A 72,089-nucleotide genomic window follows, 5' to 3' on the forward strand; every position below is an offset into this window, starting at 1 on the left:
ATCCACAGTGTACAGTTTATTCTAATCCACAGTGTGCAGTTTATTATAATCCACAGTGTGCAGTTTATTATAATCCACAATGTGCAGTTTATTATAATCCACAGTGTGCAGTTTATTATAATCCACAGTGTGCAGTTTATTATAATCCACAGTGTGCAGTTTATTATAATCCACAGTGTGCAGTTTATTATAATCCACAATGTGCAGTTTATTATAATCCACAGTGTACAGTTTATTATAATCCACAGTGTGCAGTTTATTATAATCCACAGTGTGCAGTTTATTATAATCCACAGTGTACAGTTTATTATAATCCACAGTGTGCAGTTTATTATAATCCACAGTGTACAGTTTATTATAATCCACAGTGTACAGTTTATTATAATCCACAGTGTGCAGTTTATTATAATCCACAGTGTACAGTTTATTATAATCCACAGTGTGCAGTTTATTATAATCCACAGTGTGCAGTTTATTATAATCCACAGTTTACAGTTTATTATAATCCACAATGTACAGTTTATTATAATCCACAATGTACAGTTTATTATAATCCGCAGTGTGCAGTTTATTATAATCCACAATGTACAGTTTATTATAATCCACAGTGTGCAGTTTATTATAATCCACAGTGTGCAGTTTATTATAATCCACAGTGTACAGTTTATTATAATCCACAGTGTACAGTTTATTATAATCCACAGTGTACAGTTTATTATAATCCACAGTGTACAGTTTATTATAATCCACAGTGTACAGTTTATTATAATCCACAGTGTACAGTTTATTATAATCCACAGTGTACAGTTTATTATAATCCACAATGTGCAGTTTATTATAATCCACAGTGTACAGATTATTATAATCCACAGTGTACAGTTTATTATAATCCACAGTGTGCAGTTTATTATAATCCACAATGTGCAGTTTATTATAATCCACAGTGTACAGTTTATTATAATCCACAGTGTACAGTTTATTATAATCCACAGTGTACAGTTTATTATAATCCACAGTGTACAGTTTATTATAATCCACAATGTGCAGTTTATTATAATCCACAGTGTACAGATTATTATAATCCACAGTGTACAGTTTATTATAATCCACAGTGTGCAGTTTATTATAATCCACAATGTGCAGTTTATTATAATCCACAGTGTACAGTTTATTATAATCCACAGTGTACAGTTTATTATAATCCACAGTGTGCAGTTTATTATAATCCACAGTGTGCAGTTTATTATAATCCACAGTGTACAGTTTATTATAATCCACAGTGTACAGTTTATTATAATCCACAGTGTACAGTTTATTATAATCCACAGTGTGCAGTTTATTATAATCCACAATGTGCAGTTTATTATAATCCACAGTGTGCAGTTTATTATAATCCACAGTGTACAGTTTATTATAATCCACAGTGTGCAGTTTATTATAATCCACAGTGTGCAGTTTATTATAATCCACAGTGTGCAGTTTATTATAATCCACAGTGTGCAGTTTATTATAATCCACAATGTGCAGTTTATTATAATCCACAGTGTACAGTTTATTATAATCCACAGTGTACAGTTTATTATAATCCACAGTGTGCAGTTTATTATAATCCACAGTGTGCAGTTTATTATAATCCACAGTGTGCAGTTTATTATAATCCACAGTGTACAGTTTATTATAATCCACAGTGTGCAGTTTATTATAATCCACAGTGTACAGTTTATTATAATCCACAGTGTGCAGTTTATTATAATCCACAGTGTGCAGTTTATTATATTCCACAGTGTGCAGTTTATTATAATCCACAGTGTGCAGTTTATTATAATCCACAGTGTGCAGTTTATTATATTCCACAGTGTGCAGTTTATTATAATCCACAGTGTGCAGTTTATTATAATCCACAGTGTGCAGTTTATTATAATCCACAGTGTGCAGTTTATTATAATCCACAGTGTACAGTTTATTATAATCCACAGTGTGCAGTTTATTATAATCCACAGTGTACAGTTTATTATAATCCACAGTGTGCAGTTTATTATAATCCACAGTGTGCAGTTTATTATAATCCACAGTGTGCAGTTTATTATAATCCACAGTGTGCAGTTTATTATAATCCACAGTGTGCAGTTTATTATAATCCACAGTGTGCAGTTTATTATAATCCACAGTGTGCAGTTTATTATAATCCACAGTGTGCAGTTTATTATAATCCACAGTGTGCAGTTTATTATAATCCACAGTGTACAGTTTATTATAATCCACAGTGTGCAGTTTATTATAATCCACAGTGTACATTTTATTATAATCCACAGTGTGCAGTTTATTATAATCCACAGTGTGCAGTTTATTATATTCCACAGAGTGCAGTTTATTATATTCCACAGTGTGCAGTTTATTATAATCCACAGTGTACAGTTTATTATATTCCACAGTGTGCAGTTTATTATAATCAACAGTGTACAGTTTATTATATTCCACAGTGTGCAGTTTATTATAATCCACAGTGTACAGTTTATTATATTCCACAGTGTGCAGTTTATTATATTCCACAGTGTGCAGTTTATTATAATCCACAGTGTACAGTTTATTATATTCCACAGTGTGCAGTTTATTATAATCCACAGTGTACAGTTTATTATATTCCACAGTGTGCAGTTTATTATAATCCACAGTGTACAGTTTATTATATTCCACAGTGTGCAGTTTATTATAATCCACAGTGTGCAGTTTATTATAATCCACAGTGTGCAGTTTATTATAATCCACAGTGTGCAGTTTATTATAATCCACAGTGTACAGTTTATTATAATCCACAGTGTGCAGTTTATTATAATCCACAGTGTGCAGTTTATTATAATCCACAGTGTGCAGTTTATTATAATCCACAGTGTACAGTTTATTATAATCCACAATGTACAGTTTATTATAATCCACAGTGTACAGTTTATTATAATCCACAGTGTACAGTTTATTATAATCCACAGTGTGCAGTTTATTATAATCCACAGTGTACAGTTTATTATAAGCCACAGTGTACAGTTTATTATAATCCACAGTGTGCAGTTTATTATAATCCACAGTGTGCAGTTTATTATAATCCACAGTGTACAGTTTATTATAATCCACAGTGTACAGTTTATTATAATCCACAGTGTGCAGTTTATTATAATCCACAGTGTGCAGTTTATTATAATCCACAGTGTACAGTTTATTCTAATCCACAGTGTGCAGTTTATTATAATCCACAGTGTGCAGTTTATTATAATCCACAGTGTGCAGTTTATTATAATCCACAGTGTGCAGTTTATTATAATCCACAGTGTGCAGTTTATTATAATCCACAGTGTGCAGTTTATTATAATCCACAGTGTACAGTTTATTATAATCCACAGTGTGCAGTTTATTATAATCCACAGTGTACAGTTTATTATAATCCACAGTGTGCAGTTTATTATAATCCACAGTGTGCAGTTTATTATAATCCACAGTGTACAGTTTATTATAATCCACAGTGTGCAGTTTATTATAATCCACAATGTACAGTTTATTATAATCCACAGTGTGCAGTTTATTATAATCCACAGTGTGCAGTTTATTATAATCCACAGTGTTCAGTTTATTATAATCCACTGTGTGCAGTTTATTATAATCCACAGTGTGCAGTTTATTATAATCCACAGTGTGCAGTTTATTATAATCCACAATGTACAGTTTATTATAATCCACAGTGTGCAGTTTATTATATTCCACAGTTTGCAGTTTATTATAATCCACAGTGTACAGTTTATTATAATCCACAGTGTGCAGTTTATTATAATCCACAGTGTGCAGTTTATTATAATCCACAGTGTGCAGTTTATTATAATCCACAGTGTGCAGTTTATTATAATCCACAGTGTACAGTTTATTATAATCCACAGTGTACAGTTTATTATAATCCACAGTGTACAGTTTATTATAATCCACAGTGTACAGTTTATTATAATCCACAGTGTGCAGTTTATTATAATCCACAGTGTACAGTTTATTATAATCCACAGTGTACAGTTTATTATAATCCACAGTGTACAGTTTATTATAATCCACAGGATGCAGTTTATTATAATCCACAGTGTACAGTTTATTATAATCCACAGTGTACAGTTTATTATAATCCACAGTGTACAGTTTATTATAATCCACAGTGTACAGTTTATTATAATCCACAGTGTGCAGTTTATTATAATCCACAGTGTGCAGTTTATTATAATCCACAGTGTGCAGTTTATTATAATCCACAGTGTGCAGTTTATTATAATCCACAGTGTACAGTTTATTATAATCCACAGTGTGCAGTTTATTATAATCCACAGTGTGCAGTTTATTATAATCCACAGTGTACAGTTTATTATAATCCACAGTGTGCAGTTTATTATAATCCACAGTGTGCAGTTTATTATAATCCACAGTGTACAGTTTATTATAATCCACAGTGTGCAGTTTATTATAATCCACAGTGTGCAGTTTATTATAATCCACAGTGTACAGTTTATTATAATCCACAGTGTACAGTTTATTATAATCCACAGTGTGCAGTTTATTATAATCCACAATGTACAGTTTATTATAATCCACAGTGTGCAGTTTATTATAATCCACAGTGTGCAGTTTATTATAATCCACAGTGTGCAGTTTATTATAATCCACAGTGTGCAGTTTATTATAATCCACAGTGTGCAGTTTATTATAATCCACAGTGTGCAGTTTATTATAATCCACAGTGTGCAGTTTATTATAATCCACAGTGTGCAGTTTATTATAATCCACGGTGTGCAGTTTATTATAATCCGCAGTGTGCAGTTTATTATAATCCACAGTGTGCAGTTTATTATAATCCACAGTGTGCAGTTTATTATAATCCACAATGTGCAGTTTATTATAATCCACAGTGTGCAGTTTATTATAATCCACAGTGTGCAGTTTATTATAATCCACAGTGTGCAGTTTATTATAATCCACAGTGTGCAGTTTATTATAATCCACAGTGTACAGTTTATTATAATCCACAGTGTGCAGTTTATTATAATCCACAGTGTGCAGTTTATTATAATCCACAGTGTGCAGTTTATTATAATCCACAGTGTGCAGTTTATTATAATCCACAGTGTGCAGTTTATTATAATCCACAATGTACAGTTTATTATAATCCACAGTGTGCAGTTTATTATAATCCACAGTGTGCAGTTTATTATAATCCACAGTGTGCAGTTTATTATAATCCACAGTGTGCAGTTTATTATAATCCACAGTGTACAGTTTATTATAATCCACAGTGTACAGTTTATTATAATCCACAGTGTACAGTTTATTATAATCCACAGGATGCAGTTTATTATAATCCACAGTGTACAGTTTATTATAATCCACAGTGTACAGTTTATTATAATCCACAGTGTACAGTTTATTATAATCCACAGTGTACAGTTTATTATAATCCACAGTGTGTAGTTTATTATAATCCACAGTGTACAGTTTATTATAATCCACAGTGTGCAGTTTATTATAATCCACAGTGTGCAGTTTATTATAATCCACAGTGTGCAGTTTATTATAATCCACAGTGTACAGTTTATTATAATCCACAGTGTGCAGTTTATTATAATCCACAGTGTGCAGTTTATTATAATCCACAGTGTGCAGTTTATTATAATCCACAGTGTACAGTTTATTATAATCCACAGTGTACAGTTTATTATAATCCACAGTGTGCAGTTTATTATAATCCACAGTGTGCAGTTTATTATAATCCACAGTGTACAGTTTATTCTAATCCACAGTGTGCAGTTTATTATAATCCACAGTGTGCAGTTTATTATAATCCACAGTGTGCAGTTTATTATAATCCACAGTGTGCAGTTTATTATAATCCACAGTGTGCAGTTTATTATAATCCACAGTGTGCAGTTTATTATAATCCACAGTGTACAGTTTATTCTAATCCACAGTGTGCAGTTTATTATAATCCACAGTGTGCAGTTTATTATAATCCACAGTGTGCAGTTTATTATAATCCACAGTGTGCAGTTTATTATAATCCACAGTGTGCAGTTTATTATAATCCACAGTGTGCAGTTTATTATAATCCACAGTGTACAGTTTATTATAATCCACAGTGTGCAGTTTATTATAATCCACAGTGTACAGTTTATTATAATCCACAGTGTGCAGTTTATTATAATCCACAGTGTGCAGTTTATTATAATCCACAGTGTACAGTTTATTATAATCCACAGTGTGCAGTTTATTATAATCCACAATGTACAGTTTATTATAATCCACAGTGTGCAGTTTATTATAATCCACAGTGTGCAGTTTATTATAATCCACAGTGTTCAGTTTATTATAATCCACTGTGTGCAGTTTATTATAATCCACAGTGTGCAGTTTATTATAATCCACAGTGTGCAGTTTATTATAATCCACAATGTACAGTTTATTATAATCCACAGTGTGCAGTTTATTATATTCCACAGTTTGCAGTTTATTATAATCCACAGTGTACAGTTTATTATAATCCACAGTGTGCAGTTTATTATAATCCACAGTGTGCAGTTTATTATAATCCACAGTGTGCAGTTTATTATAATCCACAGTGTGCAGTTTATTATAATCCACAGTGTACAGTTTATTATAATCCACAGTGTACAGTTTATTATAATCCACAGTGTACAGTTTATTATAATCCACAGTGTACAGTTTATTATAATCCACAGTGTGCAGTTTATTATAATCCACAGTGTACAGTTTATTATAATCCACAGTGTACAGTTTATTATAATCCACAGTGTACAGTTTATTATAATCCACAGGATGCAGTTTATTATAATCCACAGTGTACAGTTTATTATAATCCACAGTGTACAGTTTATTATAATCCACAGTGTACAGTTTATTATAATCCACAGTGTACAGTTTATTATAATCCACAGTGTGCAGTTTATTATAATCCACAGTGTGCAGTTTATTATAATCCACAGTGTGCAGTTTATTATAATCCACAGTGTGCAGTTTATTATAATCCACAGTGTACAGTTTATTATAATCCACAGTGTGCAGTTTATTATAATCCACAGTGTGCAGTTTATTATAATCCACAGTGTACAGTTTATTATAATCCACAGTGTGCAGTTTATTATAATCCACAGTGTGCAGTTTATTATAATCCACAGTGTACAGTTTATTATAATCCACAGTGTGCAGTTTATTATAATCCACAGTGTGCAGTTTATTATAATCCACAGTGTACAGTTTATTATAATCCACAGTGTACAGTTTATTATAATCCACAGTGTGCAGTTTATTATAATCCACAATGTACAGTTTATTATAATCCACAGTGTGCAGTTTATTATAATCCACAGTGTGCAGTTTATTATAATCCACAGTGTGCAGTTTATTATAATCCACAGTGTGCAGTTTATTATAATCCACAGTGTGCAGTTTATTATAATCCACAGTGTGCAGTTTATTATAATCCACAGTGTGCAGTTTATTATAATCCACAGTGTGCAGTTTATTATAATCCACGGTGTGCAGTTTATTATAATCCGCAGTGTGCAGTTTATTATAATCCACAGTGTGCAGTTTATTATAATCCACAGTGTGCAGTTTATTATAATCCACAATGTGCAGTTTATTATAATCCACAGTGTGCAGTTTATTATAATCCACAGTGTGCAGTTTATTATAATCCACAGTGTGCAGTTTATTATAATCCACAGTGTGCAGTTTATTATAATCCACAGTGTACAGTTTATTATAATCCACAGTGTGCAGTTTATTATAATCCACAGTGTGCAGTTTATTATAATCCACAGTGTGCAGTTTATTATAATCCACAGTGTGCAGTTTATTATAATCCACAGTGTGCAGTTTATTATAATCCACAATGTACAGTTTATTATAATCCACAGTGTGCAGTTTATTATAATCCACAGTGTGCAGTTTATTATAATCCACAGTGTGCAGTTTATTATAATCCACAGTGTGCAGTTTATTATAATCCACAGTGTACAGTTTATTATAATCCACAGTGTACAGTTTATTATAATCCACAGTGTACAGTTTATTATAATCCACAGGATGCAGTTTATTATAATCCACAGTGTACAGTTTATTATAATCCACAGTGTACAGTTTATTATAATCCACAGTGTACAGTTTATTATAATCCACAGTGTACAGTTTATTATAATCCACAGTGTGTAGTTTATTATAATCCACAGTGTACAGTTTATTATAATCCACAGTGTGCAGTTTATTATAATCCACAGTGTGCAGTTTATTATAATCCACAGTGTGCAGTTTATTATAATCCACAGTGTACAGTTTATTATAATCCACAGTGTGCAGTTTATTATAATCCACAGTGTGCAGTTTATTATAATCCACAGTGTACAGTTTATTACAATCCACAGTGTGCAGTTTATTATAATCCACAGTGTGCAGTTTATTATAATCCACAGTGTACAGTTTATTATAATCCACAGTGTGCAGTTTATTATCATCCACAGTGTGCAGTTTATTATAATCCACAGTGTACAGTTTATTATAATCCACAGTGTACAGTTTATTATCATCCACAGTGTACAGTTTATTATAATCCACAGTGTGCAGTTTATTATAATCCACAGTGTGCAGTTTATTATAATCCACAATGTACAGTTTATTATAATCCACAGTGTGCAGTTTATTATAATCCACAGTGTGCAGTTTATTATAATCCACAGTGTGCAGTTTATTATAATCCACAGTGTGCAGTTTATTATATTCCACAGTGTACAGTTTATTATAATCCACAGTGTACAGTTTATTATAATCCACATTGTGCAGTTTATTATAATCCACAGTGTGCAGTTTATTATAATCCACAGTGTACAGTTTATTATAATCCACAGTGTACAGTTTATTATAATCCACAGTGTGCAGTTTATTATAATCCACAGTGTGCAGTTTATTATATTCCACAGTGTGCAGTTTATTATAATCCACAGTGTGCAGTTTATTATAATCCACAGTGTGCAGTTTATTATAATCCACAGTGTGCAGTTTATTATAATCCACAGTGTGCAGTTTATTATAATCCACAGTTGCAGTTTATTATAATCCACAGTGTGCAGTTTATTATATTCCACAGAGTGCAGTTTATTATATTCCACAGTGTGCAGTTTATTATAATCCACAGTGTACAGTTTATTATATTCCACAGTGTGCAGTTTATTATAATCCACAGTGTACAGTTTATTATATTCCACAGTGTGCAGTTTATTATAATCCACAGTGTACAGTTTATTATATTCCACAGTGTGCAGTTTATTATATTCCACAGTGTGCAGTTTATTATAATCCACAGTGTACAGTTTATTATATTCCACAGTGTGCAGTTTATTATAATCCACAGTGTACAGTTTATTATATTCCACAGTGTGCAGTTTATTATAATCCACAGTGTACAGTTTATTATATTCCACAGTGTGCAGTTTATTATAATCCACAGTGTGCAGTTTATTATAATCCACAGTGTGCAGTTTATTATAATCCACAGTGTGCAGTTTATTATAATCCACAGTGTACAGTTTATTATAATCCACAGTGTGCAGTTTATTATAATCCACAGTGTGCAGTTTATTATAATCCACAGTGTGCAGTTTATTATAATCCACAGTGTACAGTTTATTATAATCCACAATGTACAGTTTATTATAATCCACAGTGTACAGTTTATTATAATCCACAGTGTACAGTTTATTATAATCCACAGTGTGCAGTTTATTATAATCCACAGTGTACAGTTTATTATAAGCCACAGTGTACAGTTTATTATAATCCACAGTGTGCAGTTTATTATAATCCACAGTGTGCAGTTTATTATAATCCACAGTGTACAGTTTATTATAATCCACAGTGTACAGTTTATTATAATCCACAGTGTGCAGTTTATTATAATCCACAGTGTGCAGTTTATTATAATCCACAGTGTACAGTTTATTCTAATCCACAGTGTGCAGTTTATTATAATCCACAGTGTGCAGTTTATTATAATCCACAGTGTGCAGTTTATTATAATCCACAGTGTGCAGTTTATTATAATCCACAGTGTGCAGTTTATTATAATCCACAGTGTGCAGTTTATTATAATCCACAGTGTACAGTTTATTATAATCCACAGTGTGCAGTTTATTATAATCCACAGTGTACAGTTTATTATAATCCACAGTGTGCAGTTTATTATAATCCACAGTGTGCAGTTTATTATAATCCACAGTGTACAGTTTATTATAATCCACAGTGTGCAGTTTATTATAATCCACAATGTACAGTTTATTATAATCCACAGTGTGCAGTTTATTATAATCCACAGTGTGCAGTTTATTATAATCCACAGTGTTCAGTTTATTATAATCCACTGTGTGCAGTTTATTATAATCCACAGTGTGCAGTTTATTATAATCCACAGTGTGCAGTTTATTATAATCCACAATGTACAGTTTATTATAATCCACAGTGTGCAGTTTATTATATTCCACAGTTTGCAGTTTATTATAATCCACAGTGTACAGTTTATTATAATCCACAGTGTGCAGTTTATTATAATCCACAGTGTGCAGTTTATTATAATCCACAGTGTGCAGTTTATTATAATCCACAGTGTGCAGTTTATTATAATCCACAGTGTACAGTTTATTATAATCCACAGTGTACAGTTTATTATAATCCACAGTGTACAGTTTATTATAATCCACAGTGTACAGTTTATTATAATCCACAGTGTGCAGTTTATTATAATCCACAGTGTACAGTTTATTATAATCCACAGTGTACAGTTTATTATAATCCACAGTGTACAGTTTATTATAATCCACAGGATGCAGTTTATTATAATCCACAGTGTACAGTTTATTATAATCCACAGTGTACAGTTTATTATAATCCACAGTGTACAGTTTATTATAATCCACAGTGTACAGTTTATTATAATCCACAGTGTGCAGTTTATTATAATCCACAGTGTGCAGTTTATTATAATCCACAGTGTGCAGTTTATTATAATCCACAGTGTGCAGTTTATTATAATCCACAGTGTACAGTTTATTATAATCCACAGTGTGCAGTTTATTATAATCCACAGTGTGCAGTTTATTATAATCCACAGTGTACAGTTTATTATAATCCACAGTGTGCAGTTTATTATAATCCACAGTGTGCAGTTTATTATAATCCACAGTGTACAGTTTATTATAATCCACAGTGTGCAGTTTATTATAATCCACAGTGTGCAGTTTATTATAATCCACAGTGTACAGTTTATTATAATCCACAGTGTACAGTTTATTATAATCCACAGTGTGCAGTTTATTATAATCCACAATGTACAGTTTATTATAATCCACAGTGTGCAGTTTATTATAATCCACAGTGTGCAGTTTATTATAATCCACAGTGTGCAGTTTATTATAATCCACAGTGTGCAGTTTATTATAATCCACAGTGTGCAGTTTATTATAATCCACAGTGTGCAGTTTATTATAATCCACAGTGTGCAGTTTATTATAATCCACAGTGTGCAGTTTATTATAATCCACGGTGTGCAGTTTATTATAATCCGCAGTGTGCAGTTTATTATAATCCACAGTGTGCAGTTTATTATAATCCACAGTGTGCAGTTTATTATAATCCACAATGTGCAGTTTATTATAATCCACAGTGTGCAGTTTATTATAATCCACAGTGTGCAGTTTATTATAATCCACAGTGTGCAGTTTATTATAATCCACAGTGTGCAGTTTATTATAATCCACAGTGTACAGTTTATTATAATCCACAGTGTGCAGTTTATTATAATCCACAGTGTGCAGTTTATTATAATCCACAGTGTGCAGTTTATTATAATCCACAGTGTGCAGTTTATTATAATCCACAATGTACAGTTTATTATAATCCACAGTGTGCAGTTTATTATAATCCACAGTGTGCAGTTTATTATAATCCACAGTGTGCAGTTTATTATAATCCACAGTGTGCAGTTTATTATAATCCACAGTGTACAGTTTATTATAATCCACAGTGTACAGTTTATTATAATCCACAGTGTACAGTTTATTATAATCCACAGGATGCAGTTTATTATAATCCACAGTGTACAGTTTATTATAATCCACAGTGTACAGTTTATTATAATCCACAGTGTACAGTTTATTATAATCCACAGTGTACAGTTTATTATAATCCACAGTGTGTAGTTTATTATAATCCACAGTGTACAGTTTATTATAATCCACAGTGTGCAGTTTATTATAATCCACAGTGTGCAGTTTATTATAATCCACAGTGTGCAGTTTATTATAATCCACAGTGTACAGTTTATTATAATCCACAGTGTGCAGTTTATTATAATCCACAGTGTGCAGTTTATTATAATCCACAGTGTACAGTTTATTACAATCCACAGTGTGCAGTTTATTATAATCCACAGTGTGCAGTTTATTATAATCCACAGTGTACAGTTTATTATAATCCACAGTGTGCAGTTTATTATCATCCACAGTGTGCAGTTTATTATAATCCACAGTGTACAGTTTATTATAATCCACAGTGTACAGTTTATTATCATCCACAGTGTACAGTTTATTATAATCCACAGTGTGCAGTTTATTATAATCCACAGTGTGCAGTTTATTATAATCCACAGTGTGCAGTTTATTATAATCCACAGTGTGCAGTTTATTATAATCCACAATGTACAGTTTATTATAATCCACAGTGTGCAGTTTATTATATTCCACAGTTTGCAGTTTATTATAATCCACAGTGTACAGTTTATTATAATCCACAGTGTGCAGTTTATTATAATCCACAGTGTGCAGTTTATTATAATCCACAGTGTGCAGTTTATTATAATCCACAGTGTGCAGTTTATTATAATCCACAGTGTACAGTTTATTATAATCCACAGTGTACAGTTTATTATAATCCACAGTGTACAGTTTATTATAATCCACAGTGTACAGTTTATTATAATCCACAGTGTGCAGTTTATTATAATCCACAGTGTACAGTTTATTATAATCCACAGTGTACAGTTTATTATAATCCACAGTGTACAGTTTATTATAATCCACAGGATGCAGTTTATTATAATCCACAGTGTACAGTTTATTATAATCCACAGTGTACAGTTTATTATAATCCACAGTGTACAGTTTATTATAATCCACAGTGTACAGTTTATTATAATCCACAGTGTGCAGTTTATTATAATCCACAGTGTGCAGTTTATTATAATCCACAGTGTGCAGTTTATTATAATCCACAGTGTGCAGTTTATTATAATCCACAGTGTACAGTTTATTATAATCCACAGTGTGCAGTTTATTATAATCCACAGTGTGCAGTTTATTATAATCCACAGTGTACAGTTTATTATAATCCACAGTGTGCAGTTTATTATAATCCACAGTGTGCAGTTTATTATAATCCACAGTGTACAGTTTATTATAATCCACAGTGTGCAGTTTATTATAATCCACAGTGTGCAGTTTATTATAATCCACAGTGTACAGTTTATTATAATCCACAGTGTACAGTTTATTATAATCCACAGTGTGCAGTTTATTATAATCCACAATGTACAGTTTATTATAATCCACAGTGTGCAGTTTATTATAATCCACAGTGTGCAGTTTATTATAATCCACAGTGTGCAGTTTATTATAATCCACAGTGTGCAGTTTATTATAATCCACAGTGTGCAGTTTATTATAATCCACAGTGTGCAGTTTATTATAATCCACAGTGTGCAGTTTATTATAATCCACAGTGTGCAGTTTATTATAATCCACGGTGTGCAGTTTATTATAATCCGCAGTGTGCAGTTTATTATAATCCACAGTGTGCAGTTTATTATAATCCACAGTGTGCAGTTTATTATAATCCACAATGTGCAGTTTATTATAATCCACAGTGTGCAGTTTATTATAATCCACAGTGTGCAGTTTATTATAATCCACAGTGTGCAGTTTATTATAATCCACAGTGTGCAGTTTATTATAATCCACAGTGTACAGTTTATTATAATCCACAGTGTGCAGTTTATTATAATCCACAGTGTGCAGTTTATTATAATCCACAGTGTGCAGTTTATTATAATCCACAGTGTGCAGTTTATTATAATCCACAGTGTGCAGTTTATTATAATCCACAATGTACAGTTTATTATAATCCACAGTGTGCAGTTTATTATAATCCACAGTGTGCAGTTTATTATAATCCACAGTGTGCAGTTTATTATAATCCACAGTGTGCAGTTTATTATAATCCACAGTGTACAGTTTATTATAATCCACAGTGTACAGTTTATTATAATCCACAGTGTACAGTTTATTATAATCCACAGGATGCAGTTTATTATAATCCACAGTGTACAGTTTATTATAATCCACAGTGTACAGTTTATTATAATCCACAGTGTACAGTTTATTATAATCCACAGTGTACAGTTTATTATAATCCACAGTGTGTAGTTTATTATAATCCACAGTGTACAGTTTATTATAATCCACAGTGTGCAGTTTATTATAATCCACAGTGTGCAGTTTATTATAATCCACAGTGTGCAGTTTATTATAATCCACAGTGTACAGTTTATTATAATCCACAGTGTGCAGTTTATTATAATCCACAGTGTGCAGTTTATTATAATCCACAGTGTACAGTTTATTACAATCCACAGTGTGCAGTTTATTATAATCCACAGTGTGCAGTTTATTATAATCCACAGTGTACAGTTTATTATAATCCACAGTGTGCAGTTTATTATCATCCACAGTGTGCAGTTTATTATAATCCACAGTGTACAGTTTATTATAATCCACAGTGTACAGTTTATTATCATCCACAGTGTACAGTTTATTATAATCCACAGTGTGCAGTTTATTATAATCCACAGTGTGCAGTTTATTATAATCCACAATGTACAGTTTATTATAATCCACAGTGTGCAGTTTATTATAATCCACAGTGTGCAGTTTATTATAATCCACAGTGTGCAGTTTATTATAATCCACAGTGTGCAGTTTATTATATTCCACAGTGTACAGTTTATTATAATCCACAGTGTACAGTTTATTATAATCCACATTGTGCAGTTTATTATAATCCACAGTGTGCAGTTTATTATAATCCACAGTGTACAGTTTATTATAATCCACAGTGTACAGTTTATTATAATCCACAGTGTGCAGTTTATTATAATCCACAGTGTGCAGTTTATTATATTCCACAGTGTGCAGTTTATTATAATCCACAGTGTGCAGTTTATTATAATCCACAGTGTGCAGTTTATTATAATCCACAGTGTGCAGTTTATTATAATCCACAGTGTGCAGTTTATTATAATCCACAGTTGCAGTTTATTATAATCCACAGTGTGCAGTTTATTATATTCCACAGTGTGCAGTTTATTATAATCCACAGTGTGCAGTTTATTATAATCCACAGTGTGCAGTTTATTATAATCCACAGTGTGCAGTTTATTATAATCCGCAGTGTGCAGTTTATTATAATCCGCAGTGTGCAGTTTATTATAATCCACAGTGTGCAGTTTATTATAATCCACAGTGTGCAGTTTATTATAATCCACAGTGTGTAGTTTATTATAATCCACAGTGTGCAGTTTATTATAATCCACAGTGTGCAGTTTATTATAATCCACAGTGTACAGTTTACTATAATCCACAGTGTGCAGTTTATTATAATCCAAAGTGTGCAGTTTATTATAATCCACAGTGTGCAGTTTATTATATTCCACAGTGTACAGTTTATTATAATCCACAGTGTACAGTTTATTATAATCCACAGTGTGCAGTTTATTATAATCCACAGTGTGCAGTTTATTATAATCCACAGTGTGCAGTTTATTATATTCCACAGTGTGCAGTTTATTATAATCCACAGTGTGCAGTTTATTATAATCCACAGTGTGCAGTTTATTATAATTCACAGTGTACAGTTTATTATAATCCACAGTGTGCAGTTTATTATAATCCACAATGTGCAGTTTATTATAATCCACAGTGTACAGTTTATTATAATCCACAGTGTACAGTTTATTATAATCCACAGTGTGCAGTTTATTATAATCCACAGTGTGCAGTTTATTATAATCCACAGTGTACAGTTTATTATAATCCACAGTGTGCAGTTTATTATAATCCACAGTGTACAGTTTATTATAATCCACAGTGTGCAGTTTATTATAATCCACAGTGTACAGTTTATTATAATCCACAGTGTGCAGTTTATTATAATCCACAGTGTACAGTTTATTATAATCCACAGTGTGCAGTTTATTATAATCCACAGTGTGCAGTTTATTATAATCCACAGTGTACAGTTTATTATAATCCACAGTGTGCAGTTTATTATAATCCACAGTGTACAGTTTATTATAATCCACAGTGTGCAGTTTATTATAATCCACAGTGTACAGTTTATTATAATCCACAGTGTGCAGTTTATTATAATCCATCGTGTGCAGTTTATTATAATCCATAGTGTGCAGTTTATTATAATCCACAGTGTACAGTTTATTATAATCCACAGTGTACAGTTTATTATAATCCACAGTGTACAGTTTATTATAATCCACAGTGTGCAGTTTATTATAATCCACAGTGTACAGTTTATTATAATCCACAGTGTGCAGTTTATTATAATCCACAGTGTACAGTTTATTATAATCCACAGTGTGCAGTTTATTATAATCCACAGTGTACAGTTTATTATAATCCACAGTGTGCAGTTTATTATAATCCACAGTGTGCACTTTATTATAATCCACAGTGTGCAGTTTATTATAATCCACAGTGTGCAGTTTATTATAATCCACAGTGTACAGTTTATTATAATCCACAGTGTGCAGTTTATTATAATCCACAGTGTACAGTTTATTATAATCCACAGTGTACAGTTTATTATAATCCACAGTGTGCAGTTTATTATAATCCACAGTGTACAGTTTATTATAATCCACAGTGTACAGTTTATTATAATCCACAGTGTACAGTTTATTATAATCCACAGTGTACAGTTTATTATAATCCACAGTGTACAGTTTATTATAATCCACAGTGTACAGTTTATTATAATCCACAGTGTGCAGTTTATTATAATCCACAGTGTACAGTTTATTATAATCCACAGTGTGCAGTTTATTATAATCCATAGTGTGCAGTTTATTATAATCCACAGTGTACAGTTTATTATAATCCACAGTGTGCAGTTTATTACAATCCACAGTGTGCAGTTTATTATAATCCACAGTGTGCAGTTTATTATAATCCACAGTGTGCAGTTTATTATAATCCACAGTGTACAGTTTATTATAATCCACAATGTGCTGTTTATTATAATCCACAGTGTGCAGTTTATTATAATCCACAGTGTACAGTTTATTATAATCCACAGTGTGCAGTTTATTATAATCCACAGTGTGCAGTTTATTATAATCCACAGTGTGCAGTTTATTAGAATCCACAGTGTGCAGTTTATTATAATCCACAGTGTGCAGTTTATTATAATCCACAGTGTACAGTTTATTATAATCCACAGTGTGCAGTTTATTATAATCCACAGTGTGCAGTTTATTATAATCCACAGTGTGCAGTTTATTATAATCCACAGTGTGCAGTTTATTATAATCCACAGTGTGCAGTTTATTATATTCCACAGTGTGCAGTTTATTATAATCCACAGTGTGCAGTTTATTATAATCCACAGTGTACAGTTTATTATAATCCACAGTGTGCAGTTTATTATAATCTACAGTGTGCAGTTTATTATAATCCACAGTGTGCAGTTTATTATAATCCACAGTGTGCAGTTTATTATATTCCACAGTGTGCAGTTTATTATAATCCACAGTGTGCAGTTTATTATAATCCACAGTGTACAGTTTATTATAATCCACAGTGTACAGTTTATTATAATCCACAGTGTGCAGTTTATTATAATCCACAGTGTACAGTTTATGATAATCCACAGTGTGCAGTTTCTTATAATCCACAGTGTGCAGTTTATTATAATCCACAGCGTGCAGTTTATTATAATCCACAGTGTGCAGTTTATTATAATCCACAGTGTGCAGTTTATTATAATCCACAGTGTACAGTTTATTATAATCCACAGTGTGCAGTTTATTATAATTCACAGTGCGCAGTTTATTATAATCCACAGTGTACAGTTTATTATAATTCACAGTGCGCAGTTTATTATAATCCACAGTGTGCAGTTTATTATAATCCACAGTGTACAGTTTATTATAATCCACAGTGTGCAGTTTATTATAATCCACAGTGTACAGTTTATTATAATCCACAGTGTACAGTTTATTATAATCCACAGTGTGCAGTTTATTATAATCCACAGTGTGCAGTTTATTATAATCCACAGTGTGCAGTTTATTATAATCCACAGTGTGCAGTTTATTATAATCCACAGTGTACAGTTTATTATAATCCACAGTGTACAGTTTATTATAATCCACAGTGTGCAGTTTATTATAATCCACAGTGTACAGTTTATTATAATCCACAGTGTGCAGTTTATTATAATCCACAGTGTACAGTTTATTATAATCCACAGTGTGCAGTTTATTATAATCCACAGTGTACAGTTTATTATAATCCACAGTGTGCAGTTTATTATAATCCACAGTGTACAGTTTATTATAATCCACAGTGTGCAGTTTATTATAATCCACAGTGTACAGTTTATTATAATCCACAGTGTACAGTATTACAATCCACAGTGTACAGTTTATTATAATCCACAGTGTGCGGTTTATTATAATCCACAGTGTGCAGTTTATTATAATCCACAGTGTGCAGTTTATTATAATCCACAGTGTGCAGTTTATGAAAAATCCACAGTGTACAGTTTATTATAATCCACAGTGTGCAGTTTATTATAATCCACAGTGTGCAGTTTATTATAATCCACAGTGTGCAGTTTATTATAATCCACAGTGTGCAGTTTATTATAATCCACAGTGTGCAGTTTATTATAATCCACAGTGTGCAGTTTATTATAATTCACAGTGCGCAGTTTATTATAATCCACAGTGTACAGTTTATTATAATCCACAGTGTGCAGTTTATTATAATCCACAGTGAGCAGTTTATTATAATCCACAGTGTGCAGTTTATTATAATCCACAGTGTGCAGTTTATTATAATCCACAGTGTGCAATTTATTATAATCCTCAGTGTGCAGTTTATTATAATCCACAGTGTGCAGTTTATTATAATCCACAGTGTGCAGTTTATTATAATCCACAGTGTGCAGTTTATTATAATCCACAGTGTGCAATTTATTATAATCCACAGAGTGCAGTTTATTATAATCCACAGTGTGCAGTTTATTATAATCCACAGTGTGCAATTTATTATAATCCACAGTGTACAGTTTATTATAATCCACAGTGTACAGTTTATTATAATCCACAGTGTGCAGTTTATTATAATCCACAGTGTACAGTTTATTATAATCCACAGTGTGCAGTTCATTATAATCCGCAGTGTGCAGTTTATTATAATCCACAGTGTGCAGTTTATTATAATCCACAGTGTGCGGTTTATTATAATCCACAGTGTACCGTTTATTATAATCCACAGTGTGCAGTTTATTATAATCCACAGTGTACAGTTTATTATAATCCACAGTGTGCAGTTTATTATAATCCACAGTGTGCAGTTTATTATAATCCACAGTGTGCAGTTTATTATAATCCACAGTGTGCAGTTTATTATAATCCGCAGTGTACAGTTTATTATAATCCACCGTGTGCAGTTTATTATAATCCACAGTGTGCGGTTTATTATAATCCACAGTGTACCGTTTATTATAATCCACAGTGTGCAGTTTATTATAATCCACAGTGTACAGTTTATTATAATCCACAGTGTACAGTTTATTATAATCCACAGTGTGCAGTTTATTATAATCCACAGTGTGCAGTTTATTATAATCTACAGTGTGCAGTTTATTATAATCCACAGTGAACAGTTTATTATAATACACAGTGTGCAGTTTATTATAATCCACAGTGTGCAGTTTATTATAATCCACAGTGTACAGTTTATTATAATCCACAGTGTGCGGTTTATTATAATCCACAGTGTGCAGTTTATTATAATCCACAGTGTACAGTTTATTATAATCCACAATGTACAGTTTATTATAATCCACAGTGTGCGGTTTATTATAATCCAGTGTGCGGTTTATTATAATCCACAGTGTGCAGTTTATTATAATCCACAGTGTACAGTTTATTATAATCCACAATGTACAGTTTATTATAATCCACAGTGTGCAGTTTATTATAATCCACAATGTACAGTTTATTATAATCCACAGTGTGCAGTTTATTATAATCCACAGTGTACAGTTTATTATAATCCACAATGTACAGTTTATTATAATCCACAGTGTGCAGTTTATTATAATCCACAGTGTGCAGTTTATTATAATCCACAATGTACAGTTTATTATAATCCACAGTGTACAGTTTATTATAATCCACAGTGTACAGTTTATTATAATCCACAGTGTGCAGTTTATTATAATCCACAGTGTGCAGTTTATTATAATCCACAGTGTGCAGTTTATTATAATCCACAGTGTGCAGTTTATTATAATCCACAGTGTACAGTTTATTATAATCCACAGTGTGCAGTTTATTATAATCCACAGTGTGCAGTTTATTATAATCCACAGTGTACAGTTTATTATAATCCACAGTGTACAGTTTATTATAATCCACAGTTTGCAGTTTATTATAATCCACAATGTGCAGTTTATTATAATCCACAGTGTGCAGTTTATTATAATCCACAGTGTACAATTTATTATAATCCACAGTGTACAGTTTATTATAATCCACAGTGTGCAGTTTATTATAATCCACAGTGTACAGTTTATTATAATCCACAGTGTGCAATTTATTATAATCCACAGTGTGCATTTTATTATAATCCACAGTGTCCAGTTTATTATAATCCACAGTGTGCAGTTTTGTTATAATCCACAGTGTACAGTTTATTATAATCCACAGTGTGCAGTTTATTATAATCCACAGTGTACACTTTATTATAATCCACAGTGTGCAGTTTATTATAATCCACAGTGTACAGTTTATTATAATCCACAGTTTACAGTTTATTATATTCTACAATGTGCAGTTTATTATAATCCACAGTGTGCAGTTTATTATATTCCACAGTGTACAGTTTATTATAATCCACAGTGTACAGTTTATTATAATCCACAGTGTACATTTTATTATAATCCACAGTGTGCAGTTTATTATAATCCACAGTGTACAGTTTATTATAATCAACAGTGTGCAGTTTATTATTATCCACAATGTGCAGTTTATTATAATCCACAGTGTGCAGTTTATTATAATCCACAATGTGCAGTTTATTATAATCCACAGTGTACAGTTTATTATAATCCACAGTGTGCAGTTTATTATAATCCACAGTGTGCAGTTTATTATAATCCACAATGTGCAGTTTATTATAATCCACAGTGTGCAGTTCATTATAATCCACAATGTGCAGTTTATTATAATCCGCAGTGTGCAGTTTATTATAATCCACAGTGTGCAGTTTATTATAATCCACAGTGTGCAGTTTATTATAATCCACAGTGTACAGTTTATTATAATCCACAGTGTACAGTTTATTATAATCCACAGTGTGCATTTTATTATAATCCACAGTGTACAGTTTATTATAATCCACAGTGTGCAGTTTATTATAATCCGCAGTGTACAGTTTATTATAATCCACAGTGTGCAGTTTATTATAATCCGCAGTGTACAGTTTATTATAATCCACAGTGTGCAGTTTATTATAATCCACAGTGTGCAGTTTATTATAATCCAAAGTGTGCAGTTTATTATAATCCACAGTGTGCAGTTTATTATAATCCGCAGTGTACAGTTTATTATAATCCACCGTGTGCAGTTTATTATAATCCACAGTGTGCGGTTTATTATAATCCACAGTGTACCTTTTATTATAATCCACAGTGTGCAGTTTATTATAATCTACAGTGTGCAGTTTATTATAATCCACAGTGAACAGTTTATTATAATACACAGTGTGCAGTTTATTATAATCCACAGTGTGCAGTTTATTATAATCCACAGTGTACAGTTTATTATAATCCACAGTGTGCGGTTTATTATAATCCACAGTGTGCAGTTTATTATAATCCACAGTGTACAGTTTATTATAATCCACAGTGTGCAGTTTATTATAATCCACAATGTACAGTTTATTATCATCCACAGTGTGCAGTTTATTATAATCCACAGTGTGCAGTTTATTATAATCCACAGTGTGCAGTTTATTATAATCCACAGTGTACAGTTTATTATAATCCACAATGTACAGTTTATTATCATCCACAGTGTGCAGTTTATTATAATCCACAGTGTGCAGTTTATTATAATCCACAGTGTACAGTTTATTATAATCCACAGTGTGCAGTTTATTATAATCCACAGTGTGCAGTTTATTATAATCCACAATGTACAGTTTATTATAATCCACAGTGTGCAGTTTATTATAATCCACAGTGTACAGTTTATTATAATCCAGTGTGCGGTTTATTATAATCCACAGTGTGCAGTTTATTATAATCCACAGTGTACAGTTTATTATAATCCACAATGTACAGTTTATTATAATCCACAGTGTGCAGTTTATTATAATCCACAACGTACAGTTTATTATAATCCACAGTGTGCAGTTTATTATAATCCACAGTGTACAGTTTATTATAATCCACAATGTACAGTTTATTATCATCCACAGTGTGCAGTTTATTATAATCCACAGTGTGCAGTTTATTATAATCCACAGTGTACAGTTTATTATAATCCACAGTGTGCAGATTATTATAATCCACAGTGTGCAGTTTATTATAATCCACAGTGTGCAGTTTATTATAATCCACAGTGTGCAGTTTATTATAATCCACAGTGTGCAGTTTATTATAATCCACAGTGTGCAGTTTATTATAATCCACAGTGTACAGTTTATTATAATCCACAGTGTACAGTTTATTATAATCCACAGTTTGCAGTTTATTATAATCCACAATGTGCAGTTTATTATAATCCACAGTGTGCAGTTTATTATAATCCACAGTGTACAATTTATTATAATCCACAGTGTACAGTTTATTATAATCCACAGTGTGCAGTTTATTATAATCCACAGTGTACAGTTTATTATAATCCACAGTGTGCAATTTATTATAATCCACAGTGTGCAGTTTATTATAATCCACAGTGTCCAGTTTATTATAATCCACAGTGTGCAGTTTTGTTATAATCCACAGTGTACAGTTTATTATAATCCACAGTGTGCAGTTTATTATAATCCACAGTGTGCAGTTTATTATAATCCACAGTGTGCAGTTTATTATAATCCACAGTGTACAGTTTATTATAATCCACAGTGTGCAGTTTATTATAATCCACAGTGTACAGTTTATTATAATCCACAGTTTACAGTTTATTATATTCTACAATGTGCAGTTTATTATAATCCACAGTGTGCAGTTTATTATAATCCACAATGTGCAGTTTATTATAATCCACAGTGTGCAGTTCATTATAATCCACAATGTGCAGTTTATTATAATCCGCAGTGTGCAGTTTATTATAATCCACAGTGTGCAGTTTATTATAATCCACAGTGTACAGTTTATTATAATCCACAGTGTACAGTTTATTATAATCCACAGTGTACAGTTTATTATAATCCACAGTGTGCATTTTATTATAATCCACAGTGTGCAGTTTATTATAATCCACAGTGTACAGTTTATTATAATCCACAGTGTACAGTTTATTATAATCCACAATGTGCAGTTTATTATAATCCACAATTTGCAGTTTATTATAATCCACAGTGTGCAGTTTATTATAATCCACAATGTGCAGTTTATTATAATCCACAGTGTACAGTTTATTATAATTCACAGTGTGCAGTTTATTATAATCCACAGTGTGCAGTTTATTATAATCCACAGTGTGCAGTTTATTATAATCCACAGTGTGCAGTTTATTATAATCCACAGTGTGCAGTTTATTATAATCCACAGTGTGCAGTTTATTATAATCCACAGTGTACAGTTTATTATAATCCACAGTGTACAGTTTATTATAATCCACAGTGTACAGTTTATTATAATCCACAGTGTGCATTTTATTATAATCCACAGTGTGCAGTTTATTATAATCCACAGTGTACAGTTTATTATAATCCACAGTGTACAGTTTATTATAATCCACAGTGTGCAGTTTATTATAATCCACAGTGTGCAGTTTATTATAATCCACAGTGTGCAGTTTATTATAATCCACAGTGTACAGTTTATTATAATCCACAATGTACAGTTTATTATAATCCACAGTGTGCAGTTTATTATAATCCACAGTGTACAGTTTATTATAATCCACAGTGTGCAGTTTATTATAATCCACAGTGTGCAGTTTATTATATTCCACAGTGTGCAGTTTATTATAATCCACAGTGTGCAGTTTATTATAATCCACAGTGTGCAGTTTATTATAATCCACAGTGTGCAGTTTATTATAATCCACAGTGTGCAGTTTATTATAATCCGCAGTGTGCAGTTTATTATAATCCACAGTGTGCAGTTTATTATAATCCACAGTGTGCAGTTTATTATAATCCACAGTGTGCAGTTTATTATAATCCACAGTGTGCAGTTTATTATAATCTACAGTGTACAGTTTATTATAATCCACAGTGTGCAGTTTATTATAATCCACAGTGTGCAGTTTATTATAATCCACAGTGTGCAGTTTATTATATTCCACAGTGTACAGTTTATTATAATCCACAGTGTACAGTTTATTATAATCCACAGTATGCAGTTTATTATAATCCACAGTGTGCAGTTTATTATAATCCACAGTGTGCAGTTTATTATATTCCACAGTGTGCAGTTTATTATAATCCACAGTGTGCAGTTTATTATAATCCACAGTGTGCAGTTTATTATAATTCACAGTGTACAGTTTATTATAATCCACAGTGTGCAGTTTATTATAATCCACAATGTGCAGTTTATTATAATCCACAGTGTACAGTTTATTATAATCCACAGTGTACAGTTTATTATAATCCACAGTGTGCAGTTTATTACAATCCACAGTGTGCAGTTTATTATAATCCACAGTGTACAGTTTATTATAATCCACAGTGTGCAGTTTATTATAATCCACAGTGTACAGTTTATTATAATCCACAGTGTGCAGTTTATTATAATCCACAGTGTGCAGTTTATTATAATCCACAGTGTACAGTTTATTATAATCCATAGTGTACAGTTTATTATAATCCATAGTGTACAGTTTATTATAATCCATAGTGTACAGTTTATTATAATCCACAGTGTACAGTTTATTATAATCCACAGTGTACAGTTTATTATAATCCACAGTGTACAGTTTATTATAATCCACAGTGTGCAGTTTATTATAATCCACAGTGTACAGTTTATTATAATCCACAGTGTGCAGTTTATTATAATCCACAGTGTACAGTTTATTATAATCCACAGTGTGCAGTTTATTATAATCCACAGTGTGCAGTTTATTATAATCCACAGTGTACAGTTTATTATAATCCACAGTGTACAGTTTATTATAATCCACAGTGTACAGTTTATTATAATCCACAGTGTGCAGTTTATTATAATCCACAGTGTACAGTTTATTATAATCCACAGTGTGCAGTTTATTATAATCCATAGTGTGCAGTTTATTATAATCCACAGTGTGCAGTTTATTATAATCCACAGTGTACAGTTTATTATAATCCACAGTGTGCAGTTTATTACAATCCACAGTGTGCAGTTTATTATAATCCACAGTGTGCAGTTTATTATAAACCACAGTGTACAATTTATTATAATCCACAGTGTGCAGTTTATTATAATCCACAGTGTGCAGTTTATTATAATCCACAGTGTACAGTTTATTATAATCCACAGTGTGCAGTTTATTATAATCCACAGTGTGCAGTTTATTATAATCCACAGTGTACAGTTTATTATTATCCACAGTGTACAGTTTATTATAATCCACAGTGTGCAGTTTATTATAATCCACAGTGTGCAGTTTATTATAATCCACAGTGTGCAGTTTATTATAATCCACAGTGTGCAGTTTATTATAATCCACAGTGTGCAGTTTATTATAATCCACAGTGTACAGTTTATTATTATCCACAGTGTACAGTTTATTATAATCCACAGTGTGCAGTTTATTATAATCCACAGTGTGCAGTTTATTATAATCCACAGTGTGCAGTTTATTATAATCCACAGTGTGCAGTATATTATAATCCACAGTGTGCAGTTTATTATAATCCACAGTGTGCAGTTTATTATAATCCACAGTGTGCAGTTTATTATAATCCACAGTGTGCAGTTTATTATAATCCACAGTGTGCAGTTTATTATAATCCACAGTGTACAGTTTATTATAATCCACAGTGTACAGTTTATTATAATCCACAATGTGCAGTTTATTATAATCCACAGTGTGCAGTTTATTATAATCCACAGTGTACATTTTATTATAATCCACAGTGTGCAGTTTATTATAATCCACAGTGTGCAGTTTATCATATTCCACAGTGTGCAGTTTATTATAATCCACAGTGTGCAGTTTATTATATTCCACAGTGTACAGTTTATTATAATCCACAGTGTGCAGTTTATTATAATCCACAGTGTACAGTTTATTATAATCCACAGTGTACAGTTTATTATAATCCACAGTTTGCAGTTTATTATAATCCACAGTGTGCAGTTTATTATAATCCACAGTGTGCAGTTTATTATAATCCACAGTGTGCAGTTTATTATAATCCACAGTGTACAGTTTATTATAATCCACAGTGTACAGTTTATTATAATCCACAGTGTGCAGTTTATTATAATCCACAGTGTACAGTTTATTATAATCCACAGTGTGCAGTTTATTATAATCCACAGTGTACAGTTTATTATAATCCACAGTGTACAGTTTATTATAATCCACAGTGTACAGTTTATTACAATCCACATTGTACAGTTTATTATAATCCACAGTGTGCAGTTTATTATAATCCACAGTGTACAGTTTATTATAATCCACAGTGTACAGTTTATTATAATCCACAGTGTACAGTTTATTATAATCCACAGTGTGCAGTTTATTATAATCCACAGTGTGCAGTTTATTATAATCCACAGTGTGCGGTTTATTATAATCCACAGTGTGCAGTTTATTATAATCCACAGTGTGCAGTTTATTATAATCCACAGTGTGCAGTTTATGAAAAATCCACAGTGTACAGTTTATTATAATCCACAGTGTGCAGTTTATTATAATCCACAGTGTGCAGTTTATTATAATCCACAGTGTGCAGTTTATTATAATCCACAGTGTGCAGTTTATTATAATCCACAGTGTGCAGTTTATTATAATCCACAGTGTACAGTTTATTATAATTCACAGTGCGCAGTTTATTATAATCCACAGTGTACAGTTTATTATAATCCACAGTGTGCAGTTTATTATAATCCACAGTGAGCAGTTTATTATAATCCACAGTGTACAGTCTATTATAATCCACAGTGTGCAGTTTATTATAATCCACAGTGTGCAATTTATTATAATCCACAGTGTGCAGTTTATTATAATCCACAGTGTGCAGTTTATTATAATCCACAGTGTGCAGTTTATTATAATCCACAGTGTGCAATTTATTATAATCCACGGAGTGCAGTTTATTATAATCCACAGTGTGCAGTTTATTATAATCCACAGTGTGCAATTTATTATAATCCACAGTGTACAGTTTATTATAATCCACAGTGTGCAGTTTATTATAATCCACAGTGTGCAGTTTATTATAATCCACAGTGTGCAGTTTATTATAATCCACAGTGTGCAGTTTATTATAATCCGCAGTGTACAGTTTATTATAATCCACCGTGTGCAGTTTATTATAATCCACAGTGTGCGGTTTATTATAATCCACAGTGTGCGGTTTATTATAATCCACAGTGTACAGTTTATTATAATCCACAGTGTACAGTTTGTTATAATCCACAGTGTGCAGTTTATTATAATCCACAGTGTGCAGTTTATTATAATCCACAGTGTGCAGTTTATTATAATCCACAGTTTACAGTTTATTATAATACACAGTGTGCAGTTTATTATAATCCACAGTGTGCAGTTTATTATAATCCACAGTGTACAGTTTATTATAATCCACAGTGTGCGGTTTATTATAATCCACAGTGTGCAGTTTATTATAATCCACAGTGTACAGTTTATTATAATCCACAGTGTGCGGTTTATTATAATCCACAGTGTGCAGTTTATTATAATCCACAGTGTACAGTTTATTATAATCCACAATGTACAGTTTATTATAACCCACAGTGTACAGTTTATTATAATCCACAGTGTACAGTTTATTATAATCCACAGTGTGCAGTTTATTATAATCCACAGTGTGCAGTTTATTATAATCCACAGTGTGCAGTTTATTATAATCCACAGTGTACAGTTTATTATAATCCACAGTGTGCAGTTTATTATAATCCACAGTGTGCAGTTTATTATAATCCACAGTGTGCAGTTTATTATCATCCACAGTGTGCAGTTTATTGTAATCCACAGTGTGCAGTTTATTATAATCCACAGTGTACAGTTTATTATAACCCACAGTGTGCAGTTTATTATAATCCACAGTGTACAGTTTATTATAATCCACAGTGTGCAGTTTATTATAATCCACAGTGTGCAGTTTATTGTAATCCACAGTGTGCAGTTTATTATAATCCACAGTGTACAGTTTATTATAATCCACAGTGTGCAGTTTATTATAATCCACAGTGTGCAGTTTATTATAATCCACAGTGTGCAGTTTATTATAACCCACAGTGTACAGTTTATTATAATCCACAGTGTGCAGTTTATTATAATCCACAGTGTGCAGTTTATTATAACCCACAGTGTACAGTTTATTATAATCCACAGTGTGCAGTTTATTATAACCCACAGTGTGCAGTTTATTGTAATCCACAGTGTGCAGTTTATTATAATCCACAGTGTACAGTTTATTATAATCCACAGTGTGCAGTTTATTATAATCCACAGTGTGCAGTTTATTATAATCCACAGTGTGCAGTTTATTATAACCCACAGTGTACAGTTTATTATAATCCACAGTGTGCAGTTTATTATATTCTACAATGTGCAGTTTATTATCATCCACAGTGTGCAGTTTATTATAATCCACAGTGTGCAGTTTATTATAATCCACAGTGTGCAGTTTATTATATTCTACAATGTACAGTTTATTATAATCCACAGTGTGCAGTTTATTATATTCTACAATGTACAGTTTATTATAATCCACAGTGTGCAGTTTATTATATTCTACAATGTACAGTTTATTATAATCCACAGTGTGCAGTTTATTATAATCCACAGTGTGCAGTTTATTATAATCCACAGTGTGCAGTTTATTATAATCCACAGTGTGCAGTTTATTATAATCCACAGTGTGCAGTTTATTATCATCCACAGTGTGCAGTTTATTATCATCCACAGTGTGCAGTTTATTATAATCCACAGTGTACAGTTTATTATAATCCACAGTGTGCAGTTTATTATATTCTACAATGTGCAGTTTATTATAATCCACAGTGTGCAGTTTATTATAATCCACAGTGTGCAGTTTATTATAATCCACAGTGTGCAGTTTATTATCATCCACAGTGTGCAGTTTATTGTAATCCACAGTGTGCAGTTTATTATAATCCACAGTGTACAGTTTATTATATTCTACAATGTGCAGTCAGGATGGCCGAGCGGTCTAAGGCGCTGCGTTCAGGTCGCAGTCTCTTCTGGAGGCGTGCGTTCGAATCCCACTTCTGACATTGCTTACTTTTGGTTTAAACTAAAGTGGCAGGGGGTTGGGAACCTGAGCAGGGAGACAGAGGAAAGCGTAACAGGAAGGGACAGAAGGTATGGAGTAATAGGTAAAGTGTTAAAAAAGGAAAAAGCAGGAACTAAGCGTCACAAAACAGATTTGAAAGTTCTTTATCTGAATGCACGTAGCATTCGTAATAAAATGGACGAGTTAACGGCACAAATAACTACGTATGGGTATGATCTTGTGGCCATTCCAGAAACATGGCTGCAGGGTGACAACGACTGGGAATTAAATATGCCAGGGTATTTAACAATCAGGAAGGACAGGCAGGAAGGAAGGGGAGGTGGGGTGGCTATGTTAATAAAGGAAGGAATCACTGTAATACAGAGAAATGATATTGGGACAAAGCATCAAGATAATGAAACAGTTTGGGTGGAGATAAGGAATAATAAGGGAAAAAAAACATTAGTGAGCGTAGTATATAGGCCTCCTAATAGTTGCAACTCTGCTGGAAGAAGTATTAATCAGGAGATAGTCGGGGCATGTAATAAGGGAACAGCCATAATTATGGGGGATTTTAATTATCATATTAACTGGACAAATCAAATTGGGCAGAGCAGCCTTGAGGACGAGTTCATTGAGTGCATCAGGGATGGATTTCTTGAGCAGTATGTAACTGATCCTACAAGGGGGCAGGCAACCTTGGACCTGGTCCTGTGTAATGAGTCAGGATTAATTAATAATGTCCTAGTTAAGGATCCCCTTGGAACGAGCGACCACAACATGGTTGAATTCCATATCCAATTAGAGGGTGAGAAGGTTGATTCTCAAACAAGCGTACTGAGCTTGAATAAAGGAGACTATGATGGTATGAGAGCGGAATTGATTAAAGTGGACTGGGAAAATAGATTAAAGGGTAAGACGGTACATGAGCAGTGGTGTTCATTTAGGGAGTTATTTTACAACTTTCAAAATAAATATATTCCACTGAGGAAAAAAGGGTGTAAAAGAAATGACAGCCATCCGTGGCTAAGTAAAGAAATCAAGGATAGTATCCGACTAAAAACAAGGACATATAAGGTAGCCAAACTTAGTGGGAGGATAGAAGATTGGGAATTCTTCAAAAGACAGCAAAAAGTAACTAAAGGATTGATTAAGAAAGGGAAGTTAGATTATGAAAAGAAATTAGCAAAAAATATAAAAACAGATAGCAAGAGTTTCTATAGTTATATAAAAAGAAAAAGGGTGGCTAAGGCAAACATAGGTCCCTTAGAGGATGAGACCGGGAAATTAATGGTGGGAAACATGGAGATGGCAAAAATGCTGAACAAATATTTTGTTTCAGTCTTTACAGTAGAGGACACTAAGAATATCCCAACACTGGACAAACAGGGGACTCTCGGGGGGGAGGAGCTAAATACGATTAAAATCACTCAGGAGATGGTACTCAGTAAAATAATGGGACTCAAGGCGGATAAATCCCCTGGACCTGATGGCTTCCATCCTAGGGTCTTGAGGGAAGTGGCAGTAGGGATTGTGGATGCTTTGGTGATAGTTTTCCAAAATTCCCTGGACTCAGGAGAGGTCCCGGCAGATTGGAAAACTGCTAATGTAACACCGTTATTTAAAAAGGGTAGTAGGCTGGAAATTATAGGCCAGTTAGCTTAACATCTGTGGTGGGTAAAATTTTGGAGTCTATTATTAAGGAGACAGTAACGGAACATTTAGATAAGCATAATTTAATAGGACAAAGTCAGCATGGCTTTATGAAGGGGAAGTCATGTCTGACAAATTTGCTTGAGTTCTTCGAGGATATAACGTATAGGGTGGATAAAGGGGAACCAGTGGACATAGTGTATTTGGACTTCCAGAAGGCATTCGACAAGGTGCCACATAAAAGATTATTACTTAAGATAAAAAATCACGGGATTGTGGGTAATATTCTGGCATGGGTGGAGGATTGGTTATCGAACAGGAAGCAGAGAGTTGGGATAAATGGTTCATTTTCGGACTGGCAACCAGTAGCCGGTGGTGTTCCACAGGGGTCGGTGCTGGGTCCCCAACTCTTTACAATCTATATTAACGATTTGGAGGAGGGGACCGAGTGCAACATATCAAAATTTGCAGATGATACAAAGATGGGAGGGAAAGTAGAGAGTGAGGAGGACATAAAAACCTGCAAGGGGATATAGACAGGCTGGGTGAGTGGGCGGAGATTTGGCAGATGCAATATAATATTGGAAAATGTGAGGTTATGCACTTTGGCAGGAAAAATCAGAGAGCAAGTTATTTTCTTAATGGCGAGAGACTGGAAAGTACTGCAGTACAAAGGGATCTGGGGGTCCTAGTGCAAGAAAATCAAAAAGTTGGTATGCAGGTGCAGCAGGTGATCAAGAAAGCCAACGGAATGTTGGCTTTTATTGCTAGGGGGATAGAATATAAAAACAAGGAGGTATTGCTGCAGTTATATAAGGTATTGGTGAGACCGCACCTGGAATACTGCATACAGTTTTGGTCTCCATACTTAAGAAAATACATACTTGCTCTCGAGGCAGTACAAAGAAGGTTCACTCGGTTAATCCCGGGGATGAGGGGGCGGACATATGAGGAGAGGTTGAGTAGATTGGGACTCTACTCATTGGAGTTCAGAAGAATGAGAGGCGATCTTATTGAAACATATAAGATTGTGAAGGGTCTTGATCGGGTGGATGCAGTAAGGATGTTCCCAAAGATGGGTGAAACTAGAACTAGGGGGCATAATCTTAGAATAAGGGGCTGCTCTTTCAAAACTGAGATGAGGAGAAACTTCTTCACTCAGAGGGTGGTAGGTCTGTGGAATTTGCTGCCCCAGGAAGCTGTGGAAGCTACATCATTAAATAAATTTAAAACAGAAATAGACAGTTTCCTAGAAGTAAAGGGAATTAGGGGTTATGGGGAGCGGGCAGGAAATTGGACATGAAGCTGAGTTCGGATCGGTCAATGCCCTGTGGGTGGCGGAGAGGGCCCAGGGGCTATGTGGCCGGGTCCAGCTCCGACTTCTTGTGTTCTTTAGATTTGTGGTTGGGATCAGATCAGCCATGATCTTATTGAATGGCGGAGCAGGCTCGAGGGGCCGATTGGCCTACTCCTGCTCCAATTTCTTATGTTCTTATGTTCTTATTATAATCCACAGTGTGCAGTTTATTATATTCTACAATGTGCAGTTTATTATAATCCAGAGTGTTCAGTTTATTATAATCCACAGTGTACAGTTTATTATAATCCACAGTGTGCAGTTTATTATAATCCACAGTGTGCAGTTTATTATAATCCACAGTGTTCAGTTTATTATAATCCACAGTGTGCAGTTTATTATAATCCACAGTGTACAGTTTATTATAATCCACAGTGTGCAGTTTATTATAATCCACAGTGTGCAGTTTATTATAATCCACAGTGTGCAGTTTATTATAATCCACAGTGTGCAGTTTATTATAATCCACAGTGTGCAGTTTATTATAATCCACAGTGTGCAGTTTATTATAATCCACAGTGTGCAGTTTATTATAATCCACAGTGTGCAGTTTATTATAATCCACAGTGTGCAGTTTATTATAATCCACAGTGTGCAGTTTATTATAATCCACAGTGTACAGTTTATTATAATCCACAGTGTACAGTTTATTATAATCCACAATGTGCAGTTTATTATAATCCACAGTGTGCAGTTTATTATAATCCACAGTGTGCAGTTTATTATAATCCACAGTGTGCAGTTTATTATAATCCACAGTGTGCAGTTTATTATAATCCACAGTGTACAGTTTATTATAATCCACAGTGTGCAGTTTATTATAATCCACAGTGTACAGTTTATTATAATCCACAGTGTGCAGTTTATTATAATCCGCAGTGTGCAGTTTATTACAATCCACAGTGTACAGTTTTATTATAATCCACAGTGTGCAGTTTATTATAATCCGCAGTGTGCAGTTTATTATAACCCACAATGTACAGTTTTATTATAATCCACAGTGTGCAGTTTATTATAATCCACAATGTACAGTTTTATTATAATCCACAGTGTGCAGTTTATTATAATCCACAGTGTGCAGTTTATTATAATCCACAATGTGCAGTTTATTATAATCCACAATGTACAGTTTTATTATAATCCACAGTGTGCAGTTTATTATAATCCACAATGTACAGTTTTATTATAATCCACAGTGTGCAGTTTTATTATAATCCACAGTGTGCAGTTTATTATAATCCACAGTGTGCAGTTTATTATAATCCGCAGTGTGCAGTTTATTATAACCCACAATGTACAGTTTTATTATAATCCACAGTGTGCAGTTTATTATAATCCACAATGTACAGGTTTATTATAATCCACAGTGTGCAGTTTATTATAATCCACAATGTACAGTTTTATTATCAGCCACAATGTACAGTTTTATTATAATCCACAGTGTGCAGTTTATTATAATCCACAGTGTGCAGTTTATTATAATCCACAATGTACAGTTTTATTATAATCCACAGTGTGCAGTTTATTATAATCCACAGTGTGCAGTTTATTATAATCCACAATGTGCAGTTTATTATAATCCACAGTGTACAGTTTTATTATAATCCACAGTGTGCAGTTTATTATAATCCACAGTGTGCAGTTTATTACAATCCATAGTGTACAGTTTTATTGTAATCCACAGTGTGCAGTTTATTATAATCCACAATGTGCAGTTTATTATAATCCACAGTGTGCAGTTTATTATAATCCACAGTGTGTAGTTTATTATCATCCACAATCTGCAGTTTATTATAATCCACAGTGTACAGTTTATTATAATCCACAGTGTACAGTTTATTACAATCCACAGTGTACATTTTTATTATAATCCACAATGTACAGTTTATTATAATCCACAGTGTACAGTTTATTACAATCCACAGTGTACAGTTTATTATAATCCACAGTGTACAGTTTATTATAATCCACAGTGTGCAGTTTATTACAATCCACAGTGTACAGTTTATTACAATCCACAGTGTACAGTTTATTACAATCCACAGTGTACAGTTTATTATAATCCACAGTGTGCAGTTTATTATAATCCACAGTGTACAGTTTATTACAATCCACAGTGTACAGTTTATTACAATCCACAGTGTACAGTTTATTATAATCCACAGTGTACAGTTTATTATAATCCACAGTGTACAGTTTATTACAATCCACAGTGTACAGTTTTACTACAATCCACAATGTACAGTTTATTATAATCCACAGTGTACAGTTTATTATAATCCACAATGTACAGTTTATTATAATCCACAGTGTGCAGTTTATTATAATCCACAGTTTGCAGTTTATTATAATCCACAGTGTGCAGTTTATTATAATCCACAGTGTGCAGTTTATTATAATCCACAGTGTGCAGTTTATTATAATCCACAGTGTACAGTTTATTATAATTCACAGTGTACAGTTTATTATAATCCACAGTGTGCAGTTTATTATAATCCACAGTGTACAGTTTATTATAATCCACAGTGTGCAGTTTATTATAATCCACAGTGTACAGTTTATTATAATCCACAGTGTACAGTTTATTATAATCCACAGTGTACAGTTTATTACAATCCACATTGTACAGTTTATTATAATCCACAGTGTGCAGTTTATTATAATCCACAGTGTACAGTTTATTATAATCCACAGTGTACAGTTTATTATAATCCACAGTGTACAGTTTATTATAATCCACAGTGTACAGTTTATTATAATCCACAGTGTGCAGTTTATTATAATCCACAGTGTGCAGTTTATTATAATCCACAGTGTGCGGTTTATTATAATCCACAGTGTGCAGTTTATTATAATCCACAGTGTGCAGTTTATTATAATCCACAGTGTGCAGTTTATGAAAAATCCACAGTGTACAGTTTATTATAATCCACAGTGTGCAGTTTATTATAATCCACAGTGTGCAGTTTATTATAATCCACAGTGTGCAGTTTATTATAATCCACAGTGTGCAGTTTATTATAATCCACAGTGTGCAGTTTATTATAATCCACAGTGTACAGTTTATTATAATTCACAGTGCGCAGTTTATTATAATCCACAGTGTGCAGTTTATTATAATCCACAGTGAGCAGTTTATTATAATCCACAGTGTACAGTCTATTATAATCCATAGTGTGCAGTTTATTATAATCCACAGTGTGCAATTTATTATAATCCACAGTGTGCAGTTTATTATAATCCACAGTGTGCAGTTTATTATAATCCACAGTGTGCAGTTTATTATAATCCACAGTGTGCAGTTTATTATAATCCACAGTGTGCAATTTATTATAATCCACGGAGTGCAGTTTATTATAATCCACAGTGTGCAGTTTATTATAATCCACAGTGTGCAATTTATTATAATCCACAGTGTACAGTTTATTATAATCCACAGTGTGCAGTTTATTATAATCCACAGTGTACAGTTTATTATAATCCACAGTGTACAGTTTATTATAATCCACAGTGTGCAGTTTATTATAATCCACAGTGTGCAGTTTATTATAATCCGCAGTGTACAGTTTATTATAATCCACCGTGTGCAGTTTATTATAATCCACAGTGTGCGGTTTATTATAATCCACAGTGTGCGGTTTATTATAATCCACAGTGTACAGTTTATTATAATCCACAGTGTACAGTTTGTTATAATCCACAGTGTGCAGTTTATTATAATCCACAGTGTGCAGTTTATTATAATCCACAGTGTGCAGTTTATTATAATCCACAGTGTACAGTTTATTATAATACACAGTGTGCAGTTTATTATAATCCACAGTGTGCAGTTTATTATAATCCACAGTGTACAGTTTATTATAATCCACAGTGTGCGGTTTATTATAATCCACAGTGTACAGTTTATTATAATCCACAGTGTGCGGTTTATTATAATCCACAGTGTGCAGTTTATTATAATCCACAGTGTACAGTTTATTATAATCCACAATGTACAGTTTATTATAACCCACAGTGTACAGTTTATTATAATCCACAGTGTACAGTTTATTATAATCCACAGTGTGCAGTTTATTATAATCCACAGTGTGCAGTTTATTATAATCCACAGTGTACAGTTTATTATAATCCACAGTGTGCAGTTTATTATAATCCACAGTGTGCAGTTTATTATAATCCACAGTGTGCAGTTTATTATCATCCACAGTGTGCAGTTTATTGTAATCCACATTGTGCAGTTTATTATAATCCACAGTGTACAGTTTATTATAATCCACATTGTACAGTTTATTATAATCCACAGTGTGCAGTTTATTATATTCTACAATGTGCAGTTTATTATCATCCACAGTGTGCAGTTTATTATAATCCACAGTGTGCAGTTTATTATAATCCACAGTGTGCAGTTTATTATATTCTACAATGTACAGTTTATTATAATCCACAGTGTGCAGTTTATTATATTCTACAATGTACAGTTTATTATAATCCACAGTGTGCAGTTTATTATATTCTACAATGTACAGTTTATTATAATCCACAGTGTGCAGTTTATTATAATCCACAGTGTGCAGTTTATTATAATCCACAGTGTGCAGTTTATTATAATCCACAGTGTGCATTTTATTATAATCTACAGTGTGCAGTTTATTATCATCCACAGTGTGCAGTTTATTATCATCCACAGTGTGCAGTTTATTATAATCCACAGTGTACAGTTTATTATAATCCACAGTGTGCAGTTTATTATATTCTACAATGTGCAGTTTATTATAATCCACAGTGTGCAGTTTATTATAATCCACAGTGTGCAGTTTATTATAATCCACAGTGTGCAGTTTATTATCATCCACAGTGTGCAGTTTATTGTAATCCACAGTGTGCAGTTTATTATAATCCACAGTGTACAGTTTATTATATTCTACAATGTGCAGTCAGGATGGCCGAGCGGTCTAAGGCGCTGCGTTCAGGTCGCAGTCTCTTCTGGAGGCGTGCGTTCGAATCCCACTTCTGACATTGCTTACTTTTGGTTTAAACTAAAGTGGCAGGGGGTTGGGAACCTGAGCAGGGAGAGAGAGGAAAGCGTAACAGGAAGGGACAGAAGGTATGGAGTAATAGGTAAAGTGTTAAAAAAGGAAAAAGCAGGAACTAAGCGTCACAAAACAGATTTGAAAGTTCTTTATCTGAATGCACGTAGCATTCGTAATAAAATGGACGAGTTAACGGCACAAATAACTACGTATGGGTATGATCTTGTGGCCATTACAGAAACATGGCTGCAGGGTGACAACGACTGGGAATTAAATATGCCAGGGTATTTAACAATCAGGAAGGACAGGCAGGAAGGAAGGGGAGGTGGGGTGGCTATGTTAATAAAGGAAGGAATCACTGTAATACAGAGAAATGATATTGGGACAAAGCATCAAGATAATGAAACAGTTTGGGTGGAGATAAGGAATAATAAGGGAAAAAAAACATTAGTGAGCGTAGTATATAGGCCTCCTAATAGTTGCAACTCTGCTGGAAGAAGTATTAATCAGGAGATAGTCGGGGCATGTAATAAGGGAACAGCCATAATTATGGGGGATTTTAATTATCATATTAACTGGACAAATCAAATTGGGCAGAGCAGCCTTGAGGACGAGTTCATTGAGTGCATCAGGGATGGATTTCTTGAGCAGTATGTAACTGATCCTACAAGGGGGCAGGCAACCTTGGACCTGGTCCTGTGTAATGAGTCAGGATTAATTAATAATGTCCTAGTTAAGGATCCCCTTGGAACGAGCGACCACAACATGGTTGAATTCCATATCCAATTAGAGGGTGAGAAGGTTGATTCTCAAACAAGCGTACTGAGCTTGAATAAAGGAGACTATGATGGTATGAGAGCGGAATTGATTAAAGTGGACTGGGAAAATAGATTAAAGGGTAAGACGGTACATGAGCAGTGGTGTTCATTTAGGGAGTTATTTTACAACTTTCAAAATAAATATATTCCACTGAGGAAAAAAGGGTGTAAAAGAAATGACAGCCATCCGTGGCTAAGTAAAGAAATCAAGGATAGTATCCGACTAAAAACAAGGACATATAAGGTAGCCAAACTTAGTGGGAGGATAGAAGATTGGGAATTCTTCAAAAGACAGCAAAAAGTAACTAAAGGATTGATTAAGAAAGGGAAGTTAGATTATGAAAAGAAATTAGCAAAAAATATAAAAACAGATAGCAAGAGTTTCTATAGTTATATAAAAAGAAAAAGGGTGGCTAAGGCAAACATAGGTCCCTTAGAGGATGAGACCGGGAAATTAATGGTGGGAAACATGGAGATGGCAAAAATGCTGAACAAATATTTTGTTTCAGTCTTTACAGTAGAGGACACTAAGAATATCCCAACACTGGACAAACAGGGGACTCTCGGGGGGGAGGAGCTAAATACGATTAAAATCACTCAGGAGATGGTACTCAGTAAAATAATGGGACTCAAGGCGGATAAATCCCCTGGACCTGATGGCTTCCATCCTAGGGTCTTGAGGGAAGTGGCAGTAGGGATTGTGGATGCTTTGGTGATAGTTTTCCAAAATTCCCTGGACTCAGGAGAGGTCCCGGCAGATTGGAAAACTGCTAATGTAACACCGTTATTTAAAAAGGGTAGTAGGCTGGAAATTATAGGCCAGTTAGCTTAACATCTGTGGTGGGTAAAATTTTGGAGTCTATTATTAAGGAGACAGTAACGGAACATTTAGATAAGCATAATTTAATAGGACAAAGTCAGCATGGCTTTATGAAGGGGAAGTCATGTCTGACAAATTTGCTTGAGTTCTTCGAGGATATAACGTATAGGGTGGATAAAGGGGAACCAGTGGACATAGTGTATTTAGACTTCCAGAAGGCATTCGACAAGGTGCCACATAAAAGATTATTACTTAAGATAAAAAATCACGGGATTGTGGGTAATATTCTGGCATGGGTGGAGGATTGGTTATCGAACAGGAAGCAGAGAGTTGGGATAAATGGTTCATTTTCGGACTGGCAACCAGTAGCCGGTGGTGTTCCACAGGGGTCGGTGCTGGGTCCCCAACTCTTTACAATCTATATTAACGATTTGGAGGAGGGGACCGAGTGCAACATATCAAAATTTGCAGATGATACAAAGATGGGAGGGAAAGTAGAGAGTGAGGAGGACATAAAAACCTGCAAGGGGATATAGACAGGCTGGGTGAGTGGGCGGAGATTTGGCAGATGCAATATAATATTGGAAAATGTGAGGTTATGCACTTTGGCAGGAAAAATCAGAGAGCAAGTTATTTTCTTAATGGCGAGAGACTGGAAAGTACTGCAGTACAAAGGGATCTGGGGGTCCTAGTGCAAGAAAATCAAAAAGTTGGTATGCAGGTGCAGCAGGTGATCAAGAAAGCCAACGGAATGTTGGCTTTTATTGCTAGGGGGATAGAATATAAAAACAAGGAGGTATTGCTGCAGTTATATAAGGTATTGGTGAGACCGCACCTGGAATACTGCATACAGTTTTGGTCTCCATACTTAAGAAAATACATACTTGCTCTCGAGGCAGTACAAAGAAGGTTCACTCGGTTAATCCCGGGGATGAGGGGGCGGACATATGAGGAGAGGTTGAGTAGATTGGGACTCTACTCATTGGAGTTCAGAAGAATGAGAGGCGATCTTATTGAAACATATAAGATTGTGAAGGGTCTTGATCGGGTGGATGCAGTAAGGATGTTCCCAAAGATGGGTGAAACTAGAACTAGGGGGCATAATCTTAGAATAAGGGGCTGCTCTTTCAAAACTGAGATGAGGAGAAACTTCTTCACTCAGAGGGTGGTAGGTCTGTGGAATTTGCTGCCCCAGGAAGCTGTGGAAGCTACATCATTAAATAAATTTAAAACAGAAATAGACAGTTTCCTAGAAGTAAAGGGAATTAGGGGTTATGGGGAGCGGGCAGGAAATTGGACATGAAGCTGAGTTCGGATCGGTCAATGCCCTGTGGGTGGCGGAGAGGGCCCAGGGGCTATGTGGCCGGGTCCAGCTCCGACTTCTTGTGTTCTTTAGATTTGTGGTTGGGATCAGATCAGCCATGATCTTATTGAATGGCGGAGCAGGCTCGAGGGGCCGATTGGCCTACTCCTGCTCCAATTTCTTATGTTCTTATGTTCTTATTATAATCCACAGTGTGCAGTTTATTATATTCTACAATGTGCAGTTTATTATAATCCAGAGTGTTCAGTTTATTATAATCCACAGTGTACAGTTTATTATAATCCACAGTGTGCAGTTTATTATAATCCACAGTGTGCAGTTTATTATAATCCACAGTGTTCAGTTTATTATAATCCACAGTGTGCAGTTTATTATAATCCACAGTGTACAGTTTATTATAATCCACAGTGTGCAGTTTATTATAATCCACAGTGTGCAGTTTATTATAATCCACAGTGTGCAGTTTATTATAATCCACAGTGTGCAGTTTATTATAATCCACAGTGTGCAGTTTATTATAATCCACAGTGTGCAGTTTATTATAATCCACAGTGTGCAGTTTATTATAATCCACAGTGTGCAGTTTATTATAATCCACAGTGTGCAGTTTATTATAATCCACAGTGTGCAGTTTATTATAATCCACAGTGTACAGTTTATTATAATCCACAGTGTACAGTTTATTATAATCCACAATGTGCAGTTTATTATAATCCACAGTGTGCAGTTTATTATAATCCACAGTGTGCAGTTTATTATAATCCACAGTGTGCAGTTTATTATAATCCACAGTGTGCAGTTTATTATAATCCACAGTGTACAGTTTATTATAATCCACAGTGTGCAGTTTATTATAATCCACAGTGTACAGTTTATTATAATCCACAGTGTGCAGTTTATTATAATCCGCAGTGTGCAGTTTATTACAATCCACAGTGTACAGTTTTATTATAATCCACAGTGTGCAGTTTATTATAATCCGCAGTGTGCAGTTTATTATAACCCACAATGTACAGTTTTATTATAATCCACAGTGTGCAGTTTATTATAATCCACAATGTACAGTTTTATTATAATCCACAGTGTGCAGTTTATTATAATCCACAGTGTGCAGTTTATTATAATCCACAATGTGCAGTTTATTATAATCCACAATGTACAGTTTTATTATAATCCACAGTGTGCAGTTTATTATAATCCACAATGTACAGTTTTATTATAATCCACAGTGTGCAGTTTTATTATAATCCACAGTGTGCAGTTTATTATAATCCACAGTGTGCAGTTTATTATAATCCGCAGTGTGCAGTTTATTATAACCCACAATGTACAGTTTTATTATAATCCACAGTGTGCAGTTTATTATAATCCACAATGTACAGGTTTATTATAATCCACAGTGTGCAGTTTATTATAATCCACAATGTACAGTTTTATTATCAGCCACAATGTACAGTTTTATTATAATCCACAGTGTGCAGTTTATTATAATCCACAGTGTGCAGTTTATTATAATCCACAATGTACAGTTTTATTATAATCCACAGTGTGCAGTTTATTATAATCCACAGTGTGCAGTTTATTATAATCCACAATGTGCAGTTTATTATAATCCACAGTGTACAGTTTTATTATAATCCACAGTGTGCAGTTTATTATAATCCACAGTGTGCAGTTTATTACAATCCATAGTGTACAGTTTTATTGTAATCCACAGTGTGCAGTTTATTATAATCCACAATGTGCAGTTTATTATAATCCACAGTGTGCAGTTTATTATAATCCACAGTGTGTAGTTTATTATCATCCACAATCTGCAGTTTATTATAATCCACAGTGTACAGTTTATTATAATCCACAGTGTACAGTTTATTACAATCCACAGTGTACATTTTTATTATAATCCACAATGTACAGTTTATTATAATCCACAGTGTACAGTTTATTACAATCCACAGTGTACAGTTTATTATAATCCACAGTGTACAGTTTATTATAATCCACAGTGTGCAGTTTATTACAATCCACAGTGTACAGTTTATTACAATCCACAGTGTACAGTTTATTACAATCCACAGTGTACAGTTTATTATAATCCACAGTGTGCAGTTTATTATAATCCACAGTGTACAGTTTATTACAATCCACAGTGTACAGTTTATTACAATCCACAGTGTACAGTTTATTATAATCCACAGTGTACAGTTTATTATAATCCACAGTGTACAGTTTATTACAATCCACAGTGTACAGTTTTACTACAATCCACAATGTACAGTTTATTATAATCCACAGTGTACAGTTTATTATAATCCACAATGTACAGTTTATTATAATCCACAGTGTGCAGTTTATTATAATCCACAGTTTGCAGTTTATTATAATCCACAGTGTGCAGTTTATTATAATCCACAGTGTGCAGTTTATTATAATCCACAGTGTGCAGTTTATTATAATCCACAGTGTACAGTTTATTATAATCCACAGTGTACAGTTTATTATAATCCACAGTGTGCAGTTTATTATAATCCACAGTGTACAGTTTATTATAATCCACAGTGTGCAGTTTATTATAATCCACAGTGTACAGTTTATTATAATCCACAGTGTACAGTTTATTATAATCCACAGTGTACAGTTTATTACAATCCACATTGTACAGTTTATTATAATCCACAGTGTGCAGTTTATTATAATCCACAGTGTACAGTTTATTATAATCCACAGTGTACAGTTTATTATAATCCACAGTGTACAGTTTATTATAATCCACAGTGTACAGTTTATTATAATCCACAGTGTGCAGTTTATTATAATCCACAGTGTGCAGTTTATTATAATCCACAGTGTGCGGTTTATTATAATCCACAGTGTGCAGTTTATTATAATCCACAGTGTGCAGTTTATTATAATCCACAGTGTGCAGTTTATTATAATCCACAGTGTGCAGTTTATGAAAAATCCACAGTGTACAGTTTATTATAATCCACAGTGTGCAGTTTATTATAATCCACAGTGTGCAGTTTATTATAATCCACAGTGTGCAGTTTATTATAATCCACAGTGTGCAGTTTATTATAATCCACAGTGTGCAGTTTATTATAATCCACAGTGTACAGTTTATTATAATTCACAGTGCGCAGTTTATTATAATCCACAGTGTGCAGTTTATTATAATCCACAGTGAGCAGTTTATTATAATCCACAGTGTACAGTCTATTATAATCCATAGTGTGCAGTTTATTATAATCCACAGTGTGCAATTTATTATAATCCACAGTGTGCAGTTTATTATAATCCACAGTGTGCAGTTTATTATAATCCACAGTGTGCAGTTTATTATAATCCACAGTGTGCAGTTTATTATAATCCACAGTGTGCAATTTATTATAATCCACGGAGTGCAGTTTATTATAATCCACAGTGTGCAGTTTATTATAATCCACAGTGTGCAATTTATTATAATCCACAGTGTACAGTTTATTATAATCCACAGTTTGCAGTTTATTATAATCCACAGTGTACAGTTTATTATAATCCACAGTGTGCAGTTTATTATAATCCACAGTGTGCAGTTTATTATAATCCACAGTGTACAGTTTATTATAATACACAGTGTGCAGTTTATTATAATCCACAGTGTGCAGTTTATTATAATCCACAGTGTACAGTTTATTATAATCCACAGTGTGCGGTTTATTATAATCCACAGTGTACAGTTTATTATAATCCACAGTGTGCGGTTTATTATAATCCACAGTGTGCAGTTTATTATAATCCACAGTGTACAGTTTATTATAATCCACAATGTACAGTTTATTATAACCCACAGTGTACAGTTTATTATAATCCACAGTGTACAGTTTATTATAATCCACAGTGTGCAGTTTATTATAATCCACAGTGTGCAGTTTATTATAATCCACAGTGTACAGTTTATTATAATCCACAGTGTGCAGTTTATTATAATCCACAGTGTGCAGTTTATTATAATCCACAGTGTGCAGTTTATTATCATCCACAGTGTGCAGTTTATTGTAATCCACATTGTGCAGTTTATTATAATCCACAGTGTACAGTTTATTATAATCCACATTGTACAGTTTATTATAATCCACAGTGTGCAGTTTATTATATTCTACAATGTGCAGTTTATTATCATCCACAGTGTGCAGTTTATTATAATCCACAGTGTGCAGTTTATTATAATCCACAGTGTGCAGTTTATTATATTCTACAATGTACAGTTTATTATAATCCACAGTGTGCAGTTTATTATATTCTACAATGTACAGTTTATTATAATCCACAGTGTGCAGTTTATTATATTCTACAATGTACAGTTTATTATAATCCACAGTGTGCAGTTTATTATAATCCACAGTGTGCAGTTTATTATAATCCACAGTGTGCAGTTTATTATAATCCACAGTGTGCATTTTATTATAATCTACAGTGTGCAGTTTATTATCATCCACAGTGTGCAGTTTATTATCATCCACAGTGTGCAGTTTATTATAATCCACAGTGTACAGTTTATTATAATCCACAGTGTGCAGTTTATTATATTCTACAATGTGCAGTTTATTATAATCCACAGTGTGCAGTTTATTATAATCCACAGTGTGCAGTTTATTATAATCCACAGTGTGCAGTTTATTATCATCCACAGTGTGCAGTTTATTGTAATCCACAGTGTGCAGTTTATTATAATCCACAGTGTACAGTTTATTATATTCTACAATGTGCAGTCAGGATGGCCGAGCGGTCTAAGGCGCTGCGTTCAGGTCGCAGTCTCTTCTGGAGGCGTGCGTTCGAATCCCACTTCTGACATTGCTTACTTTTGGTTTAAACTAAAGTGGCAGGGGGTTGGGAACCTGAGCAGGGAGAGAGAGGAAAGCGTAACAGGAAGGGACAGAAGGTATGGAGTAATAGGTAAAGTGTTAAAAAAGGAAAAAGCAGGAACTAAGCGTCACAAAACAGATTTGAAAGTTCTTTATCTGAATGCACGTAGCATTCGTAATAAAATGGACGAGTTAACGGCACAAATAACTACGTATGGGTATGATCTTGTGGCCATTACAGAAACATGGCTGCAGGGTGACAACGACTGGGAATTAAATATGCCAGGGTATTTAACAATCAGGAAGGACAGGCAGGAAGGAAGGGGAGGTGGGGTGGCTATGTTAATAAAGGAAGGAATCACTGTAATACAGAGAAATGATATTGGGACAAAGCATCAAGATAATGAAACAGTTTGGGTGGAGATAAGGAATAATAAGGGAAAAAAAACATTAGTGAGCGTAGTATATAGGCCTCCTAATAGTTGCAACTCTGCTGGAAGAAGTATTAATCAGGAGATAGTCGGGGCATGTAATAAGGGAACAGCCATAATTATGGGGGATTTTAATTATCATATTAACTGGACAAATCAAATTGGGCAGAGCAGCCTTGAGGACGAGTTCATTGAGTGCATCAGGGATGGATTTCTTGAGCAGTATGTAACTGATCCTACAAGGGGGCAGGCAACCTTGGACCTGGTCCTGTGTAATGAGTCAGGATTAATTAATAATGTCCTAGTTAAGGATCCCCTTGGAACGAGCGACCACAACATGGTTGAATTCCATATCCAATTAGAGGGTGAGAAGGTTGATTCTCAAACAAGCGTACTGAGCTTGAATAAAGGAGACTATGATGGTATGAGAGCGGAATTGATTAAAGTGGACTGGGAAAATAGATTAAAGGGTAAGACGGTACATGAGCAGTGGTGTTCATTTAGGGAGTTATTTTACAACTTTCAAAATAAATATATTCCACTGAGGAAAAAAGGGTGTAAAAGAAATGACAGCCATCCGTGGCTAAGTAAAGAAATCAAGGATAGTATCCGACTAAAAACAAGGACATATAAGGTAGCCAAACTTAGTGGGAGGATAGAAGATTGGGAATTCTTCAAAAGACAGCAAAAAGTAACTAAAGGATTGATTAAGAAAGGGAAGTTAGATTATGAAAAGAAATTAGCAAAAAATATAAAAACAGATAGCAAGAGTTTCTATAGTTATATAAAAAGAAAAAGGGTGGCTAAGGCAAACATAGGTCCCTTAGAGGATGAGACTGGGAAATTAATGGTGGGAAACATGGAGATGGCAAAAATGCTGAACAAATATTTTGTTTCAGTCTTTACAGTAGAGGACACTAAGAATATCCCAACACTGGACAAACAGGGGACTCTCGGGGGGGAGGAGCTAAATACGATTAAAATCACTCAGGAGATGGTACTCAGTAAAATAATGGGACTCAAGGCGGATAAATCCCCTGGACCTGATGGCTTCCATCCTAGGGTCTTGAGGGAAGTGGCAGTAGGGATTGTGGATGCTTTGGTGATAGTTTTCCAAAATTCCCTGGACTCAGGAGAGGTCCCGGCAGATTGGAAAACTGCTAATGTAACACCGTTATTTAAAAAGGGTAGTAGGCTGGAAATTATAGGCCAGTTAGCTTAACATCTGTGGTGGGTAAAATTTTGGAGTCTATTATTAAGGAGACAGTAACGGAACATTTAGATAAGCATAATTTAATAGGACAAAGTCAGCATGGCTTTATGAAGGGGAAGTCATGTCTGACAAATTTGCTTGAGTTCTTCGAGGATATAACGTATAGGGTGGATAAAGGGGAACCAGTGGACATAGTGTATTTAGACTTCCAGAAGGCATTCGACAAGGTGCCACATAAAAGATAATTACTTAAGATAAAAAATCACGGGATTGTGGGTAATATTCTGGCATGGGTGGAGGATTGGTTATCGAACAGGAAGCAGAGAGTTGGGATAAATGGTTCATTTTCGGACTGGCAACCAGTAGCCGGTGGTGTTCCACAGGGGTCGGTGCTGGGTCCCCAACTCTTTACAATCTATATTAACGATTTGGAGGAGGGGACCGAGTGCAACATATCAAAATTTGCAGATGATACAAAGATGGGAGGGAAAGTAGAGAGTGAGGAGGACATAAAAACCTGCAAGGGGATATAGACAGGCTGGGTGAGTGGGCGGAGATTTGGCAGATGCAATATAATATTGGAAAATGTGAGGTTATGCACTTTGGCAGGAAAAATCAGAGAGCAAGTTATTTTCTTAATGGCGAGAGACTGGAAAGTACTGCAGTACAAAGGGATCTGGGGGTCCTAGTGCAAGAAAATCAAAAAGTTGGTATGCAGGTGCAGCAGGTTATCAAGAAAGCCAACGGAATGTTGGCTTTTATTGCTAGGGGGATAGAATATAAAAACAAGGAGGTATTGCTGCAGTTATATAAGGTATTGGTGAGACCGCACCTGGAATACTGCATACAGTTTTGGTCTCCATACTTAAGAAAAGACATACTTGCTCTCGAGGCAGTACAAAGAAGGTTCACTCGGTTAATCCCGGGGATGAGGGGGCGGACATATGAGGAGAGGTTGAGTAGATTGGGACTCTACTCATTGGAGTTCAGAAGAATGAGAGGCGATCTTATTGAAACATATAAGATTGTGAAGGGTCTTGATCGGGTGGATGCAGTAAGGATGTTCCCAAAGATGGGTGAAACTAGAACTAGGGGGCATAATCTTAGAATAAGGGGCTGCTCTTTCAAAACTGAGATGAGGAGAAACTTCTTCACTCAGAGGGTGGTAGGTCTGTGGAATTTGCTGCCCCAGGAAGCTGTGGAAGCTACATCATTAGATAAATTTAAAACAGAAATAGACAGTTTCCTAGAAGTAAAGGGAATTAGGGGTTATGGGGAGCGGGCAGGAAATTGGACATGAAGCTGAGTTCGGATCGGTCAATGCCCTGTGGGTGGCGGAGAGGGCCCAGGGGCTATGTGGCCGGGTCCAGCTCCGACTTCTTGTGTTCTTTAGATTTGTGGTTGGGATCAGATCAGCCATGATCTTATTGAATGGCGGAGCAGGCTCGAGGGGCCGATTGGCCTACACCTGCTCCAATTTCTTATGTTCTTATGTTCTTATTATAATCCACAGTGTGCAGTTTATTATATTCTACAATGTGCAGTTTATTATAATCCAGAGTGTTCAGTTTATTATAATCCACAGTGTACAGTTTATTATAATCCACAGTGTGCAGTTTATTATAATCCACAGTGTGCAGTTTATTATAATCCACAGTGTTCAGTTTATTATAATCCACAGTGTGCAGTTTATTATAATCCACAGTGTACAGTTTATTATAATCCACAGTGTGCAGTTTATTATAATCCACAGTGTGCAGTTTATTATAATCCACAGTGTGCAGTTTATTATAATCCACAGTGTGCAGTTTATTATAATCCACAGTGTACAGTTTATTATAATCCACAGTGTACAGTTTATTATAATCCACAATGTGCAGTTTATTATAATCCACAGTGTGCAGTTTATTATAATCCACAGTGTGCAGTTTATTATAATCCACAGTGTGCAGTTTATTATAATCCACAGTGTGCAGTTTATTATAATCCACAGTGTACAGTTTATTATAATCCACAGTGTGCAGTTTATTATAATCCACAGTGTACAGTTTATTATAATCCACAGTGTGCAGTTTATTACAATCCACAGTGTACATTTTTATTATAATCCACAATGTACAGTTTATTATAATCCACAGTGTACAGTTTATTACAATCCACAGTGTACAGTTTATTATAATCCACAGTGTACAGTTTATTATAATCCACAGTGTGCAGTTTATTACAATCCACAGTGTACAGTTTATTACAATCCACAGTGTACAGTTTATTACAATCCACAGTGTACAGTTTATTATAATCCACAGTGTGCAGTTTATTATAATCCACAGTGTACAGTTTATTACAATCCACAGTGTACAGTTTATTACAATCCACAGTGTACAGTTTATTATAATCCACAGTGTACAGTTTATTATAATCCACAGTGTACAGTTTATTACAATCCACAGTGTACAGTTTTACTACAATCCACAATGTACAGTTTATTATAATCCACAGTGTACAGTTTATTACAATCCACAGTGTACAGTTTATTATAATCCACAATGTACAGTTTATTATAATCCACAGTGTGCAGTTTATTATAATCCACAGTTTGCAGTTTATTATAATCCACAGTGTGCAGTTTATTATAATCCACAGTGTGCAGTTTATTATAATCCACAGTGTGCAGTTTATTATAATCCACAGTGTACAGTTTATTATAATCCACAGTGTACAGTTTATTATAATCCACAGTGTGCAGTTTATTATAATCCACAGTGTACAGTTTATTATAATCCACAGTGTGCAGTTTATTATAATCCACAGTGTACAGTTTATTATAATCCACAGTGTACAGTTTATTATAATCCACAGTGTACAGTTTATTACAATCCACATTGTACAGTTTATTATAATCCACAGTGTGCAGTTTATTATAATCCACAGTGTACAGTTTATTATAATCCACAGTGTACAGTTTATTATAATCCACAGTGTACAGTTTATTATAATCCACAGTGTACAGTTTATTATAATCCACAGTGTGCAGTTTATTATAATCCACAGTGTGCAGTTTATTATAATCCGCAGTGTGCAGTTTATTATAACCCACAATGTACAGTTTTATTATAATCCACAGTGTGCAGTTTATTATAATCCACAATGTACAGTTTTATTATAATCCACAGTGTGCAGTTTATTATAATCCACAGTGTGCAGTTTATTATAATCCACAATGTGCAGTTTATTATAATCCACAATGTACAGTTTTATTATAATCCACAGTGTGCAGTTTATTATAATCCACAATGTACAGTTTTATTATAATCCACAGTGTGCAGTTTTATTATAATCCACAGTGTGCAGTTTATTATAATCCACAGTGTGCAGTTTATTATAATCCGCAGTGTGCAGTTTATTATAACCCACAATGTACAGTTTTATTATAATCCACAGTGTGCAGTTTATTATAATCCACAATGTACAGGTTTATTATAATCCACAGTGTGCAGTTTATTATAATCCACAATGTACAGTTTTATTATCAGCCACAATGTACAGTTTTATTATAATCCACAGTGTGCAGTTTATTATAATCCACAGTGTGCAGTTTATTATAATCCGCAGTGTGCAGTTTATTATAACCCACAATGTACAGTTTTATTATAATCCACAGTGTGCAGTTTATTATAATCCACAATGTACAGTTTTATTATAATCCACAGTGTGCAGTTTATTATAATCCACAGTGTGCAGTTTATTATAATCCACAATGTGCAGTTTATTATAATCCACAGTGTACAGTTTTATTATAATCCACAGTGTGCAGTTTATTATAATCCACAGTGTGCAGTTTATTACAATCCATAGTGTACAGTTTTATTGTAATCCACAGTGTGCAGTTTATTATAATCCACAATGTGCAGTTTATTATAATCCACAGTGTGCAGTTTATTATAATCCACAGTGTGTAGTTTATTATCATCCACAATCTGCAGTTTATTATAATCCACAGTGTACAGTTTATTATAATCCACAGTGTACAGTTTATTACAATCCACAGTGTACATTTTTATTATAATCCACAATGTACAGTTTATTATAATCCACAGTGTGCAGTTTATTATAATCCGCAGTGTGCAGTTTATTATAACCCACAATGTACAGTTTTATTATAATCCACAATGTGCAGTTTATTATAATCCACAATGTACAGTTTTATTATAATCCACAGTGTGCAGTTTATTATAATCCACAGTGTGCAGTTTATTATAATCCACAATGTGCAGTTTATTATAATCCACAGTGTACAGTTTTATTATAATCCACAGTGTGCAGTTTATTATAATCCACAGTGTGCAGTTTATTACAATCCATAGTGTACAGTTTATTATAATCCACAGTGTACAGTTTATTATAATCCACAGTGTGCAGTTTATTATAATCCACAGTGTGCAGTTTATTATAATCCGCAGTGTGCAGTTTATTATAACCCACAATGTACAGTTTTATTATAATCCACAGTGTGCAGTTTATTATAATCCACAATGTACAGTTTTATTATAATCCACAGTGTGCAGTTTATTATAATCCACAGTGTGCAGTTTATTATAATCCACAATGTGCAGTTTATTATAATCCACAATGTACAGTTTTATTATAATCCACAGTGTGCAGTTTATTATAATCCACAATGTACAGTTTTATTATAATCCACAGTGTGCAGTTTTATTATAATCCACAGTGTGCAGTTTATTATAATCCACAGTGTGCAGTTTATTATAATCCGCAGTGTGCAGTTTATTATAACCCACAATGTACAGTTTTATTATAATCCACAGTGTGCAGTTTATTATAATCCACAATGTACAGTTTTATTATAATCCACAGTGTGCAGTTTATTATAATCCACAGTGTGCAGTTTATTATAATCCACAATGTGCAGTTTATTATAATCCACAGTGTACAGTTTTATTATAATCCACAGTGTGCAGTTTATTATAATCCACAGTGTGCAGTTTATTACAATCCATAGTGTACAGTTTTATTGTAATCCACAGTGTGCAGTTTATTATAATCCACAATGTGCAGTTTATTATAATCCACAGTGTGCAGTTTATTATAATCCACAGTGTGTAGTTGATTATCATCCACAATCTGCAGTTTATTATAATCCACAGTGTACAGTTTATTATAATCCACAGTGTACAGTTTATTACAATCCACAGTGTACATTTTTATTATAATCCACAATGTACAGTTTATTATAATCCACAGTGTACAGTTTATTACAATCCACAGTGTACAGTTTATTATAATCCACAGTGTACAGTTTATTATAATCCACAGTGTGCAGTTTATTACAATCCACAGTGTACAGTTTATTACAATCCACAGTGTACAGTTTATTACAATCCACAGTGTACAGTTTATTATAATCCACAGTGTGCAGTTTATTATAATCCACAGTGTACAGTTTATTACAATCCACAGTGTACAGTTTATTACAATCCACAGTGTACAGTTTATTATAATCCACAGTGTGCAGTTTATTATAATCCACAGTGTAAAGTTTATTACAATCCACAGTGTACAGTTTTACTACAATCCACAATGTACAGTTTATTATAATCCACAGTGTACAGTTTATTACAATCCACAGTGTACAGTTTATTATAATCCACAATGTACAGTTTATTATAATCCACAGTGTGCAGTTTATTATAATCCACAGTGTACAATTTATTATAATCCACAGTGTACAGTTTATTACAATCCACAGTGTACAGCTTATTATAATCCACAATGTACAGTTTATTATAATCCACAGTGTACAGTTTATTACAATCCACAGTGTACAGTTTATTATAATCCACAATGTACAGTTTATTATAATCCACAGTGTACAGTTTTATTATAATCCACAGTGTACAGTTTATTATAATCCACAGTGTGCAGTTTATTATAATCCACAATGTACAATTTATTATAATCCACAGTGTACAGTTTATTACAATCCACAGTGTACAGTTTATTATAATCCACAATGTACAGTTTATTATAATCCACAGTGTACAGTTTATTACAATCCACAGTGTACAGTTTATTATAATCCACAATGTACAGTTTATTATAATCCACAGTGTACAGTTTATTACAATCCACAGTGTACAGTTTATTATAATCCACAATGTACAGTTTATTATAATCCACAGTGTACAGTTTATTATAATCCACAGTGTGCAGTTTATTATAATCCACAGTGTGCAGTTTATTATATTCCACAGTGTACAGTTTATTATAATCCACAGTGTGCAGTTTATTATAATCCACAGTGTGCAGTTTATTATAATCCACAGTGTGCAGTTTATTATAATCCACAGTGTGCAGTTCATTATATTCCACAGTGTGCAGTTTATTATATTCCACAGTGTACAGTTTATTATAATCCACAGTGTGCAGTTTATTATAATCCACAGTGTGCAGTTTATTATAATCCACAGTGTGCAGTTTATTATAATCCACAGTGTGCAGTTTATTATAATCCACAGTGTGCAGTTTATTTTAATCCACAGTGTGCAGTTTATTATATTCCACAGTGTGCAGTTGATTATAATCCACAGTGTGCAGTTTATTATAATCCACAGTGTGCAGTTTATTATAATCCACAGTGTACAGTTTATTATAATCCACAGTGTGCAGTTTATTATAATCCACAGTGTACAGTTTATTATAATCCACAATGTACAGTTTATTATAATCCACAATGTACAGTTTATTAAAAAGCACCGTGCGCAGTTTATTTTGAATTATGGACAGTTTGATATTGTGATGCGTAATTTACAGTTTGATGCTGTAATGCATCATGTTCATTGTGGTACTGTAATGATTTGTGTTCATTCTGACATGATTAATGATGATCATTCTAATATTGAATCAGAATCATAGAATGGTTACAGCACAGAAGGAGATCCCTGAGCCCTGGTTGGCTCTTTATCAGAGTAATCCAGTTCGTCGCATTCCCCCCCATCTTTCACGTAGCTCTGCAAATGTTTTCTCTTCAAGTATTTATCCATTTCCTTTTTGAAAGCCACAATTGAATCTGCTTCCACCACCCTTTCAGGCAATGCATTCCAGATCAGAACTACTCGCTGCGTAATAATGTTTTTCCTCATGTCGCCTTTGGTTCTTTTGACAATCACCTTAAATCTGTGTCCTCTGGTTCTCGACCCTTCCGCCAATGGGAACAGTTTCTCTTTGTTTACTTTATTTGATCTCTTAATGATTTTGAACACCTCTGTTAAATCTCCTCTTAACCTTCTCTGCTCTAATGAGAACAACCCCAGCTTCTCCAGTCTATCCAAGTAACTGAAGTCTCTCATCCCTGATAGCTTTTTGGCAACCAAAGGTATTAAGGGATATGGGCCAAAGGCAGGTATATGGAGTTAGATCACAGATCAGCCATGATCTTATCAAATGGCGGAGCAGGCACGAGGGGCTGAATGGCCTATTCCTGTTCCTATCTTCCTAGGACTATGGTTCATGAAGTCATCCTGGTGCTCACCCCCCTGCCAAATTAATTTAAACCCTCCCCTACAGCACTAGTGAATCTCCCCGTGTGGACATTGGTCCCAGCTCTGTCGAGGTGCAACCTGTCCGTCCTGAACAGATCCGTCCTGCCCCAGAACTGGTCCCAACGCTCCAGGAATCTGAAGCTCTCCCTCCTGCACCATGTCTCTAGCTACAGATTACTCCATTTGAGGTCCTGCTTTTTAACTTCCTCCCTACCTCCTGAAACTCTGATCGCAAGACCTCGACCCTTTTCTTTCCTATGTCGTTGGTACCCACGTGGACCATGACTTCTGGCTGTTCACCTTCACCCTGTAGAATATTCTGCACCCTCTCCACGGTGTCCTTTACCCTGGCTTCATGGAGGCAACACACCAGGCGGGACTCACGTCGACGGTCACAGAAACGCCGGTCTGCCCCGCTGACTATCGAACCCCCTGTGTCTACTGCATTTCTACACTTCACTGTGTCCCCCTGTGCAGTCCTTTGCCCCATGATGCCATGCTCAGGACTGCACTCCTTCGAGGTGTCGTCACCCTCACTGGTATTCAATGCTGAGTTTGAGAGTGCAACACACCCAGAGGATTCCTGCACTGCCTGCCTCTTCCCGCCCTTTGGGATGGCCGCCCACTTGCTATCCTGAACTCTCTGTGGCTGCGGGGTGAGCACCTCCTGGAACGTACGATCCAGGAAACCTTCAGCCTCTCTTATGCTCTGCTGTGACTCCAGCCGCCCCTCAAACTCAGAAACCCTCAGCTTGAGCTCGAGCAACTGGAGGCATTTCCTGCACACGTGGCTCTCCAGGACACATGGAGCGTCCTAAAGTTCCCACATGGCGCAGGAATTGCAGGCAGTGGGTCTCAGCTGCCCGTCCATTATATTCAGAAACCTTTTATTCCGAAACTCCCTTTAGATACTCGATTATTATTAATTTACTTACTGTTCACCTACCCCGATTAACCGACCCTTTTACTCCGGGTCTCTCAGAGCTCCTCCTCTCTGTTCACTGTGAATGGGGAAAGAGGAGAGTCCCCTGGTGCTCAGCACTGCTTCTCTCCACTAAATGATCCATTTATTTATCGATAATTACTTTTTTAGTCTGTTGTGTTTCTTATTACTATGAAAAAATAATTAGCACCTAATTCCAACTCAAGTTCACAATCCTCTCTCTTCTTCAACAGATAATCTTTTACTTTAAACATTTTTTGAGGACAACAGTTACAACAGATCAATCAGCTCACAGTAATCACCCTCTGTTCAGGCGATCACTGACAGCTGATTGTCTGTTAACTGCCACTGACTTGCAGTTTCTGTTGAAGTTTTAAAGTTCTACATTAAATTTAAACTAAATTTTAATTTCAATTTGCCCACTACTTTACCACAGTGTCACACTCTCACCAAATTCTCAAGTTACACTCGGTTTATGATCCACTCTGTTCGATGCACTCTGTTGTAATGAATCGTGTTCATACTGATTTTGTAATAAAGCTTGTACATTCTGATACTGCAATGAATCGTGTACATTTTGATATTGTAATGTATCTTGTACAGTTTGATATGCTAATGTAATTTTTTTTTATTCGTTCATGGGATGTGGGCATCGCTGGCGAGGCCGGCATTATTGCCCATCCCTAGTTGCCCCTTGAGAAGGTGGTGGTGAGCCGCCTTCTTGAACCGCTGCAGTCCGTGTGGTGAAGGTTCTCCCACAGTGCTGTTAGGAAGGGAGTTCCAGGATTTTGACCCAGCGACGATGAAGGAACGGCGATATATTTCCAAGTCGGGATGATGTGTGACTTGGAGGGGAACGTGCAGGTGGTGTTGTTCCCATGTACCTGCTGCCCTTGTCCTTCTAGGTGGTAGAGGTCGCGGGTTTGGCAGGTGCTGTCGAAGAAGCCTTGGCGAGTTGCTGCAGTGCATCCTGTGGATGGTACACACTGCAGCCACAGTGCGCCGGTGGTGAAGGGAGTGAATGTTTAGGGTGGTGGATGGGGTGCCAATCAAGCGGGCTGCTTTGTCCTGGATGGTGTCGAGCTTCTTGAGTGTTGTTGGAGCTGCACTCATCCAGGCAAGTGGAGAGTATTCCATCACACTCCTGACTTGTGCCTTGTAGATGGTGGAAAGGCTTTGGGGAGTCAGGAGGTGAGTCACTCGCCGCAGAATACCCAGCCTCTGACCTGCTCTTTGATATTGTAGTGAATCATGTGAAGTCTGAATCATAGAATCATAGAGTCATAGAATCATAGAAAGTTACGACACAGAAGGAGGCCATTCGGCCCATCGTGTCCGTGCCAGCCAAAAAGGAGCTTAGTCCCATTTTCCAGCACTTGGTCCGTAGCCCTGTAGGTTACAGCACTTCAAGTGCACATCCAAATACTTTTTAAATGTGATGAGGGTTTCTGCCTCTACCACCCTCTCAGACAGTGAGTTCCAGACCCCACCATCCGAGAGTCATAGAGTCATAGAGTTATACAGCACGGATAGAGGCCCTTCGGCCCATCGTGTCCGCGCCGGCCATCAAGCCCAGTCTAATCTAATCCCATATTCCAGCATTTGGTCCGTAGCCTTGTATGCTATGGCATTTCAAGTGCTCATCCAAATGCTTCTTGAATGTTGTGAGGGTTCCTGCCTCCACAACCCTCTCAGGCAGTGAGTTCCAGACTCCAACCACCCTCTGGGTGAAAAAGTTCTTTCTCAAATCCCCTCTAAACCTTTTACCTTGAATCTATGCCCCCTTGTTATAGAACCCTCAACGAAGGGAAAAAGCTCCTTAGTATCCATCCTATCTATGCCCCTCATAATTTTTTACACCTCAATCATGTCCCCCCTCAGCCTCCTCTGCTCCAAGGAAAACAAACCCAATCTTCCCAATCTCTCTTCATAGCTGAAGCGCTCCAGCCCTGGTAACATCCTGGTGAATCTCCTCTGCACCCTCTCCAAAGTGATCACATCCTTCCTGTAGTGTGGCGACCAGAACTGCACACAGTACTCCAGCTGTGGCCTAACCAGTGTTTTATACAGCTCCATCATAACCTCCTTGCTCTTATATTCTATGCCTCGGCTAATAAAGGCAAGTATCCCATATGCCTTCTTTACCACCTTATCTACCTGTTCCGCCGCCTTCAGGGATCTGTGAACTTGCACACCAAGATCCCTCTGACCCTCTGTCTTGCCTAGGGTCCTCCCATTCATTGTGTATTCCCTTGCCTTGTTAGTCCCTCCAAAGTGCATCACCTCGCACTTTTCCGGGTTAAATTCCATTTGCCACTGTTCCGCCCATCTGACCAACCCATCTATATCGTCCTGCAGACTGAGGCTATCCTCCTCGCTATTTACCACCCTACCAAATTTTGTATCATCAGCGAACTTACTGATCATACCTTTTACATTCATATCCAAGTCGTTAATGTAGACCACAAACAGCAAGGGACCCAGCACCGATCCCTGTGGTACCCCACTGGCCACAGGCTTCCAGTCACATAAACAACCTTCGACCATCACCCTCTGCCTTCTGCCACTAAGCCAGTTTTGTATCCAAAGTGCCAAGGCACCCTGGATTCCATGGGCTCGTACCTTCTTGACCAGTCTCCTGTGGGGGACTTTATCGGAGGCCTTACTGAAATCCATGTATACCACATCCACTGCGTTACCCTCATCCACACGCCTAGTCACCCCCTCAAAAAATTCAATCAAATTAGTCAGACATGATCTTCCCTTGACAAAGCCATGTTGACTATCCCTGATTAATCCTTGCTTCTCCAAGTGGAGACTAATTTTGTCCTTCAGAATTTTTTCCAATAATTTTCCTACCACTGATGTTAGGCTCACTGGCCTGTAGTTCCCCGGTTTTTCCCTACTCCCCTTCTTGAATAATGGTACTACATTAGCGGTTCTCCAGTCCTCTGGCACATCCCCTGTGGCCAGAGAGGTTCTGAATATATGTGTTAGAGACCCCGCAATCTCTTTGCCTCACACAGTAGCCTGGGATACATTTCGTCCGGGCCTGGGGATTTATCCATTTTTAGGCCTGCTAAAACCGCCAATACCTCCTCCCGCTCGATGTTAATATGTTCGAGTATATCACAGTCCCCCTGTCGTATTTCTCTGTCTACGTCATCCTTCTCCATAGTGAAAACAGATGCAAAAAATTCATTTAGAACCCCTCCTACATCTGCCGGCTCCACACACAGATTGCCATTTTTGTCCCTAATGGGCCCTATTTTTTCCCTAGTTATCCTCTTACCCTTAATATACTTATAAAACATCTTAGGATTTTCCTTTATTTTGCTCGCCAGAGTTATTTCATGGCCCCTCCTTGATCTCCTAATTTCCTTTTTAAGTATCCCCCTGCACTTTTTGTACTCCTCTAGGGCTTCCTCCGTCTTTAGCCTTTTGTATCTGCCAAAAGCCCTCCTTTTTTTCCTAATCCATTCTCGTATATCCCCTGACATCCAAGGTTCCCTGGAGTTCTTGGAACCACCCTTGACCTTTACGGGAACATGTTGCCATTGTATGGTCTCAATCTCCCTTCTGAAAGACTCCCATTGCTCCGATGCGGATTTTCCTACAAGCAGCTGATCCCAGTCCATTTTGGCCAGATCCTGCCTTATCCTATTAAAATCGGCCTTCCCCCAATTTAGAACCTTTATTTCCGGCCCCTCCCTGTCCTTTTCCATGATCACCTTAAATCTCACTGAATTATGGTCACTGTCACCAAAGTGCTCACCTACTAGCACTTCTTCCACTTGGCCGGCCACATTCCCTAGAATTAGGTCCAGTACCGCCCCCTCTTTGTAGGACTTTCTACATGCTGGCTCAAAAAGCTCTCCTGGATGCACGTTAAGAATTTTGTACCCTCTAAGCCTTTTACACTCTGAGTATCCCAGTTAATATTGGGGAAGTTGAAATCCCCCACTATTATTACCCTATTATTTGCACAATTTTCTGAGATTTGCCTACATATCTGTTCCTCTATCTCCCCCTGACTGTTTGGGGGCCTATAGTACACTCCCATCAAAGTGCTTGCCCCCTTTTTGTTTTTAAGCTCCACCCATATGGCCTCATTAGAGGAACCTGCTAATATATCATCCCTCCTTATGGCAGTAATTGATTCTTTAATTAATATTGCGACCCCCCCTCCTCTTATACCTCCCCCTCTGTCTCGCCTGAAGATTCTGTACCCCGGAATATTGAGCTGCCAGTCTTGCCCCTCCCTCAACCATGTCTCTGTGACAGCAACAATATCATACTCCCATGTGTTTATCAACACCTTCAGTTCATCCACCTTATTCACAAGACTCCTTGCATTAAAATAGATGCCATCCAGCCTTGCTCTTACATATTTGCCCTGTCTTCCAAGTTGACTTGTTTTTTTCTCAATATTTGGCTGCACATCACCCCCTATTGTAGCTCCACTCTGTATCCCATCCCCCTGCCAAGTTAGTTTAAACCCCCCCCAACAGTGCTAGCAAACCTCCCCGCAAGGATATTTGTCCCGCTCTGGTTCAGATGCAACCCGTCCAACTTGTACAAGTCCCACCTTCCCCAGAAGCAGGCCCAGTGATCCAGGAAACTGAAACCCTCCCTCCTGCACCAACTCTTTAGCCACGCATTCATCTGTTCTATCCTTCTATTTCTATACTCACTAGCCCGTGGCACTGGGAGTAATCCAGAGATTACAACCTTTGAGGTCCTGCTCTTTAATCTGCTACCTAGCTCCCTAAATTCTTGATGCAGGACCTCATCTCCCTTCCTACCTATGTCGTTGGTCCCAATGTGGACCACGACCTCTGCCTGCTCACCCTCCCCCTTGAGAATGCCCTGAAGCCGCTCAGTGACATCCATGACCCTGGCACCAGGGAGGCAACAAACCATCCTGGAGTCACGTTTACGGCCACAGAAACGCCTGTCTGTTCCCCTTACGATAGAATCCCCTACCACTATAGCTCTTCCACTCTTTTTCCTCCCAGCCTGTGCAGCAGAGCTACCCCTGGTGCCAGGAAGTTGGCTGCTGCTGCCTCTGGGTGAAAAAAATTCTCCTCAGCTCCCCTCAAACACCCGTCAACCATTACCCTTTGCTTCCTGCCACTGAGCCAATTTTGGATCCAACTTGCCACTTTCCCTTGGATCCCATGGGCTTTTACTTTTCTGACCAGTCTGCCATGTGGGACCTTGTCAAAAGCCTTGCTAAAATCCATGTAGACTACATCAAACGCACTACCCTCATCGACCCTCCTTGTTATCTCCTCAAAAAATTCAATCAAGTTAGTCAGACATGACCTTCCCTTCACAAATCCACGCTGACTGTCCCTGATTAACCCATGCCTTTCTAAATGACGATTAATACTGTCCCTCAGAATTGATTCCAACAATTTGCCCACCACCGAGGTTAGACTGACTGGCCTATAATTACTCGGTCTATCCCTTTCTCCCTTTTTAAACAACGGTACAACGTTAGCAGTCCTCCAATCCTCCGGCACCACATCTGAAGCCAGTGAGGATTGGAAAATGACGGTCAGAGTCTCCGTTATTTCCTCCCTTGCTTCTCTTAACAGCCTGGGATACATTTCATCCAGGCCTGGTGATTTATCTACTTTCAAAGATGCTAAACCCCTTAATACTTCCTCTCTCACTATGTTTATCCCATCCAATATTTCAAACTCCTCCTCCTTAACTACAATCTCTGCATCGCCCCCCTCTTTTGTGAAGACAGACACAAAGTATTCATTAAGACCCATACCCACAACTTCCGTCTCCACACACAGGTTACCATTTTGGTCTCTAATAGGCCCTACTCTTTCCTTAGTTATCCTCTATGTATTTATAAAACATCTTTGGGCTTTCCTTAATTTTACTTGCCAGTATTTTTTCATGCCCTCTCTTTGCTTTCTGAATTTCCTTTTTAATTTCCCCCCTGCACTTTCTATACCGCTCTAGGCTTTCTGCAATATTGAACTCTCGGTATCTGACATAAACTTCCCTTTTTTGCCTTATCTTACCCTGTATGCTCCTTGACATAGAATCATAGAAAGGTTACAGCACGGAAGGAGGCCATTCGGCTCATCGAGTCCATGCTGGCTCTATGCAAGAGCAATCCAGCTAGTCCCACTCCCCCGCCCTATCCCCGTAGTCCTGCAAATTTTTTCCTTTCAAGTATTTATCCAGTTCCCTTTTGAAGGTCATGATTGAATCTGCCTCCACCACCCCCTCAGGCAGTGCGTTCCAGATCCTAACCACCCGCTGTGTAAAAAAGTTTGTTCTCATATTGTCTTTGGTTCTTTTGCCAATAACCTTAAATCTGTGTCCTCTGGTTCTTGACCCTTCCGCCAATGGGAACAGTTTCTCTCTATCTATTCTGTCTAGACCCTTCATGATTTTGAACACCTCTATCAAATTTCCTCTCAACCTTCTCTGTTCCAAGGGGAACAATCCCAGCTTCTCCAGTCTATCCACGTAAATAAAGTCCCTCATCCCTGGAATCATTCTAGTAAATCTCTTCTGCACCCTCTCTAAGGCCTTCACATCTTTCCTAAAGTGCGGTGCCCAGAACTGGACACAATACTCCAGTTGTGGCCGAACCAGTGTTTTTTAAAGGTTCATCATGACTTCCTTGCTTTTGTACTCTATGCCTCTATTTATAAAGCCCAGGATCCTGTATGCTTTTTTAACTGCTTTCTCAACCTGTCCTGCCACCTTCAATGATTTGTGCACATATACCCCCAGGTCTCTCTGTTCTTGTACCCCTTTTAGAGTTGTGTCCTTTAGTTTATATTGCCTCTCCTCGTTCTTCCTACCGAAATGTATCACTTCACATTTTTCTGCGTTAAATTTCATCTGCCACGTGTCCGCCCATTCCACCAGCCTGTCTATATCCTCTTGAAGTCTATCACTATCCTCCTCACTGTTTACTACCCTTCCAAGTTTTGTGTCATCTGCACATTTTGAAATTGTGCCCTGTACACCCAAGTCCAAGTCATTAATATATATCAAGAAAAGCAGTGGTCCCAGCACTGACCCCTGGGGAACACCACTGTACACCTCCCTCCAGTCTGCAAAACAACCGTTCACCACTACTCTCTGTTTCCTGTCACTTAGCCAATTCTGTATCCATGTTGCTACTGCCCCCTTTATTCCATGGGCTGCAATCTTGATGATAAGCCTACCATGCAGCACTTTATCAAACACCTTTTGAAAGTCCATATAACCACGTCAACTGCATTCCCCTCATCCACCCTCCCTATTACCTCATCAAAAAACTCTATCAGGTTAGTTAAACACGATTTGCCTTTAACAAATCCATGCTGGCTTTCCCTAATCAATCCACACTCGTCCAAGTGACTGTTAATTCTGTCCCGGATTATTGTTTCTAAAATTTTCCCCACCACTGAGGTTAAACTGACTGGCATATAGTTGCTGGGTTTATCCTTACACTCTTTTTTGAACAAGGGTGTAACATTTGCAATTCTCCAGTCCTCTGGCATCACCCCCGTATCTACGGATTTACGGATCTTTGGAAGATTATGGCCAGCACCTCCGCAATTTCCACCCTTACTTCCCTCAGCAACCTAGGATGCATCCCATCCGGACTGGGTGATTTATCTACTTTAAGTACAGCTAGCCTTTCTAGTACCTTTTCTTTATCAATTTTTAGCCCTTCCAGTATCTCAACTATATCTTCCTTTACTGAGACTGTGGCAGCATCTTTGTCCTTGGTAAAGACAATGCAAAGTTAATCATTTAGCCATGCCCTCTGCCTCCATGAGTAGATCTCCTTTATGGTCCCTAATTGGCCCTACCCCTCCTCTTACAGCCCGTTTACTGTTTACCTGCCTGTAGAAGACTTTTGGATTCTCTTTTATGTTGGCTGCCAGTCTATTCTCATACTCTTTCTTTGCCCCTCTTATTTCATAGAAACATAGAAAATAGGAGCAGGAGTCAGCCATTTGGCCCTTCGAGCCTGCTCCGCCATTTAATATGATCATGGCTGATCCTCTATCTCAATACCATATTCCCGCTCTCTCCCCATACCTCTTGATTCCTTTTGTGTCTAGAAATCTATCCAGCTCCTTCTTAAATATATTCAGTGACTTGGCCTCCACAGCCTTCTGTGGTAGAGAATTCCACAGGTTCACCACCCTCTGAGTGAAGAAAGTTCTCCTCGTCTCAGTCCTAAATGTCCTACCCCATATCCTGAGACTGTGACCTCTCGTTCTGGACCCCTCAGCCAGGGGAAACATCCTCCCTGCATCCAGTCTGTCTAGTCCTGTCAGAATTTTATATATTTCCTTTTTCACTTCCCCTCTGAACTTTCTATATTCTGCCTGGTTCTCACTTGTGTTATCAACCTGACACTTGTCATGTGCCCCTTTTTTCCGTTTCATCTTACTCATTATCTCTCTTTTGTCATCCAGGGAGCTGCCTCATGGGAATGTACCTAAACTGTACCCAAACCATCTCCTCTTTAAAGAGGGGCTCTTGATTTGGCAGTCCCACCCTTTTCTTTGTGGGAACATGTTTACTCTGAACCCTTGAATCTCCCCCTTGAATGCCTCCCACTGCTCTGACACTGATTTACCTTCAAGTAGCTGTTTCCAGTCCACTTTTGCTAAATCACTTCTCAGCTTAGTAAAATTGGCCTTTCCCCAATTGAGAACTTTTACTCCTGTTCTATCTCTGTCCTTTTCCATAACTATGCTAAATCTAACTGAATTATGATCATTACCACCAAAATGCTCTCCCACTGATACTCCTTCCACCTGCCCAGCTTCATTCCCTAAAACTAAATCCAGAACTGCCCCCTCTCTTGTTGGGCTTGCTACGTACTGGCTAAAAAAGTTCTCCTGTATGTAATTTAAGAATTCTGTGCCCTCTATACCTTTTGCATTGATTGTGTCCCAGTTAATATTCGGGTAGTTGAAATCCCCGACTATTACTGCCCTATTGTTCTTGCACTTCTCAGAAATTTGCCGACATATTTACTCTTCTATCTCCCTCTGACTGTTTGGGGGTCTATAGTACACTCCCAGCTGTGTGACTGCCCCTTTTTGTACTTCTATTCTACCCATATGGCTTCATTTGATAATCCTTCTAACATATCATCCCTCCTCACAGCTGTAATTCTTTCTTTAACCAATATTGCCCACCCCCCCTCCTTTTTTATCCCCCTCTCTATCTCATCTGAAAACCCTGTAACCAGGAATGTTGAGCTGCCATTCCTGCCCCTCTTTAAGCCATGTTTCAGTGATAACTATGATATCGTACTGCCACGTGTCTATCTGTGCCCTCAGCTCATCTGCCTTATTCACTATACTCCTTGCATTGAGATATATATCATTAAGCACTGCCAAACTCCCTTGTTGTCTATTTTCTAACCTTTGTTTCCTCTGCTTTCCAAACTCACTTACTAATTTTCTGCCTTCCATTTCCAGTTCTGATTCTCTCCCTTCTGAATCTACGCTCAGGTTCCCATCCCCCTGCCAAGCTAGTTTAAACCCTCCCCAACAGCACTAGCAAACCTCCCTGTGAGGATATTGGTCCCGACCCTGTTGAGGTGTAACCCGTCCGGCTTGTACAGGTCCCACCTCCCCCAGAACCAGTCCCAATGCCCCAGGAATCTAAAGCCCTCCCTCCAGCACCATCTCACCAGCCTCACATTCATCTGCCCTGTCCTCCTATTTCTATACTCACTAGCGCATGGCACCGGGAGTAATCCGGAGATTACTACCTTTGAGGTCCTGCTTATTAATCTCTTTCTTAACTCCTTAAAATCAGGACCTCATCCCTCTTTCTACCTATGTCATTGGTACCGAATGGACCACGACCTCTGGCTGTTCACTCACCCCTCCAGAATGTTCTGCAGCCATTCTGTAACATCCTCGACCCTGGCACCAGGGAAGCAACAAACCATCCTGGAATTACGTCTGCGGCCGCAGAAACGCCTGTCTGTTCCCCTAACTATAGAATCCCCTATCACTATTGCTCTCCTGACCTTCCTCCTCCCACTCTGTACAGCTGAGCCACCCATGGTGCTGTGGACTTGGCTCTGGCTGCAGTCTGCAGAGGAACCCTCTCCCCCACCAGTATTCAGAACAGAACACTGGTTAGAGAGTGAGATGCCCTCAGGGGACTCCTGCACTACCTGCCTGGTCCTCCTTGTCTGTCTGACGGTCACCCGGTCCCTCTCTGCCTGCACTCTGTTAAGCTGCGAGGTGACCACCCCCTGAAACGTGCTATCCATGAAACTCTAGCCTATGTGGATGCACTGCAGTGACACCAGCTGCTGCTTAAGCTCCGAAACCCGCAGCTCGAGCTCCTCCAGCTGATGACACCTCCTGCACCTGCGGATGTCCAGGACACGGGAAGGGTCCTGGAGGTCCCACATGGCACAGGCCGTGCATTCGACAGGTCTGAGGTGCCCTGCCTGTCTGAATTTATTATATTATTAACTAAACTTAACAAAAATAAACTTAAAGACTTTTTTAAAAAAGCTGATATTGTAATGCCTGATATACAGTTTGATATTATGATAAATCATGTAGTTTGATATTGTAATGAATCATGTTCATTCTGATACTGTAATGAATCGTGTTCATTCTGATTTTGTAATGAATCATGAACATTCTGACACTGTAATGAATGGTGTTCGTTCTGATACTGTAATGAATAGTGTTTGTTGTGATATTTTAATGAATTGTGTTCCTTATGATATTGTAATGATTTGTGTACATTCTGATAATGTAAAGAATCATTTTCAGTCTGATATTGTAATGAATTGTGTTCATTCTGAAATTGTAAAACATCATGTACAGTTTACTATTGTAATGTGGTGTGTTCATTCTGATACTGTAATTAATTATGTACGGTTTAATATTGTATTGTATCGTGCAAAGTTTGATATTGTCATGAGTTGTGTACATTTTGATATTGCAATGCACATGTAGTTTGATATTGTAATGAATCATGTTCATTCTGATATTGTAATGAATCTTTTTCATTCTGATATTGTAATGAATCATGTACATTCTGATATTGTAATGAATTGTGTTCATTCTGATATTGTAATGAATCATGTTCATTCTAATACTGTAATGAATCATGTTCATTTTGATATAATGAATCATGTTCCTTCTGACATTGTAATGAATCGTGTTCATTCTCATACTGTAATGAATCGTATTCATTCTGATATTGTAATGCTTCATGTACAGTTTAATATTGTAAAGCATCATGTACAGTTTGATATTATAATGATTCATGTACGGTTTAAACTGTAATTTGTAGTGTAATTTGATATTGTAATGCATCATGTACAGTTTAATATTGTAATACATCATTTACAGTTTTATATTGTAAAGAATCATGTACAGTTTCATATTGTAATGAATCATGTGCAGTTTGATATTGTAATGAATCGCACCAAGTCCCGTTCACCCATCACCCCTATGCTCGCTGACCTACATTGGCTCCCAGTCCAGAAACAACTCAATTTTAGCCTTCAGCCTTCAGCTGCATAGGCCCTAAGCTCTGGAATTCCCTCACTACGTCTCTCCACCTCTCTCTCCTCCTTTAAGACGCTCCTCAAAACCAACCTCTTTGAACAAGCTTTTGGTCACCAGTCCTAATATCTCCTTATGTGGCTCAGTGTCAAATTTTGTTTGATAATCGCTCCTGTGAAGCGCCTTGGGATCTTTTACTACGTTAAAGGTGCTATATAAATGCAAGTTGTTGTTCAATTGTGTACAGTTTGATATTGTAATGCATAATGTACACTTTTATTATGAATTAATGAATCATGTACAGTTTAATATTGTAATGAAAAGTGTACAATTTGTTATTGTAATGCATAACATAGTTTGATATTGTAATGTACCATGTTAATTCTAATGTTATTTTGGATCATATTCATTTTGATATTGTAATGAATCATGTACATTCTGATACTATAATGAATCATCTTCAATCTGATACTGTAATAAATAGTGTTCATTCTGATACTATAATGAAACGTGTTCATTCTCATACTGTAAAGAATCATGTTCATGCTGGTATTGTAATGAATCATGTGTTTTTTGATATTGTAATTAACCATGTACAGTTTGATATTGTAGTGAATCATATAGAGTTTGATATTGTGATGAATCATGTACAGATTGATATTGTAATGGATCATGTTCAGTTCGATATTGTAATTAATGATGTTCATTCTAATATTGTAATGAATCAAGTTCATTCTGGTATTGTAATAAATCGTGTTCATTTTGATATTGTAATGAATCGAGTTCATTCTGATATTGTGATGAATCATGGCCATCTTGATATTGTAATGAACCATGTAATTTCTTATACTCTAATGAATTGTATTCATTCTGATACTGAAATGAATCAAGATCATTTTGATATTATAATAAGTGGGGCTGTTCGCTGATGATTGCACAGTGTTCAGTTGCATTCGCAACCTCTCAGATAATGAAGCAGTCCATGCCCGCATGCAGCAAGACCTGGACAACATCCAGGCTTGGGCTGATAAGTGGCAAGTAACATTCGCACCAGACAAGTGCCAGGCAATGACCATCTCCAACAAGAGAGAGTCTAACCACCTCCCCTTGACATTCAACGGCATTACCATTGCCGAATCCCCCACTATCAACATCCTGGGGGTCACCATTGTCCAGAAACTTAACTGGACCTGCCACATAAATACTGTGGCTACAAGAGCAGGTCAGAGGCTGGGTGTTCTGCGGTGAGTGCCTCACATCCTGGCTCCCCAAAGCCTTTCCACCATCTACAAGGCACAAGTCAGGAGTGTGATGGAATACTCTCCACTTGCCTGGATGAGTGCAGTTCCAACAACACTCAAGAAGCTCGATACCATCCAGGACAAAGCAGCCCGCTTGATTGGCACCCCATCCACCACCCTAATCATTCACTCCCTTCACCACCGGCGCACTGTGGCTGCAGTGTGTACCATCCACAGGATGCACTGCAGCAACTCGCCAAGGCTTCTTCGACAGCACCTCCCAAACCCGCGACCTCTACCATCTAGAAGGACAAGGGCAGCAGGCACATGGGAACAACACCACCTGCACGTTCCCCTCCAAGTCACACACAATCCCGACTTGGAAATATGTCGCCATTCCTTCATCGTCATTGGGTCAAAATCTTGGAACTCCCTTCCTAACAGCACTGTGGGAGAACCTTCACCACACGGACTGCAGCGGTTCAAGAAGGCGGCTCACCACCACCTTCTCAAGGGCAATTAGGGATGGGCAATAAATGCCGGCCTCGCCAGCGATACCCACATCCCATGAACGAATAAAAAAAATTAAAAATCGTGTACAATCTGATACTGTAATGAATCCTGTTCATTGTGATATTGTAATTAATTGTGTGCATTCTGAGATTGTAATGAACCATGTTTATGCTAATATTGTAAGAAATCATGTATATTCTGATAGTGTGATGCATCGTGTTCATTCTGAAACTGTAACGAATCGTGTTTGTTCTGATTTTGAATTGAATCGTGTTCATTCTGCTTTTGTAATGCATTGTGTACAGTTTGATATTGTACTAAGTCATGTATGGTTTAATATAATAATGAATCACATAATCTTAATATTTAATATTGAAACGCATTGTTTTCATTCTGATATTGTAATGCTCTATGTACAAACTGGTATTGTAATGAATCATATGCATATTGATATTGTAATGAATCAAGTACAGTTTAATACGGTAATGCATCATGTACAGTTTGATATTGTAACAAATCATGTACAGTATGATAATGCAATGCAACATGTACTGTTTTAATATTGTAGTGCATCATGTACAGTTTGATATTTTTATGAATCATGTACACTGTGGCACTGTAATGAATCGTGTTCATTCTGATATTGTAATGAATTGCGTTCATTCTGATACTGTAATGAATCAAGTTCATTCTGATATTGTCATGAATCACATATATTCTGATACTATAATGATACTGTAATGAATCACATTAATTCTGATATTGCAATGAATTATGTACAGCATGATAGTGTAATGAATCGTGTACAGTTTGATACTATAATGCATCAAGTACAGTTTGATATTGTAATGCATCATGTTCTGTTTGATATTGTAATGAATCATGTACATTCTAAAACTGTAATGAATCATGTGCAATCTGATACTGTAATGAATCATGTTTATCTGATATTGTAATGAGCCGTGTACATTCTGGTATTGTAATGAAGCAGTTTAGTATTGCAATGTGGCATGTTCATGATGATAATGTTATGCTTCATTTACAGTTTAATATTGTAATGCATCAAGTGCAGTTTGATAGCATAATGATTCATGTACAGTTTGATACTTTAATGCGCTGTCTAGTTTGATATTGTAGTGCATCTTGTACAGATTAATATTGTAATGCATGGTGTACCTTTAGATATTGTACTGAATCATGTACAGTTCGATATTGTAACCAATCATGTTCATTCTGATATTGTAATGAATCATGTTGATTTTAATATTGCAATGAATCGTGTACATTCTTATACTGTAATGAATGGTGTTCATTCTGATACTGTAATAAATTTAGTTAAGCCTGATATTGTAATGAATCGTGTGTTTTCCAAAACTGTAATGAATCATGTTGATTCTGATTTCCTCCAACTAAATATTGGGAAGACCGAAGCCATTGTCTTTGGTCCCTGCTGCAAACTCCATTGCCTAGCAACTGACTCCATCCCTCTCCCTGGCCACTGTCTGAGGCTGAACCAGACCATTCACAACCTCGGCGTCCTCTTTGACCCTGAGATGAACTTCCGATCCCATATCGACCCCATATCCGCCCCATCACCAAGACCGCCTACTTTCACCTCCATAACATCACCCGTTTCCGCCCCAATCTCAGCTCATCTGCTGCTGAAACCCTCACCCATGCCTTTGTTTCCTTCAGACTGGACTATTCCAATGCTCTCCTGCCCGGCCTCCCATCTTCCACCCTCCATAAACTTGAGCTCATCCAAAACTCTGCTTCCTGTATCCTAACTTGCACCAAGTCCCATTCACCCATCACCCCTGTGCTCACTGACCTAAATTGGCTCCCGGTTTGTGAACGCCTCGATTTTAAAATTCTCATCCTTGTTTTCAAATCCCTCCATGGCCTCGCCCCTCCCTATCTCTGTAACCTCCTCCAGCCCTACAACCCTCCGAGATCTCTGCGCTCCTCCAATTCTGGCCTCTTGCGCATCCCCGATTTTAATCACTCCACCAATGGTGGCCAAAGCCCTAAGCTCTGGAATTCCCTCCCTAAACCTCTCCGCCTCTCCACCTCTCTCTCCTCCTTTAGGACACTTCTTAAAACCTACATCTTTGACCAAGCTTTTTGTCACCCGTCCTAAAATCTCCGTATGTGGCCCGGTGTCAAATTTTATTTGATAGCCGCTGCTGTGAAGCGCCTTGGGACGTTTTACTACATTAAAGGTGCTATATAAATGCAAATTGTTGTTATTGTTGTTATTTTAATGAATCATGTAAAGTTTGATATTGTAATGAATCATGTAGTTTGATATAATGCATCGTGTTAATTCTGATATTATAATCAATCATGTACATTGTGATACTGCAATGAAACGTGTTTATTCTGATATTGTAATTAATCATATTCATGCTAATATTTTAGGACAGTGCTCATTCTGGTATTGTAATTAATCATGATCATTCTGATATTGTAATGAATCATATTCATTCTAATACTGTAATGAATTGCTTTAATTCTGATACTGTAATGAACTATGTTCATCTGATATTGTAATGAATCATGCACATTCTAAAATGTAATGAATCGTGTTCATTCTGATACTATAATGAATCATGTTGATTTTGATATTGCAATGAATCTTGTACATTTTTATAATGCAAGGAATTGTGTACATTCTGATACTGGAATGAATTGAGATCATTCTGATT

At 36.0% G+C, this 72,089-nt stretch overlaps 3 non-coding genes across 3 annotated transcripts; all 3 read left to right on the plus strand.

Annotated features, from left to right (window-relative positions):
* The first annotated feature begins 30,010 nt into the window (after nucleotides 1-30,010).
* Nucleotides 30,011-30,093, plus strand: trnal-cag (transfer RNA leucine (anticodon CAG)). The gene has a single exon. It is a non-coding gene; the product is annotated as a tRNA-Leu (tRNA).
* A 7,942-nt stretch (nucleotides 30,094-38,035) lies between these two features.
* trnal-cag (transfer RNA leucine (anticodon CAG)) lies at nucleotides 38,036-38,118 on the plus strand. Its single transcript has one exon. It is a non-coding gene; the product is annotated as a tRNA-Leu (tRNA).
* Nucleotides 38,119-45,844: 7,726 nt separating this feature from the next.
* Nucleotides 45,845-45,927, plus strand: trnal-cag (transfer RNA leucine (anticodon CAG)). Its single transcript has one exon. It is a non-coding gene; the product is annotated as a tRNA-Leu (tRNA).
* The last annotated feature ends 26,162 nt before the right edge of the window (nucleotides 45,928-72,089 follow it).

This window comes from Heptranchias perlo, chromosome 36, assembly GCF_035084215.1.
Source record: "Heptranchias perlo isolate sHepPer1 chromosome 36, sHepPer1.hap1, whole genome shotgun sequence".
Lineage (NCBI taxonomy): Eukaryota > Metazoa > Chordata > Chondrichthyes > Hexanchiformes > Hexanchidae > Heptranchias > Heptranchias perlo.